General features: G+C 43.9%; 1 protein-coding gene across 1 annotated transcript in view; it reads left to right on the top strand.

Annotated features, from left to right (window-relative positions):
• The first annotated feature begins 70,123 nt into the window (after positions 1-70,123).
• The window catches only part of ANGPT1 (angiopoietin 1), a 349,933-nt gene continuing 347,967 nt past the window's right edge, over positions 70,124-72,089 (top strand). Inside the window, exon 1 of the mRNA XM_040432391.1 lies at positions 70,124-70,797. Coding sequence (XP_040288325.1) covers positions 70,483-70,797 — 315 coding nt within the window. The 5' untranslated portion in view covers positions 70,124-70,482. The remainder of the gene's footprint in view (positions 70,798-72,089) is intronic.

The following is a 72,089-nucleotide window of genomic DNA, read 5'->3' as shown; positions in this document are numbered from 1 at the left end:
TTCTCTTATAATGGCCACATTTTAATATCAATGGTCACTTTTACATGTAGGAGAGATGATATCATATCAGATGACATCACATCCCACATGATGGCCGCTTCCCATGTTTCTGCTGGGACCCCTTGCTGATAAAACACATATGGCTCCATCAATGGTTTTACCTTATTCAAATCTGATGTATCAACGCACATAAATCTTCACCGAGCTCACGTGCTGGTCCTGACCCCCGGGTGTAGAAGAATAGGAATTCTGGATCATTTGTAGATTGTGCTACATCTACAGATGTTACTAATCTTGTCTGTCATTTTCCACCAGAGCTTGCGTCTGGACCGTCCTTTCTGAGTGTTAATCGAAGTTTTTACAACTTTACCATATGTTGAGGTTTTCCCACCATCATCGAATCTGTTACCACTCAAATATTTTATGAAGGGGTGAATCATGGCTGGGCAGTAGCTGCTGACTATCCTCAATAAGCTCTTCCTCGCTGAGATGCAGAGAAGAGCCGAAAGCATACAATACTTCCCAAGCAGAAAGAACAGAAAATGAAAGAGGGAGGTTCAGGACAGGTGGGGGCACAGAGCTTGTTCCTGGGCCATGCCAACTAAGTGTGGTGTCAGAGGAACCCACCAACTCCTGATGCCTGATGTCAGTTGAGATGATGTTGAAGACCGGATCAACCATTTAAGGACAGCTGGGTTGCTGGTCAAAACACAACCGCTGGATAATACTGGCGGCTCTGGCCTGTTGCGGAGGCTGCTGCTAACACCCCCCCCCCATAATTTCTGCTGATACTTCTGCCACCTCCAGAAACATTTTTGCCACTGCCCGTTCCCTTAGAGGGGCATGTCACCTGTCTGTCAGACATACTGTACTCAGTCAGACATACTGTACAATTTCACCCCAGAATCAAGGATGAATATATTTACTTATGGTATGTATAAAAGAACGTGAACACCCCAAAATCAGTATTATCAGGTGGCAATTTCACCCCAATTACAGAATCAAGGATTAATGAATTTACTTATGTATAAAAGAATGGGAACACCCCAAAATCAGTAGTATCAGGCCACAATTTCACCCCAGAATCAAGGATGAATATATTTACTTATGGTATGTATAAAAGAATGTGAACACCCCAAAATCAGTATTATCAGGTGGCAATTTCACCCCAATTACAGAATCAAGGATTAATGAATTTACTTATGTATAAAAGAATGGGAACACCCCAGAAATTAGTAGTATCAGGCCACAATTTCACCCCAATTACAGAATCAAGGATTAACGGATTTACTTATGTATAAAAGAACGTGAATACCCCAAAATGAGTAGTATCAAGCCGAAATTTCACCCCAGAATTAACGATGAATGGATTTACTTACAGTATGTATAAAAGAACGTGAACTCGCCAAAATCAGTAGTATCAGGTCGAAATTTCACCCCAATTACAGAATCAAGGATTAATGGAATTAGTTATGTAAACTAACAATGTGAACACCCCAAAATCAGTAGTATTAGATGGCAATTTCCCAACCCTGAACTGTTCAAAAGTAATATTTTGTTAAGAAAGTCTTTCCTAATCACTGTCCCTAGCGCCTGTCACGTCTTTCCCTGCATTAAGTACACAGTAAAATGGACAAATGTGACATCACAGGGGCTGGCTATCTGCTGATTGGCTGGCTGCACAACATTATGGGTGATCCCTCATTTCCGGGCTTCTTACTTTCACTTTGCAACATGTTCAATAGCTATTTTTAAAACAAATCTGATTTGTTACCACGAAATTCGGATTCGTGACAACGTCAACTTCGACTCGCTGTACTACTCACTTATATAGCACTGACCTATTCCGCATCGCCTTACAGACATCAACATCACAATCTAAGCTCCCTATCAGTATGTCTTTGGAGTATGGGAGGAAACCGGAGAACCCATAGGAAACCCACTTGGTCAGATTTGAACCCAGGACCTCATCGATGCAAGGCAACAGTGCTAATTACTAAGCCACCATGCTGCCCATCTTGTAATCCATTCTATGGAGTGTCCACAGGGGCACAGCTTAGTGGATGCCAGCAGTCACCTGGGGCCCTGGTGTGTGAGGGGGTCCACAGTCTCTTCTGCCTCTACCATTATAAATGGTAGTTGAGGACCCTGTTAAATATTTTGCATCGGGTCTCATTGGGAGCTACAATTATACCTTTTGTCTCTCAGTTAATGGTCTGGTTAGCCCCCGAGGAGCCGGTGTAGAGGATGGGAGTGGTAGTGGCCCTAGTGAAGTAATCTGTCATGGTGTACTCCCTCAGGCTGTTGCTCCCTGGGTATTGCAGTGGAATTATAGACTTGAAGAAGGAGGCCAGAGTTAAACTTAGCAGCCTTTCTTACTAAGTGCAACACAGAACTTTAAATACATAAATTAGCAGAAGGCTTCAAGTACAAATCCTCTCAGGCACCAGTAAGGATATGGAGGCAGGTTGGTGGCAATTCAGCACTTAGGTGACCTTGGCCTAGTGGTAGTTTGGTGATGGGTGGCTTGGCTGTAATCTCACACCTCGCAGTAATGTCTTCACGCTGCTGTCTGGAACCTCAAGGCTTTTCTTGAGGATAAGTGGAGTAGTTCTCTCTGGAGAATTAGTAACAAGAGCAGGAGCTCAGGCAGTGTGCTTCCTCTCCTCTCTGAAGATACTTAGGAACTCGCCTTGTTGGCTGGGAGCAGGATTCCTACCACCCTGTTCCTTACCAACCATTCCTTGCCGGGAACTACAGCCAGAAGCAAACAACAAAATACATAATGCACAACAATATACAATCTGTAGTACCCCCAGGTCTGAAGTACTACACATGGCGATGGTATGACGTTTCTTTACTGCATTATTCTAACTAAAAGACCCTCACAGCTCAGCAGTTTTGCAACCCCCCCCCCCCCCCGTACATGTGCAGGACAACTTTTAAAAACCACAACGTAACATATTAGTTTTCCTTTAGTGGTTTTTCCATTGTGAAGTGAATAGGATAATGCCAGAAAACCTTTAGCATACGTCGCAGTCTAAACAGTGAAGTGTAAAACTGGCTCAGAACCCCGTATGTGTAATTGGGAAGACATGTTTTCTTATTCACTAGCATTACATCTGGCTCCTGCAGCAAAATACTTCATTGGAAAATGTCCAGCTGTAAGATTGTGCATGATATAATCCAGAGGCGGACTGGGAACTTAAAGTGGCCTTGGAGAAAAACTAAAGGTGGCCTCCTGTCGTAGGCCAACATGAGGACGTAAGGCCAACACAAGTAGACAGGGACAACTTATAGTACAGTGCACAATACCACCCCAGCAGAACCAGATACCACAGCGCAGCACACTATACCACCCAGTGTCGGACTGGGGTATTTAGGGCCCACCAGTGTAACTGATTCTGGGGGCCCACCTTAGGGCTCCTGCACACTAACTTATTTTTTTTCATGTCTGTACCGTTCACTTCACTTCAATGGGGCTGCAAAAAAAAAAAAAGAATGATTCCGTGTCTCTATGTCCGCATGGCCGTTCTTCAAAATGCTAGAACATGCCCTATTATTGTCGGCATTACAGACAAGGAAAGGACTGTTCTATTAGAGGCCGGCTGTTCTGTGCCGCATAATGTGGAATGCACACACCCGGTATCCATGTTTAGCGGATCCGCAATTTGCAGACTGCAAAACATCCAACAGTCGTGTTCATGAGCACTTACAGTGATAACAGAGATATTAAAGATGAAGTATGATGGCAGACATTCACAGCAAAATGCACAAACATACATGTGACAGAAGTTACACATATACAGTCATGTGAAAAAATTAGGACACCCTTTGAAAGCATGTGGTTTTTTGTAACATTTTTAATAAATGGTTATTTCATCTCCGTTTCAACAATACAGAGAGATTAAAGTAATCCAACTAAACAAAGAAAACTGAAGAAAAGTCTTTTCAAGATCTTCTGTAAATGTCATTCTACAAAAATGCCTATTCTAACTGAGGAAAAAGATAGGACACCCTCACATGTATTCCCTCTTAAATTGGCTCAGATCTCACACAGGTATATCACACCAGGTGCACATAATTAGTAGATCGTTACTCTGCATGTTGAATGAGGCTTGCCCTATTTAAACCTCAGACATTTAGTTTGGTGTGCTCCTGACTGTTGAAGTGAGAGTGATCACCATGGTGAGAGCAAAAGAGCTGTCAGAGGACTTCAGAAAAAAAGATTGTAGCAGCCTATGAGTCTGGGAAGGGATTTAAAAAGATCTCAAAAGATTTTGAAATCAGCCATTCCACTGTCCGGAAGATAGTCTACAAGTGGAGGGCTTTCAAAACAACTGCCAACATGCCCAGGACTGGTCGCCCCAGCAAGTTCACCCCAAGAGCAGACCGCAAGATGCTAAAAGAGGTATCCAAAAACCCTAAAGTGTCATCTCGAGAACTACAGCAGGCTCTGGCTACTGTTGATGTAGAAGTACATGCCTCTACAATCAGAAAGAGACTGTACAAGTTTAACTTGCATGGGAGGTGTGCAAGGAGGAAACCTTTGCTTTCCAAGAGAAACATCGAGGCCAGACTGACATTTGCCAGCGATAAAGTTGACAAAGACCAGGACTTCTGGAATAATGTTCTTTGGACAGATGAGTCCAAAATTGAATTATTTGGACACAACAGCAGAGGACATGTTTGGCGTAACCCAAACACAGCATTCCAAGAAAAGAACCTCATACCAACTGTGAAGCATGGAGGTGGAAGTGTCATGGTTTGGGGCTGCTTTGCTGCAGCAGGACCTGGTCAGCTCACCATCATAGAATCCACGATGAATTCTACTGTGTATCAGAAGGTGCTTGAAGAACATGTGAGACCATCAGTTAGAAAATTAAAGCTGAAGCGGAACTGGACCATGCAACATGACAATGACCCAAAACATACTAGTAAATCAACCAAAGATTGGCTGAAAAAGAAGAAATGGAGAGTCCTGGAATGGCCAAGTCAAAGTCCAGATTTGAATTCCATTGAGATGCTGTGGGGTGACTTGAAAAGGGCTGTACGTGCAAGAAACCCCTCAAACATCTCACAGCTGAAAAAGTTCTGCATTGAGGAGTGGGGTAAAATTTCCTCAGACCGATGTCGAAGACTGGTAGATGGCTACAAGAACCGTCTCACTGCAGTTATTTCAGCCAAAGGAGGTAACACTCGCTATTAGGGGCAAGGGTGTCCTATCTTTTTCCTCAGTTAGAATAGGCATTTTTGTAGAATGACATTTACAGAAGATCTTGAAAAGACTTTTCTTCAGTTTTCTTTGTTTAGTCGGATTACTTTAATCTCTCTGTATTGTTGAAACGGAGATGAAATAACCATTTATTAAAAATGTTACAAAAAACCACATGCTTTCAAAGGGTGTCCTAATTTTTTCACAAGACTGTATGGATATCCTGCACTTAAGTCAGTCAGAAACAAGACACGTGCAGCGCACACCGATCACTCATTGGACACATGTGGCACACAAGACACTTATACGTTAGTCACATGCCACTAATGCATATGTCACATACTGCACATACACCACTGATACACAGAACATATATAGCATACACCAATCACACATAGGAAACACGCAATGCACACACCAAGACATTTATGTCTAACCCTATTAAGTGTAGCACACTTAAAGGGGTTGTCCGGGATTGAGGACTTTGTTCCATTAGTACAAGACAGACATACATATAACATACATCCATGTCCTACCTTTTCCACATGTTTCTGAAGCCCTGTTTTATTCGCTGGAAGTGAAGTTTTCTTAGACTCGGTGACGTACCTGGTCCCTTGCAGGAGCGCTGAAGCCTCTTCTTCCTGCTGCTCAGGGAGCCCGGTGATGTCACCGGCACTGATGGGCGGTCTTGAGCGCTGCTCTAGCCAGTAAACGGCTAGGGCGGCGCCCATCATAGCCGGTGACGTCACCGAACACACTGCCAGGTGGAAGACTCCGCCCGGCAGTGTGTTATTGTAAACAAAAGAGCAGCGCAAAGGAGAGCATCTGAGTATGAACTGCTCCGATGCTCAAGTCAGGGGGGCTGCCTGGGTGAAAATAGAGGTTTGTCTGGGTTCAGCTATTAACCACGACAACCCCTTTAAATGGGTTAAAGGTGTTGTCTCACTTCAGCAATTGGCATTTATCATGCAGAGAAAGTTAATACAAGGCACTTACTAATGTATTGTGATTGTCCATATTGACTCTTTTCCATTACATTATACACAGCACATATCCATGGTTTTGACCACTCTGCAATCCAGCAGTGGTGGTCGTGCTTGAACACTATAGGTAAAGGTGTTGGCCTATGCGCACTTCCAGTCTTTCCCTATAGTGTGTAAACATGGCCACCACTGCTGGATTACATGGTGGTCGTAACCACGGATACGTGCTGTGTATAATGTGATGGAAAGGAGGCAATATGCAGAATCATAAAACATCAGAAAGTGCCTTGTATTAACTGCATGATAAATGCCGTTTACTGAAGTGAGAAAACCCCTTCAACCCCTTTATGCATAAATGTCTGGCATGCAATTTATCAAATCTTAACTTCCTCATATTGCACATAATCTACAGTATATTTAAAAGGGTTGTTTTACCATAATGACCTATTGCCTATCTACAGGATTGGTGATAAATATCAGATTGCTGGTGTCTGACTGCTAGTGCAGCATCCCACTACCCTCGTGGGTACTGCAAAGTTTTTGTATTATGCTTATAATGCCTTATATAGCCTGTTTGTATACTGCAATGTGTCCTTGTGCATAATCCCTGCTAACAGGTGTATTAGAATGCTTTTACATTGAGCTTACCACTAGGGGGAGATAATACCTCTCATATATATAGTCCAGCTCAGGCCTAGCCAGTGCAGTCTAGTTTCCAGACAACTTCCTGTTGAGACTAGAGCTGCAGTTGAACACAGCCTAGCAGTGTGTGCAGTCTGTTATCTTTATCCCTCAGCCATATCTCAGCCCAGAGCTGAAGTGATTTACCTACTCAGAAAACATTACAGAAAGGAGACCCCCAAAGGGTTATGGTCACATCCTACTAGTGCCTTAGGACCTTTGGACTCCACCGTGAAGGATTTACCAGCCTTTGGCGACTTAACCAGCCTGAACCAGGATCACCAGGACCATTCCTGAGGACCTCTATCAGTAAGGCTACATTTTCCTATTACTTAACATCTTGAGAGGGACAGTTACACCTGTCAGCAGAGGACTTGCAGCAGTATATCTCTGTTTCAAGAGACTGTTTAAATGCTTTGGATGCACTGTTATCAAAAGTCATCTTCAGTAAAGTGCCAATTGGAGTTTCATCCTGCTTGCCTCAGACTCAAGTTCCTCTATTAATACAACAGTAAATGGTTGTACCTCCATACAAAAGGTACTGGCATCACGACTACAAGGGACCTTGCCATAGGCACATTAATACAGACCACCAAGGGCACCTCGAACCACCATCTGGCCAGTGTCCCTTACACCAGAGTGCGCCCCAGAGAATCCTTGTGCCGTTCTCCTCTTCACTTATGCGAGCCTGCCCAGGGACGACCTAACCGCGAGTAACCAGAACTGTATTTACCTGGGCCCACCTAATGCTCACACCGTGACCTCACACATAATTCCCCTGTTGGTCTGTCATACCGCACTGGAACACCCACGGATCACGAAAAAAGGGGTCCTGAGATATTCAATTACATTACCGCCAATCTATGTACACAAGGGTCTTAAGACCGCGTTCCCTTGATCATGGGGGTCCCAGCAGTCAGACCCCCATCAATCAGACACTTATTACCTGTCGTGTCATAGCTGTTGGACCTTTTCACATTCCCTATCCTTAAGGTTTTCTTTGGGTGTTAAAAAAATAAATAAATAAAAAAATCTGGGCCAAAATATGTGTCAAACTACAATAGAAATGCTCGTCTGTTAAAGGGGCTGTGTCCACTTTTCTAGTTATCCTCTATCCACAGGATCGGGGATAACTAAGTGATCTGTGGGGTCTGAACGCTGGAGCCCCCACTGATCCCCCTTCTTGACTGAGTGGCAGGTCGAGCATATACACTTCCTCTCCATCCATTGTCTATGGGGTCGCTGGAGATGGCAGAGTATAGCGCTATTTCCAGTGGTCCCAAACAGAATAAATGGATCAGCAGGGCGTATGTGTGGTCTGCCACACCATCAAAAAGGGGGAACGGGACCTGTTCCTGGGATCAGTGGGGGTCGCAGAATCGGACCCCACTATTCATATAGTTATGCCCTATGGTGTGAAGAGGATAACTTGAAAACTTGGACAACCCCTTTAAATCCTCCACCACTCCACCCCAGTATCTCTTTACATGACAGCAGTGATACCTGTAAATACGGAATATCGTCACTGCCGCCATGTAAACCATACGTGTCAATACTGGAGAATGTGACGCACTGTGCAGAATATTTCAGGCATAAGTCCAACCCCCTTTACAGGTCACAACCTTTAACAAAGCCCAAGCAAAGGTGCCTGAGGAGCAACATGAGCACAGGGCACAAACGGAGGGTCATAACTGAAACAGAGGCATTAGGGTCACCTGAGGCAGGGCAATAGTGGGGATCCTGGAGCAGAGGTAACTGGAGAAGAGGCAATATTAGGCCTCTTTCACATTAGCGTTTTTACTGGATCCGGCAGGGTTCAGCAAAAACGCTTCCGTTACTGATAATACAACCATCTGCTTCCGTTATGAACGGATCCGGTTGTATTATCTTTAACATTGCCAAGACGGATCCGTCATGAACTCCACTAAAGGCCAATAGGGTATAGGTCCGTTTTCTATTGTGGCAGAGAAAAAGATCCATCCCCATTGACTTGCATTGGGGGGCCCGATCCATCTTGCTCCGCATCCCAGGATGAAAAGCAAACTACAACATGCTGCGGTTTGCTCTCCGGTATGGGAACGCAACTAAACGGAAGGGAATGTATTTTGGAGCATTCCGCTCTGTTCAGTTCAGTTTTGTCCCCATTGACAATGAAAAGGCAAAAACGGAAGTGTTTTTTTTTCGGTATTGAGCCCCTATGACGGATCTCAATATCGGAAAACTAAAACGCTAGTGTGAAAGTAGCCTTAGCGGTGCCTTTAGAGTGGGGGCATCTGGAGCTGGGGCATTTATGGGGGTGCACCTAAAGCAGAGGCATTAGGGTCGCCTGAGGCAGGGTAATTGTGGTGATCCTGGAGCAGAGGTATTAGGGGGGCAACTGGAGAAGAGGCAATATTAGGGGTGCATTTAGAGTAGGGGCATTGGGGGGCATCTGGAGCTGTGGCACTAATGGGGTGCACCTAAAGCAGAGGCATTGGAGGACCTAGGGCAGAGCCCCCCCCCCCCCCGCACACATACACAGATCTGAGTCTGTAATAAACAAATCCCGTTTTTCCCCCTTACAGTCTCCTACAGCTCACTACTGTCACACACCTGAGAAATCAGCCCAGCACCGCAGAGTAGTCCTTCTCTCCAGCAACCACAGTTTTATGACAGCAGGGAGGGCAGGAGGATGGCCAGACATGTTCTCTCCTCCTTCACTGCCAGCAGCCCAGGAAGTTTAGAAGATACTGCGGGGCCTTCTGTACAATTTACACCAGTAGGAGGCTGCATCACTGTGTGATACTGCCACCTAGTGGCTACAATAATTATCTCTCCTGAGAAACACAAGAAATAATTACTCCTCCGTCTTATCTCCGGGCGCAGGAAACTGGGGGCCTACCGAGGAATCCTCTGCCTCCCCGATGGGAGAGTTCGAGCCTGATACCACCCCAGCAGATCAAAATACCACAGTGCAGCACTCTATACCACCCCAGCAGAACCAAATACCCCAATGCAGCACACCATACCACCCCAGCAGAAACGAAATATGTGAGTGCAGCACATTATACCACCCTAGCAGATCCAAATACCACAGTGCAGCACACTATACCACCCCAACAGATCCAAATACCACAGTGCAGCACACTATACCACCCCAACAGATCCAAATACCACAGTGCAGCACACCATACCACCCCAGCGGAACCAAATACCACAGTGCAGCACACCATACCACCCCAGCAGAACAAAATACCACAGTGCAGCACACTATACCACCCCAGCAGAACTAAATACCACAGTGCAGCACACTATACCACCCCAACAGATCCAAATACCACAGTGCAGCACACCATACTACCCCAGCAGAACAAAATACCACAGTGCAGCACACTATACTACCGCAGCAGAACTAAATACCACAATGCAGCACACTATACCACCCCAGCAGAACCAAATACCACAATGCAGCAAAAATATCACCCCAGCAGAACCAAATACCCCAGTGCAGCACAGAATACCACCCCAGCAAAACAAAATACCACAATGCACCACACAATACCACTCCAGCAGATCCAAATACCACAGTGCATGACACTATACCACCCAACAGATCCAAATACCACAGTGCAGCACACCATACCACCTCAGCAGAACAAAATACCACAATGCAGCAAAAATACCACCCCAGCAGAACAAAATACCCCAGTGCAGCACAGAATACCACCCCAGCAAAACCAAATACCACAGTGCAGCACACAATACCACTCCAGCAGATCCAAATACCACAGTGCACCACACTATACCACCCCAACAGATCCAAATACCACAGAGCAGCACAATGTACTGGTGCTTAAAGGGGTTATACCATGAATAATGTAAAAAATATAAATCAAACATAATCTAGTACATGACAATCTCTTTCTAACAAAGCTAGAACCAGCCCTGTACCTCACATGGGTCCAGAGATCTCCCCATTATTTGGACTGCTAGATTTATATCAAGCTGGGAGCTCAGGGGCGTGTCTCAGCTCTCCCTATCACAGCTCAGGAGGCAGTTGAAGGATGAAACTGAGCATGTGATGCCATTTCAGTGAGCAGGACAAAAAAATAAGAAAAAGAACAAAGAGCAGGTGGCGCTATACAGATATATTTTATTGAATAACTCACTGGCTATACTAAATTTTTAATTACATGCAATTACAAAAGTATTCAAATCCAGGAGCTGGTTTGAAAATTGTAGATTATTTACTGCATACGGCGGTTCCGCAATAAATGGGTCACCAGCCGTGTGCATTCCGCATCACGGATGCGGACCCATTCACTTGAATGGGTTCGCAAATCCGGAGATGCTGTGCTTAACGGTATGGAAGCATGGAACGGAATCCCACGGAAGCACTGTGGAGTGCTTCTGTGGTGTTCCATTCCGTGTTTCCGTTCCGCAAAAAGATGGAACTTGTTCTATCTTTTTGCGGAACGGACGGATTGGGGACCCCATTCAAGTGAATGGGTCTGCGATCCGCATGTGGCTGCCCCACGGTTGGTGCCCGTGTATTGTGGACCGAAGTTTGCGGCCCACAGCACGGGCACGGAGCCCATACGTTTGTGTGAACAAGTATGTTAGTACAGCAGAGCTGAATAGAAACCGATGTAGCACAGTTGAGCTTGTTTGCCTGCCAGAGTTAATGCTAAAGCCTGCTGGAACCAAGATAAAGTCTGTAAACCATTTGGAGAAACGTTTACGCAAAGTAAAGCTGCCATTGAACTTCATCACAAGGTCTGGACTCAAATATTTCTTCAAATTCCTCAATTGTTCACCCTGTTTGTCTGCTTCAGAGCCAATGCCTGGTGTTCCAGAGTGTCCAGGTAGGAGCACCGTGACACATGAACAAAACATTAAGGGACATTATAGGCCACCCTATATCACTTGGTCATTCATACACCTGTGTACCAACACCATTTCTTAAAGGGACACCGTCCCGTTGTTGCTTCAGTGCAACTGGCGTCACAAAACACTTATCTCATCTTAAAGGGACCCCTTGTGGACTGCTGTTGTTGCACATGGAAGGGCTTCTAAATTTTTCCATGGGCTTCTGATCCGTGCCTCCGCACCTCAAAAGATAGGACATGTCATACATGTCTTTTGTCGTATCTTGCAGATCACGGACCAATTCAAGTCAATGGGTTTGCAGTCCGCAACACTGGCATGGTGACCTCTACAGCACCCCACCCCTTAACACTGAGCTCCATAGGGGACCGTCCCCTTATCTGTGACCTCCACTGTTCCCTGCCCCCTTAACAGAGACCTCCACAGCACCCGTCCCTTTAACAGTGACCTCACAGTACCTTCCTGCCTTAACAGTGACCTTCACAGCAGCTGCCCCTTTAATAGTAGCCCGTGCCCCCTTAACAGTGTCATCCACAGCACCCTGCCCCTTTAACCCCTCAGCCATATTTCACCCTAAGGACTTGGCAATTTTTTGCAAATCTGACCAGTGTCACTTTAAGTGCTGATAACTTTAAAACGCTTTGACTTATCCAGGCCATTCTGAGACAGTTTTTCCGTCACATATTTTACTTCATGACACTGGTAAAATGAAGTAAAAAAATTAATTTTTATTTATAAAAAAATACTAAATTGACCAATTTTTTTTTAAAAATTGCAAATTTCCAAGTTTCAATTTCTCTACTTCTATAATACATAGTAATACCTCCAAAAATAGTTAAACTTTACATTCCCCATATGTCTACTTCATGTTTGGATCATTTTGGGAATGAAATTTTATTTTTTGGGTATGTTACAAGGCTTAGAAGTTTGGAAGCAAATCTTGAAATTTTTCAAAAATTTTCAAAAACCCAATTTTTAGGGACCAGTTCACGTCTGAAGTCACTTTGCGAGGCTTACATAATAGAAACCACCCAAAAATGACCACATTCTATAAACTACACCCCTCAAGGTATTCAAAACTGATTTTACAAACTTTGTTAACCCTTTATGTGTTCCACAAGAATTAATGGAAAATAGAGATACAATTTCAAAATTTCACATTTTTGGCAGATTTTCCATTTTAATATTTTTTTTCCAGTTACAAAGCAAGGGTTAACAGCCAAACAAAACTCAATATTTATGGCCCTGATTCTGTAGTTTACAGAAACACCCCATATGTGGTCGTAAACCACTGTACGGGCACACGGCAGAAGGAAAGGAATGCCATACGGATTTTGGAAGGCAGGTTTTGCTGGACTGGTTTTTTTAACACCATGTCCCATTTGAAGCCCCCCTGATGCACCCCTAGAGTAGAAACTCCAAAAGTGACCCCATTTTAGAAACTACGGGATAGGGTGGCAGTATTGTTGGTACTAGTTTAGGGTACATATGATTTTTGGTTGCTCTATATTACACTTTTTGTGAGGCAAGGTAACAAGAAATAGCTGTTTTGGCACCATTTTAATTTTTTGTTATTTACAACATTCGTCTGACAAGTTAGATCATGTAATATTTTTATAGACCAGGTTGTCACGGACGCTGCGATACCTAATATGTATACTTTTTTTTTTATTTATGTAAGTTTTACACAATGATTTCATTTTTGAAGCAAAATAAAATAATGTTTTAGTGTTTCCATAGTCTGAGAGCCATAATTTTTTCAGTGTTCGGGCGATTACCTTGGGTAGGGTATTCTTTTTGCGGGATGAGATGATGGTTTTATTGGCACAAATTTTGGGTGCGTGTGATTTTTTGATCGCTTGCTATTACACTTTTTGTGATGTAAGGTGACAAAAATTGGCTTATTTAGCACAGTTTTTATTTTTTATTTTTTACGGTGTTCATCTCAGGGGTTAGGTCATGTGATATTTTTATAGAGCCGGTCGATACGGATGCGGCGATACCTAATATGTATACTTTTTTTTTATTTATGTAAGTTTTACGCTAACAGTTTTTTTAAAACCAAAAAAATGATGTTTTAGTGTCTCCATATTCTGAGCCATAGTTTTTTTTATTTTTTGGGCGATTGTCTCAGGTAGGGGCTCATTTTTTGCGGGAAGAGGTGACGGTTAGATTGGTACTATTTTGGTTGGCAAATGCCTTTTTGATTGCTTGCTGTTGTACTTTTTGTGATGTAAGGTGACAAAAAAATGATTTATTTAGCACAGTTTTAATTTTTTACGATTTTCATCTGAGGGGTTAGGTCATGTGATATGTTTATAGAGCCGATCGATACGGACACGGCGATACCTAATATGTATACTTTTTTTTTTTCCCCTATTTTTTACCAATTTTGTTTTTAGCTTTATTTGGGGGAAAATTAAGTTTTTGTTTATTTTTACTTGAAACTTTAAATTTTTTGGGGGGAAAACTTTATTTTTTAAACTTTTTTTTTCACTTTATTTTTTGTCCCACTTTGGGACTTGAACTTTTGGGGGTCTAATCCCCTTTACAATGCATTCCAATGCTTCTGTATTGGAATGCATTGGCTGTATGAGTAATACTGTGTGTATTACTCATACAGCTTCCGGCTCGTCACCGGAAGGCAGCACTGATGCCTAAGGAAGGCATCGCGATGCCTTCCATGCCATCGGGTCCACACTACATGGGTGAAAATTACATACGACCCATTAGCACATATTGAGACTCTGTATATGAAAATATTTTAATTTGGTCAGTAAGACCATAATTTGTCTCTTGGTTGATATGTGCTACTAAATGTATTAGTTATTTATATGTAAAATTTAACATTTATTTCATCCGCTTAAAAAATGGATACCTTTGAACTCACACATTAAAACTATCAGTGGTGCCTGCCCTATTGTAATGTATCTGATATTATATCTTTTTAGGATGTGCTTGTTGCCCACTGGGGGGCCCTTAGACTATTCTCTTCAATAGTTCCTGCTGTCACTGTTCAACAGTGATCACCGTTATTTCAAGAGCACTGTTATTACCACAGTGTACTGCTCTCAGTCATGGGCTTCTTCCCACGGTACTAATTAGTATCAGCGCCCTGTTGTTTCCACAGTGCGCTACTCTGAGCGGCGGGCTTCTTCCCAGTGTACTGCTTAGTAACTATTATATATAATGCTCCTGCTTGGCATGACACTCACTGCCTAAAATAACATTAATCACACTCTGCCCCCCGACATGTTTCGCCAAGCTCTCTTGGCGTCTTCAGGGGAGCTTGGCGAAACATGTCGGGGGGCAGAGTGTGATTAATGTTATTTTAGGCAGTGAGTGTCATGCCAAGCAGGAGCATTATATATAATAGTTACTAAGCAGTACACTGGGAAGAAGCCCGCCGCTCAGAGTAGCGCACTGTGGAAACAACAGGGCGCTGATACTAATTAGTACCGTGGGAAGAAGCCCATGACTGAGAGCAGTACACTGTGGTAATAACAGTGCTCTTGAAATAACGGTGATCACTGTTGAACAGTGACAGCAGGAACTATTGAAGAGAATAGTCTAAGGGCCCCCCAGTGGACAACAAGCACATCCTAAAAAGATATAATATCAGATACATTACAATAGGGCAGGCACCACTGATAGTTTTAATGTGTGAGTTCAAAGGTATCCATTTTTTAAGCGGATGAAATAAATGTTAAATTTTACATATAAATAACTAATACATTTAGTAGCACATATCAACCAAGAGACAAATTATGGTCTTACTGACCAAATTAAAATATTTTCACACTACATGGGGACCCGATGGCACCTCCGATCGCCGCCGCAAACCTCAGGTAAAGACGCAAACCGCAGGTCTGAATTGACCTGCGGTTTGCTGCGATCGCTGATGCGGGGGGGTCACATGACCCCCCCCCGGCGTTGTGACAGGATGCCCGCTGAATGATTCAGCGGACATCCTGTTCCGATTAACCCCCGTCGCACCGCAATGTAGTTTTAAAATTAGGACGTACCGGTACGTCATGGGTCCTTAAGGACTCGGCAAACATGGCGTACCGGTACTTCCTAAGTCCTTAAGGGGTTAAAGCTGACCTACAGCAGTGAAGAAAAATGGCTGGGTTGTTATGGAAACCTGGAGTAAAACTGTGTGTATGTGGAGACTAAGGGCCTGCGAGCTTCTATTGGCTGATAAGGGACCTATGACTGTGTGTATGGCAGGTATGATATGAGTGAAAGACTTGCAGGCTTCTATTGGCTAATGCAGGTCATTTTTGGGAATATCTCAGGAACGGTACATGCTCCAGACCCAGAGAGCTGAGACCCAGTCTAAAACCTTCCCAGACACCTGATTTTCCTGTGTGCCAAATTTGGTGAATATCGGTCTAGTCGTTTGGTCACGCATAAAGATCAGACAGACAGACAGAAAATCATTTTTATATATATATAAGAGATTATTATATTACTTATATTATTGTTATTATTATTATTATTATTATTATTAATAAACAGGTGGTATAAGGTTAGAAAACAATGGCTGATTTCTTCTAAAAACAGCGCCACTCTTGTCTATAGCTCGTGTCAGGTACTACATCTCATTCCCATTTACTTGAATTTACTTGAGCTGTAGAGCAATACCAGACACAACCAATGAACAAGAAACATTTTCCAGGGCCGTCTGCAGCACGTACATCCTCCTCATCTGCTTAATTTTAATTAAAACATATCCTAAGTGATAACAATTGTGAGCCAGTGTCCTAGGATGGTTTTAAAAATGTTTACATTCATTTCTGTGTAAGATATACATTGTTTCAGTGTGAAAGCTCTACTTTAAACTACGGGTTGCAGAAAAGCTTATTTCTTCCAGGGAAAGTGGACCCAAAGCCAACAAGATGTTTGCAAATACCCGAGTTGTCTTTGTAGATCTGCCAAGACTCATGGATCTAATTTATATCAAGGCTTAAACTATAGGTTTGGTGCAAGAATAGGAAAAATATGATTTGTTACCTCGTTTTTACACGTACGTCTCCAGCGTTACAAAGGCTTAACACCTCATGTAGGATATAGTAATGAAGGTTACATCCTACAAAAACAGGGCAGGGTATGAACTTAATACATAATGAAAATGTAGGTTTCTATCCTCCAAATCCTGCTTGATATAGTCATCTTAAATTCAACAATTATTTTTTCTCATCAGAAGGACATGTGCTAACCTGGGTGTTGGAAAAAATATCTGTTGGCTGGACATGGAACAAAAGATATAAAAATAAGAGCAAAAACATTTGCACATAGATGCTTCAATTTCTTATTAGGAGCCTAAGTATCAGCATATACAGAGGATACTAAATCAATATACTATCTAGATTGCTGGATTCAAGGAAATTCAATACATCTGTGTCCACAGGATATGCCATAAATGATAAATTCACTTTAATAGAACTTCAAAAAATAGCTGAGCATCTGTTTTCAGAAGTGTTATTTATGTGAATTTTGAAAGCATGCACGACCACCTCTCTATTCCCAGGAAAACACAACAGGGTTTCATTCTGGGACACTGCTAGGGCTCTGATGGGACAACCCCTTTAACTGGGTTCTGGTGGCATTATTTGGGCACTATGTGGTACTATTGCGGCCACGTGCCTCTAATACCTTACCTTTTCCACATCCACATTGCGGCTCCTCTAAATTAAAATTAAGAATTTGTGTATGCTTGATAAGAACAAGCCACTATTCTGACAAGTAACATTTTTGTGTGTTGTATGAGCAGGCATTCTGACTCTATGTAGACAGAATTTTTTAACATTTGGTCCCCAACAGCATTAATTTTATCTAATTGGGGTTGTTTTTGTATTAGGTACATGGATTTCTGCAATCCCTATCCCAATTTCTGCAACAAATCTGCGGTGTGTGAATATACTCTGAATGGGTGGCCTAGTTTCAAGATATCTACTTGCTGTCATTCATTCGGAACCTTCATTGTAAAAAAAACTACCATGGTCATGTGATGGACACGGTGCATGACTCGCTACAAGATTCTGCTCTGATAACCATAACTGCACTTGTATGTTCATCACATGGGCTGCAAAATTTTCAGCACAGAGGCATAAGTTTAAGCAGTACAAAGGCAGCAGTCACATTGGCACCCATGAAGAAGCGCACCACCTAGGAGGACACCAATATTATGAATCACAAATCATAGTTACACACTTCCAAGGCCTAGGAGCATCTATCAGATTAATTAATCTTCATCTTTAAAGGGGTTTTATGGGAGTTCAGTATTGATGGCCTATTCTCAGGACAGGTCATTAGTATTGGTGGGTTCCAACTTTTCAAAAGTAGTGCCATTCCCATCCATGGGCTGTGTCTGGTATTGTATCTACGCCTCATTGATTTGAATGGGACTGTAATACTAGACACAGCCAATGCACCATATGCCATTTAGAATAGTGACGTCTTTGGGCCCCCTCAGACACGAGGGCTTCAGTGTGACTGTTACCTCTGCCCCAATATAGTTACACCCTTGAGCCCATGGACAAGGGTCCTTTCATTCCACCTACCTAATGCACTAACCATTTCAAGGTTAATAACACACTTTGGCATCTGAACATTGCAGGTATGAGATAAAACCTCAAAACCTTATGTTATGAAACATAATTCCGTAAGTCTGATGATTGCCTAGATCTGCCTTCATTAAAGGGGTTCTCACAAGTATAAACATTTTTGCCTAACAACTAAGAGTACTTTAAAGGATAACTGTCATATTTTTGTTTATTTGCTAGATTATTAGAGCTAGGCATGTATACCTGAGTTAGTCTGTCAATGATTGCCAAAAGATCTGTAATTACCTTATAATAACAGCTTTCATTAATGTCCTCTGTCCCTTTCCACTGCTCCCTTAAAAGACCGTTGCTATGGCTCATCTGTCTCCGGCCTTCACACTGCATGTCTGCATTAGGTTTCAGAGTGAGGAGGCGTGTCTCTCAGTAATCCAATCTGATTGGCTGGCAGAAAGCTGCTGGCTACAGCAAGTTTGGATGTGACCTGAGGGAATGCAGTTTTGGCCTCAGAGAACTAGCAGAGGAGCCATATTGAGAAGATCCTCATAATGTAGGATTCAAAACAGCCGTAACTAAGGGGGAAACTCAAGGAAAACAGTGGTAAGTGAAGAAACTAAAGATTGCTTTATACATAATGCTGCTGCAGCAGTAACATATGCTAAAATAGATTTTTCTTATAAAAATATGACAGTTATGCATTAAAATAATAAAAAGTTGCCAGGCCAGTCCTGTTATTGCTACAGTCCTTGACGGTCCCCATTTACTTTCAGTAGTCATCATGTAATGTCTAAGCACATGACCACCACAGCCAATGACTGCCCTCAGTGATAATATTACTGAGACCTGTGATTGGCCACAGAGGTTACATGCTTAACCGAGGAACCCAGTCATGAGATGCTCCTCTTCTTAAAGTGGTTCTCCAGGAATGATTTAAAATGGCCACTAGCAGCCTGTCCTAGAATGTGAGCAGATCTGGTTGTCTCCACTTGCAGAGCTGCCTAGGGGGTGAGGGGGCAGAGCCTTACTACACAGCTCTACAGTAGCTGGTAATGATGTGATGCTGCCTATGATATGCCATCATGGCTGAGCAGCCTGACAGGAACGTTCACCAATGTGTAGTATATGCAAGTGCCAGAGCGCAGTGTGTAGTGAGGCCAAGTCCTCTCATCCCCCTGTCAGCTCTGCAATTGGAGGCAACCAGTCCTGCTCACATTGTAGGACAAGTTGCTAGCGGCCATTTTAAATAATTCCAGGAGAACCCCTTTAAGGCACTGGTGCCGCTGCAGCTTGGAGAGTGTATGTACTTTTATGTTAAAGTGCTCCTTTTTTGTCAAAACATTTCCTGTACTGGACTATCCCTTTATGTGTTAGGCCCCTTTCACACGGGCGAGAATTCCGCACAGGTGCAATACGTTAGATGAACCCGCACTGAATCAGGACTCATTCACTTTAATGGGGCTGTTCAGATGAGCTGTAAGTTTTCACACATCACTTGTGCGTTGCGTGAAAATTGCAGCATGTTCTATATTCTGCGTTTTTCACGCAACACAGGCTTCATAGAAATGAATAGAGCTGCGGGAAAATAATAGCATTCTTAATACAGAATGCTTACTAAAATGTGGCTTGACGGGTTAAAAAATGTACTCACCTCATCCACTTGTTCGCGCAGCTGGCATCGTCTTCTTTCAGGACCTGCAAAAGGACCATTAATGACGTAATCACGCTCACCACGTGGTGAGCGTGGTGACATCAGCGCAGTTCCTGCTGAATGATCTTCTATCTTCATTCAGCAGGACCTGCGCTGACATCACCACGTGGTGAGCGCTATTACGTCATCAAAGATCCTTTTGCAGGTCCTGAAAGAAGACGATGCCAGCCGCGCGAACAAGTGGATGAGGTGAGTAATTTTATTTTTTATTTTTTAACCTGTCAAGCCACATTTTAGTAAGCATTCTGTATTAAGAATGCTATTATTTTCCTTTATAACCATGTTATAAGGGAAAATAATAAAATGAATAGAACCCAAACCCGAACTTCAGTGAATAATCCGGGTTCGGGTCTGGGTACCACATTCAGTTTTTTCTCACGCGCGTGCAAAACTCATTGCACTCGCGCGAAAAAAACTGAACATCAGAACGCAATCGCTTTTTAAAACTGACGGCCATTGCGTGCCTACTTACGCGAGTTTCCCGCAATGCACACGCGACGCATCCGGAGCAAATCAGGGACGCCCATGTGAAAGAGGCCTTAAGGATTACTGAAAGATTACTTCATGTTTATTGTCTGCAGCTCACCAATATGTTTTTATCTTCCAGATAAAGGATGAAAAATGTTGATGTGTCTCTGTATTACATCTATTCTCTGATTTTACAATAAATCCTCCCTCATCGTTGTCTGACTCAAGAAGTTCAGTACTGATCGTGGCCTCTCCAGAGATAATACTAGAATATACTAAATATTACAGCCTGACAGACAGGTACAGCTGTTAGGGGTGATATCTCCCAGCGTCTTCTAATATTTCCAGGAGTTTATTATTCTTTATGTCTATTAACATAATAATAATTCACTGAGGGAATTTACCAAGTGTCCATCATGTAAATTATGAATTCATCACATAGATGTTTTTGGACACTTTATATATTAATGGATACTTCTTTTTAGAAAGGATTGTCCAAAACAATAAGTGTTGGACCCTGTATTATCTATCTATGAAAATACTGGGTGCAGTCTCCCCAAGACCGTTAGCTATTATAGTGATGAGCAGCAGGGGCTATATTCGAATTTGCGATATTTCACAAATATTTAGTAGAATATTTGTCATATATTCGAGAATTCTAGATTATTTTATTGAATGCAAAAAATCGGCAATGTAAAAATTGCGTAATGCGAATTTGTAACGCGAAATGCAGGCGTGGGTCACTTTGGCTAAATTTTTTAAGCTGCTAGAAGTTTCATGAGTTTCTTCTGAGACTGTAGAAAATGGTTGGCACAGCAGAACATTACAATAGCTTTATATGCAGATAGAGTCAAGTGCTCCAATACATTCGCGATTGCGCTAATCGGCAGTGATTAGAATATTTTTTCTGCACATTTTAGCAGGTCTGACTACAGATTACTGATTGGTGCACTAAGTATGTTGTGAACTTGACATTGCTTCCTTCTCATTGGCTCACAAGCAAGAAGCAGAGAGGAATCATGTGTTCAGATGGAAAAAAATGCCAAATATTCGATATAACGAATACATAGCACTATATTCTAAATATTCGCAAATTCTCAAAGTGGCGATATTCGCGATAAAAATTCGCTATTCGAATATTCGCGTTCAACACTATTGGCTAATAGTCCAGAGGTGCAACTAGAAAAATGAGGCAGCGCTCCAATGTTTGTAAAAGGGTAATGGACCAGCTTTATTACCCCAAAACGCAACATTTCAGCCCAGTTCAAGAAACGCCCTATTGAGCGGGGCTGAAATGTTGCATTTTGGGTAATAAAGCGGGGTCTATCATCCTTCTACCAACATTGGAGTCCTGCCTCATTTTTCATTTATCTATCTATCTATCTATCTATCTATCTATCTATCTATCCATCCATCCATCCATTTATCTATCCAATATCTATCTATCTATCTATCTATCTATCTATATATCTATCTAATCTATCTGTCAACTTTATTTGTAAGCCAATGTATAAGTGCTTATGCTGTAATATTAACTGTTGTCTCTACATGTCGCTGTTGTTGCACAAGCAAGAGGGAACTTATATAAAGTGCTGGTAGCAGAAAGTAGTATCAGTGTGTGGTTGAATCCACATGTAGTGCTGGGGAGGCAATTAAACTTAGCCTTGTGTATATAGAACACAGTGAGTAAGGTTAGAAAGGCAACTGTATAACCAAATAGAGCGGGCGGCACAGGCTGGTACAGTGGTCATAATGGGAGATTTTAACTTCCCAGACATTGACTGGGGTCATGGTTCTGCCTCAAACGCAAAGGGGAGAAGATTCCTCAACTTGCTGCAGGACCACTTTATGGGCCAGTTTTTAGAAGCTCCCACTAGGGGCGATGCTCTGCTGGATCTGGTAAATACTAATGATGCAGAGCTTGTTGGAAATGTTACTGTTCGAGAAACACTAGATTATAGTGACCACAATATAATTATATTCCCCCTAAACTACAGGGTGGGCCATTTATATGGATACACCTTAATAAAATGGGAATGGTTGGTGATATTAACTTCCTGTTTGTGGCACATTAGTATATGTGAGGGGGGAAACTTTTCAAGATGGGTGGTGACCATGGCGGCCATTTTGAAGTCGGACATTTTGAATCCAACTTTTGTTTTTTCAATAGGAAGAGGGTCATGTGACACATCAAACTTATTGGGAATTTCACAAGAAAAACAATGGTGCGCTTGGTTTTAACGTAACTTTATTCTTTTATGAGTTATTTACAAGTTTATCTTTGTTTACAGCCATTGACGTTGCCGAGGTTAACACGTGAGGAGCAGATAGAAATTGTGTTGATGTCTGGTGAACGCAGTAACCGGGTCATTGCAGCAGATTTCAATGCAAGACACCCTACGAGACCACCCATCTCCCATACTACAGTTAGCAAACTGCTTGCTAAGTTTCGTGAAACTGGTTCAGTGTTGGATTTGCCAAAATGTGGACGCATGAAATCTGTCTCTAATGAAGAAACATCAGTGGCTGTCCTAGCTTCATTCAGCAAGAGCCCACAGCGTAGCACTTGCCGCATGTCACTGGAGAGTGGCATTAGTCGAACATCCCTTCAGCGGATATTAGCTACTCACAAATGGCACCCTTACAAACTCCAGCTACTGCAGCATCTCAACGAGGATGACCCAGATCGGCGCACTGAATTTTCAGAATGGGCAAAACAAAAATTGGAACAGGACCCCCAGTTTACGCAGAAGATTTTGTTCAGTGAAGAGGCAAACTTTTATGTGAATGGTGAAGTTAACAAACAAAACCACCGCTATTGGTTTGACACTAACCCACATTGGATAGATCCCTCCAAGACTGTTGGAACAAAAAAATTGATGGTATGGTGTGGTATATGGGGTACAAAGATAGTGGGGCCATTCTTCATCAATGGAAACCTCAAGGCCACTGGATATGTGAAATTGCTACATGATGATGTGTTTCCCTCTTTATGCACTGAAGCTGGCATGTTCCCTGAGTTTTTCCAGCAAGATGGTGCACCACCACATTATGGGTGTCAGGTCCGAGCATTCCTAGATGAACAGTTTCCTGGAAAGTGGATTGGTAATTGTGGGCCAGTTGAATGGCCCCCAAGGTCTCCCGATCTGACCCCCTTAGACTTTTATCTTTGGGGTCATCTGAAGGCAATTGTCTATGCTGTGAAGATACGAGATGTGCAGCACCTGAAACTACGGATACTGGAAGCCTGTGCTAGCATTTCTCCTGCAGTGTTGCTATCAGTGTGTGAAGAGTGGGAGAAGAGGGTTGCATTGACAATCCAACACAATGGGCAGCACATTGAACACATTTTATAAGTGGTCAGAAACTTGAAAATAACTCATGAAAGAATAAAGTAACGTTAAAACCAAGCACACCATTGTTTTTCTTGTGAAATTCCCAATAAGTTTGATGTGTCACATGACCCTTTTCCTATTGAAAAAACAGAAGATGGATTCAAAATGGCTGACTTAAAAATGGCCGCCATGGTCACCACCCATCTTGAAAAGTTTCCCCCCTCACATATACTAATGTGCCACAAACAGGAAGTTAATATCACCAACCATTCCCATTTTATTAAGGCGTATCCATATAAATGGCCCACCCTGTATATGTGGCACACAGTGTCAGTGCCAATATACATCTGACCACAGACACGTGGTCTAGCAAACAAGAGCAGGGAAGGTACATAACTTTTACTGCCCACTGGGTGAACCTTCTGACGGCCGTCAAGCATGTAACCCGTGGCACCCATGTGGATTTGGTGTTACTGCCAAGGATTGCATGCAGGCCTGCCTCTTCTTCTCTTCCTCTACTCCATTCTCCGTCTCATCCTCGGCTGGTGCTACGCTGTGGGCTCTTGCTGAATGAAGCTAGGACAGCCACTGATGTTTCTTCATTAGAGACAGATTTCATGCGTCCACATTTTGGCAAATCCAACACTGAACCAGTTTCACGAAACTTAGCAAGCAGTTTGCTAACTGTAGCATGGGAGATGGGTGGTCTCGTAGGGTGTCTTGCATTGAAATCTGCTGCAATGACCCGGTTATTGCGTTTACCAGACATCAACACAATTTCTATCCGCTCCTCACGTGTTAACCTCGGCGACATGTCAATGGCTGTAAACAAAGAGAAACTTGTAAATAACTCATGAAAGAATAAAGTTACGTTAAAACCAAGCACACCATTGTTTTTCTTGTTAAATTCCCAATAAGTTTGATGTGTCACATGACCCTCTTCCTATTGAAAAAACAAAAGTTGGATTCAAAATGGCCGACTTCAAAATGGCCACCATGGTCACCACCCATCTTGAAAAGTTTCCCCCCTCACATATACTAATGTGCCACAAACAGGAAGTTAATATCACCAACCATTCCCATTTTATTAACCACTTCCCATCTGGGCCCTTTGCCCCCTTCCTGACCAGGCCAAATTTTGCAAAACGGACATATCTCACTTTATGTGGTAATAACTTTGGAACGCCTTTATTTATCCAAGTCATTCAGAGATTGTTTTCTCGTGACACATTGTACTTCATGATAGTCATAAATTTGAGTCAAAATATTTCACCTTTATTTATGAAAAAATCCCAAATTTACCCAAAAATTAAAAAAAAATCGCAATTTTCTAAATTTCAATTTCTCTGCTTTTAAAACAGAAAGTGATACCTCATAAAATATTTATTATTTAACATTCCCCATATGTCTACTTTATGTTGGAATCATTTTGGAAATGTCATTTTATTTTTTTAGGACGTTAGAAGGCTTAGAAGTTTAGAAGCAATTCTTCAAATTTTTAAGAAAATTGCCAAAACCCACTTTATAAGGACCAGTTCAGGTCTGAAGTCACTTTGTGGGGCCTACATAGTGGATACCCCCATAAATGACCCCATTGTAGAAACTACACCCCTCAAGGTATTCAAAACCGATTTTACAAACTTTGTTAACCCTTTAGGCGTTCCACAAGAATTAAAGGAAAATGGAGATCAAATTTTTAAATTTCACTTTTTTGGCAGATTTTCCATTTTAATCAATTTTTTTCTCTAACACATCGATGGTTAACAGCCAAACAAAACTCAATATTTATTACCCAGATTCTGCGGTTTACAGAAACACCCCACATGTGGTCGTAAACTGCTGTATGGGCACACGGCAGGGCGCAGAAGGAAAGGAACTCCACATGGTTTTTAGATGCCATGTCCCATTTGAAGCCCCCTGATGCACCCTTACAGTAGAAACTCCCAAGAAGTGACCCCATTTTGGAAACTAGGGGATAAGGTGCCAGTTTTATTAGTACTATTTTTGGGTACATATGATTTTTTGATCATTCAATATAACACTTTATGGGGCAAGGTGACCAAAAAATTGGTTGTTTTAGCACAGTTTCTATTTATTTATTTTTACAGCGTTCACCTTAGGGGTTCAGTCAAGTGACATTTTTATAGAGCAGATTGTTACGGACGTGGCGATACCTAATATGTATACTTTTTCTCATTTATTAAAGTTTTACACAATAATAGCATTTTTGAAACCAAAAAATTATGTTTTAATGTGTCCATGTTCTGAGAGCTATAGTTTTTTTATTTTTTGAGAGATTTTCTTATGTAGGGGCTCATTTTTTGCGGGATGAGGTGACGGTTTTATTGGTACCATTTTGTGGGACATACGCGTTTTTGATCACTTGGTGTTGCACCTTTTGTGATGCAACGTGACAAAAATTGCTTGTTTTGACAATGTTTTTTTTTCTTTTTTTACGGTGTTCACCCGAGGGGTTAGGTCATGTGATATTTTTATAGAGCTGGTTTTTACGGACGCGGCAATACCTAATATGTATACTTTTTTTTATTTGTTTCACTTTAACACAATAATAGCATTTTTGAAACCAAAAAAATTATGTTTTAGTGTCTCCATGTTCTAAGAGCTATAGTTTTTTTATTTTTTGAGAGATTTTCTTATGTAGGCGCTCATTTTTTGCGGGATGAGGTGACGGTTTTATTGGTACCATTTTGTGGGACATACGCGTTTTTGATCACTTGGTGTTGCACCTTTTGTGATGCAAGGTGACAAAAATTGCTTGTTTTGACACCGTTTTTTTTTTTTTTTTTTTTACGGTGTTCACCCGAGGGGTTAGGTCATGTGATATTTTTATAGAGCTGGTTTTTACGGACGCGGCAATACTAAATATGTCTATTTTACTTTATTTTTTCTATTTTTATTTTTTTTTTTTATTCCTAACTTGGGAACTTTTTTTTTTTTTACATGTGAAACTTTATTTTATTTTATTTTTTCAACCCTTTATTTTTTTTATTTTTTTTTACACTTTTCGTCCCCCATAAGGTCATACAAGACCTCTGGGGGACATTTGCTTCACTTTTTCTTTTTTTTTTCACAGTTGATTTCTCCTGTAACTGGGGCTGAGATAGTAGCCCCAGTTACAGGACAAATGCACCCCTATAGAGGCTGTACAGCAGCAATCCTGCGCTGTACAGCCTCACAGCAGGGCTGATCGAGGTCTCTGAGAGACCTCACACAGCCCCTGCACTCTCCGGTCACGGCGGTCACATGACCGCCGGGCCGGAACAGGAAGCGCACAGCGCTTCCTTCTCTGCAGACACAGCGCTCGGTGAGCGCTGTGTCTGCAGCGATCGTGAAGGCAGGGACACCTGGGAACTGTCCCTGCCTTGTCTTAGGGTTGCCCTGCTGTCACTGACAGCGGGCAACCCGATCAGCAGCTGCACGATTAGCGTGCAGCTGCTATTTCTGACAGGACGTTTTAAAACGTGCTGTCAGAAATAGACGTCCACCCATAGGACGTTTATATCCTATGGGCGGACGTGAGGCGGTTAAGGTGTATCCATATAAATGGCCCACCCTGTATAAGAAGCAAACTCTGTCAGGCAGAGCAAAGACACTGAATTTTAAAAAGGCTAATTTCCCTGGGTTGAGGGCAACATTTCAGGGCATAGACTGGGCGCAGCTACTATCACATAATAATACTAAGGATAAATGGGAGAGCTTTATAATCCACATTGAGTAATTGCACTTTAAAAATGTATTCCTTTAGGTAACAAGTATAAACAGCTAAAATTAAACCCCCCATGGCTTACAGCTACTGTAAAAAGGCAATAAAGGACGAAAAAAGGGCATTTAAAAAATACAAATCTGGAGGGGTCAGCTGTAGCGTGTGAAGTTTACAAAGGGCTTAATAAAATCTGTAAAAAAGAGATAAAATTAGCAAAAATACAAACCGAAAAACAGGTGGCAAAAGAGAGCAAAACAAATCCCCCAAAATTCTTTAAATATATAAATACTAAAAAACTAAGGTCCGAGCAGGTAGGATCCCTAAATAATGGTAAAGGCGGGGGGTAGTCACTGAAGACAAGGAAAAGGCAGTTACTAAATGGGTTTTTAGCTCTGTTTATACAAAGGAAAAGAGCTGATTAGTGTTGGGCGAGAATGCTTGGTCGAACACCAGTTTGGCTCGAGCATCGCTATGCTCGGCACATCGCGGAGTTCGGCCGAACACCACGTGTGCTCGAGCGCGATGCTCGAGTCAGTGTATTTAAATCTAATTTAGCCTCTATTTCTATGCAGAAGATTGCTACACAGTGAGGGAATCCCTGAGAGTGAGTCCACGGCTTAGGAGTCCCTGCTCTGACTCCATATATAGCTATGTCCATATATGGAGTCAGTGCTTGGGGACACCCCAGTGTATTTAAATCTAATTTAGCTTGTATTTCATAAAAGTTTCTGCCGGGATTTGAACGCACACCTTTTGCATTAGAGGCAAGGCACTTAACCACTCAGCTAGAATAGCTGCATAGTCAGTTATTAATTAAATAAATAAATATGAGACTTTTACTGTACTGTACTTCTACTGAAACCTATACAGACTGGTTATGCAGCTATATAGTGTAGTGGTTAAAGTTCTGGGCTATTATACAGAAGCTGTGAGTTTAAATCCCGTCACAAACCTTTTTAGAAATAGAGGTTAAATTAGATTTAAATATTTTCTATTTTTTTTAGTAATTGTAAAAAATGTATGACACAAAATAAATGTGTAATTACTAGAAAAAAACTAATAAATATATATATATATATATATATAGATAGATAGATAGATAGATACAATCATACTTCTGATATATATGAATGCATAATATGTGGGAAACTACTACTGATGTTTTAGCCATAATATATTTACATATATTATAATACTGTATATAATATATTCTAAATATATAATAATACGTGTAAATATATTATGGATAAAAACGTATATATGTGTTTAAATTAAGTTTAGCCTCTATTTCTGAAGAAGTTTGTGATAGGATTTGCTCTCACAGCTTCTGCATCACAGCCCAGAACTTTAACCACTACACTATATAGCTGCATGGCCAGTTAATTAAAAAAATAAAAATAAAAATATGAAACTTCTACCGTATAGGTCTTAGTAGAAGGACAGTAGAAGTCTTATATATATATATATATTATATATTTATTATTTATTATTTTTTATTTTTTAAACTAACTAACTGGCTATGCAGCTATTATAGCTGAGTGGTTAAGTGCCTTGCCTCTAATATAGAAGGTTGTGAGTTTGAATCCTGGCAAAACCTCTGAAATACAGGCTAAATTAGATGTAAATACACTGGGGTGTCCCCAAGCACTGACTCCATATACGGACATAGCTATATATGGAGTCAGAGCAGGGACTCTTAAGCCGATTTAGAGTCCTGACACCCTCCCCTCTTCAGAGCAGGGGGTGCCTGGGGTTCTCCTATTGACTTCCATTGTGCTTGGTAGAACACCTGCGCAACATGCTCAACACTAGAGCTGATATCTGTGGTGCTGGGGATGTTAGTACATCCAGTAATATACTCAATTGGCTAACTGTAGATATTGTCCAAGATAAGGTAAATGTGAACAAGGCTCCGGGTCCATATGGATTACACCCAAGAGTGCTTAAATAGCTCAGTTCAGTCATTTCTGTGCCCCTGTTTATAATTTTTAAAGATTTTCTATGTACTGGTACAGTGCCAAGTAATTGGCACAAGGCAAATGTGGTGCCCATATTCAAAAAAGGATCTAGGTCCTCCACAGGTAATTATAGACCAGTTATGTTTAACTTCTGTTGTGGTAAAATGTTTGAAGGACTCTTAAGGGACTATGTACAGGAGTATGTGACTGTAAATAATATTATAAGTGATAACCAGCATGGGTTTACCAAGGACAGAAGTTGTCAGACTGACCTGATTTGTTTTTATGAGGAGGCGAGTCGTAGCCTGGACAGAGGGGCGGCTGTGGATGTAGTGTTTCTGGATTTTGCAAAGGCTTTTGATACTGTCCCTCATAGACGTTTAAAAGGTAAAGTAAGGTCTATAGGCTTGGAAAGTATAGTTTGTAATCGGATTGAAAACTGGCTGAAGGAACGTGTCCAAAGAGTTGTGGTCAGTGATTCCTATTTAGAATGGTTCGGGGTTATAAGTGGAAACCCAAGGTTAAGTGCTGGGTCCTCTATTATTTAATTTATTTATTAATATTATCGAGGACGGGATTAATAGCACCATTTCTATTTCTGCAGATGACACTACGCTGTGTAGTACTGTGCAGTCTATGGAGGATGCCCATAAACTACAAGCTGACTTGAACACTCTGAGTGATTGGGCATCAACTTGGCAAATGAGGTTCAATGTGGATAAATGTAAAGTTATGCATCTTGGTAGTAATAATCTCTGTGCTTCATATGTCCTAGGGGATGTAACAGTGGGGGAGTCACTTATAGAGAAGGATTTGGGTGTCCTTGTAGATGGTAGATCAAATAACAGCATACAATGTCAATCAGCTGCTCTAAGGCCACCAGGATATTGTCATGCATTAAACAAGGCATGGACTCGCGGGGAAGGGATGTAATATTACAACTTTACAAAGCATTGGTGCGGCCTCATCTGGAATACGCAGTTCAGTTCTGGGCCATACAAAAAATACGGTGAAAAACTGTTCCATGTAAAATGCCCTCAAAAGACAAGGGGGCACTGCCTCTGACTGGAGAAGAAAAAGTTCAGTCTCCAGAAGCGTCAAAGCTTCTTTACTGTAAGAACTGTGAATCTGTGGAATAGACTTCCTCAGAACGTGGTCACAGCAGGAGCAGTGGACAGTTTTAAAAAGGGTTTAGATAAATTCCTAAAAGTAAATGCTTATGAGATTGTGTGGAAATCTTAGTTTCATTTCCTTCTGGGATTCGTGTCCCCACCTATCCCTTGGTTGAACTTGATGGACTTATGTATTTTTTTTAACCGTATTAACTATGTAACTATGTAAGGTTCAAATATGGCAAGTAACTGCCTGATCAGAGTGTTTTGGCACTTGATGGAACTGAATGCAGATAACCTGCTTGTTGGTTGCTAGAAGACCTGGGATTGGTATATGTAGTTGTTAGGCCTGGGTATGTCCATGACAGTGAGCTGGAGGCCAGAATGGATTGTGCATTGTGAGAGTAACAGTGGGCTGGAGTGAGTGACAAGGAACCATAACAGAAAGCAATCCAGCTCCACCACAATCAGCGGCACACCGCCACTGAGACGAGGTGAGGCAATTGTCTCACGTGGCACCACCTAATGAAGAGTGTACATTAATAAATAGGATTGCTTAGTTGATCGAAACATGTCATTTGTACTCACTATTGTTACCTGTGATTTTTTAATGTTCTAAATAGAGATTTCTAAAAAATTAGATTCGGCAGGTTCGCCGATTTTTTTCTAAAAAATTTGGTTCGATCCAAGTTTATTTGTGGCAAATCGTGCTAAAAAACTGCTATTTCCGGGCTGCAGAGAGCCTTTAACGTGGTGTAGAACACTGTGCCTTGCAGTAACACGCATAGAGAGTCTGCTGTGGTAGTGAAATAATACTGTCAGTCAGTATGACATGCAGATGACAGGCGTCACTCTTAGAATCACTGCACACTTCACTTATTTAGGCAGTTACAGGGCCAAAACAGACCGAATAACTCAAGTATGAACTGAGCCTAACAGGTCAATGTTAGTGTCAAGAAGAAGTGCCTAGATGTCTACAGAACTTGTTCTATTAAACTCTTATACAAGTAGAGCCCCCCGACAGAGTGGAGAGGGTGTCAGCAGTAAGTTTGTGCTGACGTCACTGATTATTTTGCCCTTGATCTGTCAGAACAAAAAAAAACAAAAATCGGATCCTGTCTGTGGAGCATCCACCTTAACTTGGTCAGCATTTATTCAGTATCCATCAGTATTGCTAAAACAAAAACAAAACAGTAGTGGATCCAAAACAGAGATAACAGGGGAATGGAATATTTGCATGTCTTCTGTGTTTTGTACCCACTCCTGCTTTTGGCTACCAAATCATAAGCTTCTGATGCAAAATAGGGACCATATCATGCAGACCTTACAGCTGTTACATAGACAGGATCCGTTGTGCGTCTCATTTTTCCTTCCTCCTAACAGATCAGAAGAAGGGTCAAATAAATGATTATCAGCCAAGCCAAAAAGGCAAAATAGTGGCCAATCATGAAGTGGGGAGGGTCGTAACAGCATGAGAAGTCCACAGAGTGGCCCTATGACATAGTGGTGAGGTGGATCGCAAATTGTACAACAACCTCAATGCACTTAAATTCACAAGTGTCGAGGTATATCGTCACACACCAATATATATCATTAAACTACACCGTGGACCGTATTTATCTTACAATATAAAACATAACTTTTACTAAATATGCAATAAAAATCACTATAGAGACAGAAACAGTGAGTGTGCTAAAAATACTGGATCCTAATCGACCCACCTAGAAAGTTGTCTAATAAAGATGATAGGTTCAATCTTACCACCTTCAGACGTATGAACCATAGAACAGCAAACGGTGTGTGATTGAAATGTATCCTCCAATACAGTGGCAAGAGGATATTGGTGACTGGTGCTCTGGTTGTTAGGGATTCAGCATGGTAATAAAGCCTATTGTGCCCTAGCTCTTATGCCCTACTTGGTTAGGGTGACGGGACTGCCATATCACCTGCCTAACAGACACAGAGCACCCGCCTCGATAGGGGCGACCCCATACAGAACCTGTCCCTTGCTTGGGGCCTATTCCCTATGCTTACCCTCACTAATTCCCTACATGCCACGTTTCGTCCCTGCAACGGGACTCATCAGGGGACTTAGCTCAGTGAAGAAAATAGTAAGCTTGCACAAATAATCCTAGGTAGGGAGTGGGCACTATTAAGACAGTGGTCCAGGAGTGTCCAGACGTGAGGAAGTGTCCTCAGCGTGCCTCCATCTCACCGCCAATGTCAATCCATGGGGAGAGTCAGGGGCGTAACTAGAAGTGACTGGGCCCCACATCAAATATTTGTAAGGGGCCCTTCCAGCGCGCTTCGCACCTCCCTCCTCCTGTGTAAACCCCACTCCTTTGGCACAGTGTAGCGGTATACTGTATATTGTGTGGCACAGTGGATGCTATATGTGTATAACATAAACATATTTCATATGAAAACTTACAGTTACTTGACACTTAGGGATCTCGGACACCACTTCAACATTTGGCCGGGGGCTCGGCGGAGCTGATGTTGTGTTTTATCCTAATGAGAAAGATTTCATAATAAGGATTTGGAGAAGGGGCAGAGGGATAGCAGAGCAGGGAGAGGCTGGTGCTGCTACTAGGGGGTCATACCATGGGGGAGTAATAAAGCCCACTATAATGCTCCCCCCCCCAGTAGTAATAATTCTCCTTATAATGTGCAAAAATACCCCTTTGTAATGCCTCCAGTTGAGCTAATGTCCCCATAGTGCCCCCATAATGTCCCAGTATAAAATACCCCTATATAGTGCCCCCAGTAAATTCCCCATAGTGCTCCTCTCCCCCCTTCCTGCTAGTGCCCCCCATAATGTACCAGTATAAAATGCCCCATATATAGTGCCCCAGTAGATGCCCCTCAGTGTCCGGCCTCTGATAGGCTGCCGGCCTAGTGTCCCCCATAATGCCCCCCAATAATGTGCCAGTAAGTGTCCCCATAGATTCCCCCCCATCATGTGCCAGTATCAAGTGCCTCTCTCCTCCCCCCCACATGTCCCAGTATCATAATGCCACCCCCCCCCCCAATGTGCCAGTATCAAGTGCCTCTCTCCTTCCCACCCCCCATGTGCCAGTATCATAGTGTCAAACCCCCCCCATGTGCCAGTATCAAGTGCCTCTCTCTTCCCCCCATGTCCCAGTATCATAGTGCCATCTCCCCCCCCAAAAAAAGTCCCAGTATCAAGTTCCTCCCCCCCCCATGTGCCAGTATCATAGTGCCAAACCCACCCATGTGCCAGTATCAAGTGCCAACCCCCCTCCCCCACATGCCAGTATCAAGTGCCTCTCTCCTACCCCCCATGTCCCAGTATCATAGTGCCATCTCCCCCCCACAAAAAAAGTGCCAGTATCAAGTGCCTCTCTCCCTCCCCCCCATGTGCCAGTATCAGTTGCCAACCCCTCCCCCCCCATGTGCCAGTATCAGGTGCCAACCCCTCCCCCCATGTGCCAGTATCAGGTGCCTCTCCCCCCCCCAGGTGCCAGTATCAGGTGCCAACCCCCACCAGGTGCCAGTATCAGGTGCCTCTCTCCCCCCCCATGTGCCAGTATCAGGTGCCTCTCTCCCCCCATGTGCCAGTATCAGGTGCCAACCCCCCCCCCCAGGTGCCAGTATCAGGTGCCAACCCCTCTCCCCCCCATGTGCCAGTATCAGGTGCCTCTCTCCCCCCATGTACTAGTATCAGGTGCCAACCCCCCCCCAGGTGCCAGCATCAGGTGCCAACCCCCCTCCCCCCATGTGCCAGTATCAAGTGCCCCCGCTCCCCCCATGGCAGTAACAGTCGGGTATATAAATAAACACTTCTACTTACCTCCATGTCAGCGATGCGATGCAGCCTCTTCCTGTGTCCCGTCCTGTATTGTGTCCTGCCCTGTATGTCCATATATGGAGTCAGTGCTTGTATTTCAGAAAAGTTTCTGCTGGGATTCGAACCCACAACCTTCTGTATCAGAGGAAAAGCATCTAACCACACAACCATAAGAGATGCCTTGCTGTTGACTGAAAAAATATGAGACTTCTACTGTTATAGCTGGCTAAGTGTACATCTATACACATGACAGCTGCTCATATATAGAGATATAGCAGAGCTGAGTGTGCTGGGACAGCTGTCATATAGAGATATAGCAGTGCTGGGTGTGTTGGGGCAGCTGTCATGTGTATAGATGTACACTTAGCCAGCTATAACAGTAGAAGTCATATATTTTTTCAATCAGTTGTAATGAAGCCTTTATGGTTGTGAGGGTAAATGCTTTGCCTCTGATACACTCAGACATTGGAGGTTGTGGGTTCGAATCCCAGACACATCAGGAGACTTTAGGAGACAGTAAGATTAGATCACATTAGCGAGGGGGGTCAGCCCTGAACAGTAAGACAAGAATCGATATTTAACTAACTTGAAAATAAACTGTCACACACGCTGCCGGGGCGCCGGGCCCCCTTGGCAGCCCGGGCCCCGAAGCAGCTGCTTCCCTGGTAGTTACGCCACTGGGGAGAGTGTCTGTTAGGCAGGTGATATGAGTCCCGCCACCCTAACCAAGTAGGGCATGAGAGCTAGGACATAATAGGCTTAAGTGGTGAGGTGGAAACAGCATGAGGAGACCACATAGTGATCATGGTGACATAGTGTGGAGCTGGCAGCAGCATCAGGAGACCACACACTGGCAAGGTGACATAGTGTGGAGGTGGCTGCAGCATCAGGAGACCACAGAGTGACCCAGTGACAGAGCGGGGAGGTGGGTGACAATACCAGTACCAGCTGAAGATGGTGGGTGAAAGAAGAAGCACTTGGCATCAGATGTGTGGCATCAGGTGGGTGGCAGCATCAGAATAGTAGCTGAGGCAGGTAGCCAGAAGAAACCAGTCTCTTTTGTCAAAGAGTTGGTTTGGCACCATGGATGAACTAGTCTGATGCATCAGGCATTGGTGGGAGGAAATTCTGGCTGATCCACGCCTGATTCATCTTGACAAAGGTCAGTCTCTTCACATTTTGGGTGGACAGGCGAGTTTTTCTTGAGGTAACTATGGCCCCCGCCGCACTAAACACCCGCTCTGCTGCCACACTACTGGCTGGGCAAGCTCTGCCAGTTGTGGCCACAAATCCAGTTTGGCTGCCCAGTAGTCCAGCGGATCTTCAATGTGGGGTGGCAGGGTGCTGTCCAAGTATCCCACCACCTGCTGTTTCAGGTCCTGCTCCAGGTCTAGCTGCTGGTGGTGAGTAGTTACTTTACTTGGTGGGTGAAGAAAGCTGCTCATCAGCGACTCTAGACTCAAGTTGCTGCTGATGGAGCTGGAACTTCTCCCCTCCCCCACCATGCCACAGCAGCCATGGCAGAGGAATGTGAGCACAGAGGGCTTCCCCGGTCAGACCTGCGAGAGGATAGACGACGGCGCAGATAGGCAGCAGCCAACTCACTATATACTGTAGGAAGTCTCTACAGTAGTTCAATTTGTACTCTCTCTCAGCGGGTGTAAAAAAGACCCCCATTTTGGACCGGTAGCGAGGGTCCAACAAGGTGGAGAGCCAGAAGTCATCCCTTTGCCGAATGGTGACAATTTGGCTGTCACTGCGCAAGCAAGTGAGCATGCATCGGGCCATTTGTGCAAGTGACTCCACTGCATATTGCTACGGTGTTTATGGGTCCTCTGCCTTGTCTTCTTCATCGCTCTGTAGCTCCTCTGGCTGCTCCTGCTCATCCTCTCCTGTGACCTGTGTAGAAAACCACCCATTTTGCTACACATTGCTTGTGCTCCAATGTCCTCCTCCTCCTCCAGTTCAGCCCCCACAAGGCTCATGTGGCCGTGAGATATAGGCGCCACATCTTCAGTCCCCTGACCAGCCAGATTTACCAGCATCTGTTCCAGGACATGAAGCAGTGGAATGACGTTTTTCATCGGGTAGTCCTGGTGACTGACAAATAACTTGGCCTCCTCAAAGGGCCTGAGCAAACGGCAGGTGTCATGCATGAGCTGCCACTGGCTGACATCGAAGTTACACAGCGGAGTACTCCTGTCCGCTTGGATCATCAAGAAATCGTTTATAGCCTTTCTCTGTTCGTATTGTTGGTCCAACATATGGAGGGTGGAATTCAAACGGGTGTAAAGTCGCATATCAGCCTATGTTGGGGGATGCTGTTCTGCCGCTGCAGCTCAAGGAGGGTGTGCTTTGCGGTGAACGAGTGGATGAAGTGCATGCAAAGTTTCCTGGTCATTTTTCGGATGTCTTGCAGATGGGTGGAAGACTTCATGAACCGCTTGACAACCAGATTGAACACGTGTGCCATGCAGGGCGCATGGCTCAGCCCTCCTTGACGCAGCGCCAAAACACCATGTTCTTTCTGTTGTCACCAAGGTTCCGATTTTGAGTTGTCGCGGAGAAAGCCAGGATTCGATTTCTTGATGAAAGACAAGGAGCAGTTTCTCCCCTGTGTGACTCCGTTCGCCCAGTTAAATGAGGTGCAGAACAGCGTGACACCGCCGTGCCCTGCACATGTGGTATGCTGGAGGGGCACTGTGAATTGTCCCTGTAGTATAGGCTGAGGACACGGTGGAGGATGAGAAGGCAGAGACGGACATTGTTGCAGGACCAATGGCGTTAGAACGTGGATGTGGAAGTGGCCTGGCCAAGTTGCTGGTGTGGCTGTGCAGGAATCACATTCACCCAGTGGGTCGTAAAGGACATGTATTGTCCCTGACCGCAGTTGCAGCTCCACACGTCAGCTCTGCCGTGCACTTTGGCAGACACCAACAGGCTCAAAGACTGGCCCACCTTCTGTTCTGCATGTGTGTGCAGGGCTGGTACTGCCTTTTTGGCAAAGAAATGACGGCTTGGGACTCTCCACCTCGGCTCGGCACAAGCCATCAGTTCTCTTAAAGGCGCAGAGTCCACCACTTGGAAAGGGAGGGACTGCAGCACCAGCAACTTGTCCAGGAGAACATTCAGCTTCTGCGCTGTCGGATAAGTGCACACATACTGTTGTGTCTTGGCAATCGGTTTGGTGATGGATTGCTGATGGAATGACTGAAGAGGAGCAGGAGCATCAGGACCAGCAGATGATGGGAAGGACAGACAGCTCCCTTCGGCTGAGGTGGTGGAGCCTTGGCTGCCTGAAATCGGGTGCGTGCTGCTGGGTGATACAGCGGTTGCTGCGGCAGGCTGGACCACCACATCAGAGCCCCGGTTCTCCCAGGCCACTTTATTGTGATGCTGCATATGTTGACGCAGGGACATGGTGCCAACATTGACACCCTGGCCACGCTTCACCTTCTGCCCACAGATTCCACAAATGGCCATGTTCACCTCCTCCAGCGGCTTAACAAAAAAATGCCACACCACCGAGTAGGCGATTTTACCCCCAACACTCCGCACTGACTGACTGCTACCGCTGCTGCTTTGGTGAACCCCTATACCACTACTTTCCGGGCAGGTAGGCTCCTGCGAAGCGGGTGGTCTACCCCGGGCACGTTTGGCTCCCATCCTTCCACTGATGCCACCCTGCTGACTTCCAGCCACGCTAGCGACCTACTGGCTCCGCCGCTACCTCGCGGGCAAACTGCCACCCTCTTCTCCTTATGATGATGAATCCCCTAATTCACCCTGCTTCCAAGTGCGATCAGTTACATCATCATCATTGAGTACTGTCTGCACGTCACTGATGTCCTCCTCAACTGTCTCTGGGTCAGAAGCCTCACCACTCGCAACACCAGCTCCCAATGCCACTCTCCTCATCACTACTTGCCCACCTACTGGAGGAAGCGGCAGATGTCTTCTCCACATCTTGGCTGGGCAGTAGCTGCTGACTGTCCTTTAGTAGCTTGTCCTCGCTGTATAGTGGAGCTGAGTCCACAGCATATAATACTTCTCTGGCTGAGGGAACAGAAAAGGACAGAGGCAGGTTGAGGACAGGTGAGGGCACAAAGCTTGCTCCCGGGCCATGCCAACTAAGGGTTGTGTCAGAGAACCCACCGACTCTTGGCTGGGGGTGTCAGATGTCACTTGTGATGAAGTGGATGACCGAGTCAACCATTCAAGAACCGCTGCATTGCTGGTCAAGACACGACCGCTAGATGACACCGGGAGTTCAGGCTTCTCGCTGCGACTCCTGCTGCCAAGCCCCCTTACTCTGCTGCAACATGTGCCTTCGCCAGAAACATTTAGTCAGGGCCTGTGCAGGGCCTGGCACTTCTATGTGTAACATACTGTTAGATCAAATAAATAAATAGACAGGAAATTGAAGCACCCCAAAAAAGTCTGTAATTTTCTCACTTCACCACACAACGGCTAATAAGCCCTTTTTTTCCACTAATACACTCAAAAAAGGGCTTTAGAACATATAACTGCACCGCACAAGGGCAAATAAGACATAGAAATATTTCCTTGTAATAAACCCTGTTAATGGCTGTATCAAACAGCATTTGCCCCCCAATAACAAGAACGGTTTGCTGGAATTGACATACTGTTAGATCAAATAAATAAATAGAAACGAAATTAAAACACCCCAAAAAAGTCAGTAATTTTCTCACTTCACCACACAATGCCAAATAAGCCTTTTATTTTTCCACTAATACACGCCAAAAAGGGCTTTAGAAAATATAACTGCACCGCTGAACGGCAAAAATATATATTTTTTGCCACTAATACACGACAAAAAGGGCTGTCATTTTTTCACTTCACCACACAACAGTTAATGAGCCCTTTTTTCCCACTAATACAAGCCACAAAAGGCTTTAGAACATATAACTGCACCGCACAAGGGGAAATAAAACGTAGAAATATTTCCTTGAAATAAACCCTGTTAATGGCTGTATCACACAGCACTTGCACCCTAATAACAAGAACGGTTTGCTGGAATCACAGAGCTGTATAATGGCAATTTGGATCCGCAGTCAGTTTAGCAAGGTGTAATAGGATTGTTCCTATTATCCAGGCTGTAAAAAACCCTACTCTGAACCCTGTTCTGCTTCAATACTGTGGAATGATTCCTCCCTATCCTTTCCATGAACTTCTATACAGCAAAATAAAAGTTTTAAAGTCTTTCCTACCACTTTCCCTAGCGTCTGCTGACGTCTCTCCTTGCACTAAGTACCCTGGAAAATGTCTGAATCCAAGATGGCTGAGGCTATTTATAGGGCTGTGACATCACAGGGCTGGCTGGCTGCTGATTGGCTTCATGCATGGCATTGTGGGTGATCCCTAGTTCCCAGAGTTCCTTGCTCCTTGTCCTAACACGTGCAGCAGCCATTCGTTAAGACGAAGCGTGAGGAAATTCGGATTCGTTGCAAATTGAATTTTTCCTGAAATTCGGATCAAATTCCACTTCGTCAACTTCGATTCGCTTATCTCTAGTTTTAAATAAAGAAGGATATTTTAATTTTCATTCCTGTGGAGCTGGATTTCTTTCTGTTTTGATTCTATTACCTACACTTGCTGCAATGGAATGAACCTGAATCATCCCTGGGATGCATAGCGGTGATTATACTACTCCATGAGTGACAAGGAGCCTGTGGAGATACTGCCTAGTGGGTCGCCTAGTGTGCTTTTGGGGACCCATAGGTGCTATTGCAAGCAAGGCCTGGAGAACATCACTGGAGGGCTGATGGTGACTCAACATAGGGTGTCTTTGCCAGTGGTAGTGGGATGGGATAATGTAACCATGGAAAGGAACAGCTTTTGGGCTGAGGGTGCTGTTGCTGATAGAAAGAGTCAGTTCTGGGGAGCCAAGAGAAAGCCAAGAAACAACATAAAATAAGCTGGTTGGCTGGAAAAAAAGGAAAGTTCCAGGACAGTCAAGAGTTTCACACCACCAGGAGTAAACAAGAACCACAATGCATTATGCTGCCTTCTACAGTGTATTGTAACCATCAAGCTTCTGTGCCATACGTGTGAAATGAAAGCATTAAGGCCCCTTTCACACGGGCGAGTATTCCGCGCGGATGCGATGCGTGAGTTGAACGCATTGCACCCGCACTGAATCCCGACCCATTCATTTCTATGGGGCTGTTCACATGAGCGGTGATTTTCACGCATCACTTGTGCGTTGCGTGAAAATCGCAGAATGCTCTATTTTCTGCGTTTTTCACGTAATGCAGGCCCCATAGAAATGAATGGGGTTGCGTGAAAATCGCAAGCATCCGCAAGCAAGTGCGGATGCGGTGCGATTTTCACGCACGGTTGCTAGGAGACTATCGGGATGGAGACCCGATCATTATTATTTTCCCTTATAACATGGTTATAAGGGAAAATAATAGCATTCTGAATACAGAATTCATAGTACAATAGCACTGGAGGGGTTAAAAAATAATAATAATAATTTAACTCACCTTAATCCACTTGATCGCGCAGCCGGCATCGCTTATGTCTTCTTTCTTTGCTGTGGGCAGGAAAAGGACCTGTGGTGACGTCACTCCGGTCATCACATGATCCATCACATGATCTTTTACCATGGTGATGGATCATGTGATGGATCATGTGATGACCGGAGTGACATCACCACAGGTCCTGTTCCTGCACACAGCAAAGAAAGAAGACAGAAGCGATGCCGGCTGCGCGATCAAGTGGATTAAGGTGAGTTAAATTATTATTATTATTATTTTAACCCCTCCAGCGCTAGTTTACTATGCATTCTGTATTCAGAATGCTATTATTTTCCCTTATAACCATGTTATAAGGGAAAATAATACAATCTACAGAACACCGATCCCAAGCCCGAACTTCTGTGAAGAAGTTCGGGTTTGGGTACCAAACATGCCGATTTTTCTCACGCGCGTGCAAAACGCATTACAATATTTTGCACTCGCGCGGAAAAATCGCGCATGTTCCCGCAACGCACCCGCACATTTTCCCGCAACACCCGTGTGAAAGAGGCCTAAGTGTCTTGTTCTATTAGTTTTTGAAGAAAGAAAAAAAAGTCTTCCATTCAACCAACAATGTCCTTCACCTGAGTAAGGTCCCTTCTATAGTTATGCCTGTTGGAGCATTACCTTAAGAAGTTTGCCCCAACTGGATCTTTGCTTGGAATACTAGAATGGAAAGCTGTTTCAAAGAGTGGCTCCTGCTCTGGTTGATTAGTTGAGAATAGGCATTATGCATTTTCCCTGCAGTGGCTGATTTACAAAGATTAGAAAAGCTATGGAAGAAAGAAATAAAACTGAAAAAAAAAATAATTCGGCCAAAATAATAAAAAACTGGGGTTGTGTAAAAATAAATCCTATATTCTAATCAGGAATGCTGAGTTCATAGATGGGGTGACCCCTGTTCAGGATCCTCTTTATTTAGCCATTGTATAGGGCAACTAAAAAGGGCATCCCTCACTCTGGAGGACCTGTCCTGCATTCTACTGTACATTAGCTAAGGGGCTTCTGCAAGGGAACACTTTGTGATCAGCCTATTCTCCAGGAACCCCTCTAAAAAGTAGGGATTGCCCAAAAGTAGAGAAATCAATTAAGGATGGGCCATTATCCCTCACAAAACCTTCATGAAACATTGGGATACATAGTTAACAATGGAGGTAGTGTTACCCTCACATATTTCGCGTCTGCCTACAGAAACCTCAGGAGACAGCAGTTTTTGGTTGCCCATATCCTGCTGTATGTCATCCATGTAGACGAGAACTTGGTTAATTGCAGTTTGTACTGTGTGGGTGGACTAATTCTTACTATTTCTTAGATGTGGACAGATCATACTACTTTTATTCACCAATACTCAAAATGCCATAATGCCAAATTAAACTTTTTGACTACCAGTTGGCCAGCCTTACCGAATGAAAACATTGAAGTTAAAGTATTTCTATAAAAGCTTTATAATTGGGATATACTGGCTCAAAGAAAGGAAATCTAACTGTATTAGCTTGATGTAATACAGATACTCTAGGGGAATGTGTTGTTAATTAATGCCAGCAGGTTGCCGACTTGACCAAACCTGCTGACGAAGCAGATTGCCAATGTATGTGTGACAACCACTTCTTTATCCAATTCTTTACAGCTAATATCCTGTCTGCAGGATCTTGGGTAGTTTCATAAGTCGTCACAACTGATGCTGAACATTATAAAACCTAGTAAAAAACGATGTAATCTTCTGGTTCTAAGCTTGGCGGCTATACAGAACCTGAGGATCGTTAGAAAACAAAACTGGAATGTTCTACGCTGTTGATATAAAGTGATGGTGCTGTGTCCCAGAGGACAACTGCAAAGGGTTAATTACTGCTAAAAGGGCTCATATACTGTTGCTAAATTAAATGTTGCGATTTGTTATTAATACACATTTCTTTATGCACTGTGTATACCTGATAGCAATGTATTGGGCAATATATGGTTAATACTGGCAGACTGGTTAGGTTACCAGAGTAAAGTACTAGGTCTGCCCCTTGGTAAGTAAGTATAGTCTTAGCAGAGCTACAGACAAGATCTTCATGCGCAAGATCCCGCAAACTAGGTCCAAGTCCAGAGAACTTTTCTCTCTGAGACTACAGCTGCCAAAGAAGCAACTTTGTCATCACAGTAATCCTGAAAGAAAGATACCGACATCTCAGAAGGTCGAGAACCATCAAGATGGTGCAGGATAAAGACACCAAGGTATTCACTCATTTATGGCAAAAAGACTTTGCTGCTGTGGAAAGGGTTAATTGCCTCCAGCACTTGCCACACTTAGAGACAGATGGGCCACCTGGTTCTAAATTCTGCACCCCTCAGCCCGAGAACTACAGAAAGGGTTGACAAGTACGGAACAGCATGCCTGTGGTTATTTAGAAAGACTGAAAAGTGTCCTCAGGAGTGTCAGAGAGTACTACCATTACCATTAACCTGTTCGCTACCAGCGATGTGTAAGCATGGCACCCGCTCGCACGTGCAGCAGGCACCATGGCCGGCCGATCTCGGTAAATAAAGGTTTTAGATGCCGTGATCAAGTGTGGCCAATGTGGGCATCGGTAGCTGCGCTGAACACTGTAAGCCTTGCTGACGAGGCTTATAGTGACCATGCTGCAATTCTTATTTTGCTCACCAGATGGCAGTCCAGGATAAGAAATGAGCAAATTCTAGTGTAAATCTCATTTTAAAAATCCCTGATAGAACATAGTAACATAGTAACATAGTACATAAGGCCGAAAAAATACATTTGTCCATCCAGTTCGGCCTGTTATCCTGCAAGTTGAACCAGAGGAAGGCAAAAAAAAAAAAAATGTGAGGTAGAAGCCAATTTTCCCCACTTTAGGGGAATAAAAAATTCCTTCCCCACTCCAATCAGGCAATCAGAATAACTCCCTGGATCAACGACCCCTCTCTAGTAGCTATGGCATGTAATATTATTACACTCCAGAAATACATCCAGGAACAAAATCAAAAATTAAAAAACATTATTTATAGGCTCATATATGAGCTTTAAAATCATCACAAAAAAATTTATATATATATATATATATATATATACATATATATACAGTACAGACCAAAAGTTTGGACACACCTTCTCATTCAAAGAGTTTTCTTTATTTTCATGACTATGAAGGCATCAAAACTATGAATTAACACATGTGGAATTATATACATAACAAACAAGTGTGAAACAACTGAAAATATGTCATATTCTAGGTTCTTCAAAGTAGCCACCTTTTGCTTTGATTACTGCTTTGCACACTCTTGGCATTCTCTTGATGAGCTTTAAGAGGTAGTCCCCTGAATTGGTTTTCACTTCACAGGTGTACCCTTATCAGCCAATAGAAGCTCGCAGGCCCTTAGTCTGCATATACACACAGTTTTACATCAAGTTTCCATAACAACCCAGCCATTTTTCTTCACTGCTGTAGGTCAGCTTTAAAGGGGCAGGACACTGTGGATGACACTGTTAGGGCTGTTTCACACGAACGAGTCCATTGCGGGAATCACGCTCCGTGTGTGAGTGTGATCCTCCGCTCTGGACTTGCAGGAGCGCACGGTATTATCATGATTTATAATGCTATGTGTCTCTGCATGGCCTTTTTTCCACAGAATCATTGTGACATAAAGCTGTCAGTATGATTCTGTAGAAATAAGGCCATGCAGAGACACATAGCATTATAAATCATGATAATACCGTGCGCTCCTGCAAGTCCAGAGCGGAGGATCACACTCACACACGGAGCGTGATTCCCGCAATGGACTCGCTCGTGTGAAACAGCCCTTAAGGGAGAAGAATGCTGTGGAGGTCACATTTAAGGGGACAGTCCACTATGGAGGTCAGTATTAAGGAGAAAGATTGCTGTAGAGGCCACTGTTAAGGGGGCAGGGTGTTGTGGAGGTCACAGTTAAGGGGACAGTCCACTATGGAGGTCAGTATTAAGGAGAAAGATTGCTGTAGAGGCCACTATTAAGGGGGCAGAGTGTTGTGGAAATCACTGTTAAGGATATGAGGTACTGTGGAAGTCACTAATAAAGGAGCTGCCGCTGTGGAGGTCACTGTTAAAGGGGCAGGCCACTGTGGAGGTCACTGTTAAGGGGGTGGGCACTGTGGAGGTCACTGTCAAGAGAGGAGGGGACTGTGGAGGCCACTATTAAAGGGGCAGCGGGGTACTGTGAGAAAACTGTTAAAGGGGCAGGCGCTGTGGAGGTCTCTGTTAAGGGGCATAGATTGGTGGAGGTCACAGTTAATGGGACGATCCGCTATGGAGGTCAGTGTTAAGGGGCAGAGTGCTGTAGAGGTCACTGTTAAGGGGGCAGGGTGTTGTGGAGGCCCCGCGCATGCGCAGTTCACCACTGCCCCAGGCATGCGCTCTGGCCGCTGGTTTTGTGCCGGCGCATGCGCACTAGATGTATCGATGATGCTGCCCACAATGGGCATCACAGTGCTCATGCCCGGGCCGGCGGTGAACTGCACACGCGCGGGATCTTGTCCGGTACTGGAGATGACGGACTTACAGAGCAGGACAATAAAAAGGCTGAGGAGGAGTAATGTGAAAAAAAGGCAGAGCGGCCTGGGCACCTACACCATGAACAACGCCCCTGGGCACTTGCGAGCCCTCATTTACATATGGATTAAACATCATATTTTCTGCTGCTGAAAGTGACAACAAAAGAACAAAGCTACCATTGGAATCATGGCTAGTTGTGCTAGAGCCACATATAAGCAGTGTATAATGTCCAATTTTGATGACAGACTCCCTTTAAGGAGACGGGTACTGTGGAGGTGACTAATAAAGGGGTGGCCACTGTGGAGGTCACTAATAAAGGGGTGGCCACTGTGGAGGTCACTGTTAAAGGGGAGGGCACTATGGAGGTCACTGTTAAAGGGGCAGGCACTGTGGAGGTCACTTAAGGGAGGAGGGGACTGTGGAGGCCACTATTATTGGGGCAGCGGGGTACTGTGAGGTCACTGTTAAGGGAGCAGGGTACAGTGGAGGTCACTGTTAAGGGAGCGGGGTACTGTGGCAGTCACTGTTAAAGGGGCAGTCTCCGTAAAGCGGGGTGCTGTAGAGGTCACTGTTAAGGGGGTGGGCCACTGTGGAGGCCACTGTCAAGGGGGTTGGGTGCTGTGGAACTCACTGTTAAAGGGGCAGGCTGCTGTGAAGGTCAAAGTTAAGGTGGTGGGCTGCTGTGGAGGTCCCATTTTAAGGAAGCGGGGCACTGTGGGGGGGGCAGTTTTAAGGGGTGGGATGTGGAGGTCACTGTTAAGGGGGCGGGGTGCTGTAGAGGTCACTGTTAAGGCTGCGGGGTACTGTGAGATCACTGTTGAGGGAGCGGGGTTCTGTGGCAGTCACTGTTAAAGGGGCAGTCTCGGTTGCGCGGGGTGCTGTAGAGGTTACTGTTAAGGGGGCGGGCTCCTGTGGAGCCACTGTCAAGGGGTTTGGGTGCTGTGGAACTCACTGTTAAAGGGGCGGGCTGCTGTGGAGGTCCCATTATAAGTAAGTGGGGCACTGTGGGGGGGGGGGGTCAGTTTTATGGGGTGGGCTGTGGAGGTCACTGTTAAGGGGGAAGGGCGCTGTAGAGGTCACTGTTATGGGGGATACTGTCAATATCTTTTAACGACCCACACAAACATTAAATGAAATAGATGAAATATACCCATGCGAAGCCGGGTCCTTCTGCTAGTTTCATCATAAAAATCAGGTCACAACTCTGTCTTGCTGATACAGAGCTTCAAATCGCCTGCTTCCTTTAACCCAGCAATAGAGTAACATCCTAAAGTTCTTCTATCCTGCTGCCACCAATAGGGGGAGCTCACTGTAAGGGGATTCAGCTCTAAATGAAATCCATACGCAGTGATCTCTCTCCAATACTGAAATAATGTCTTCCATGGGCCATAGGTTTCACAACATTCCCTTACCCTTCGGTTCATAACATTGTACTTTAGGATTGTACTTTATTCTAGTTTATACTGCTTTCATGGTGCTGAGATTACTAACATTACTTCCTCTATGTGAGGTGGCAGCATTATATAAACTTAGCACTGTGACCAGATGTCTGATACTGCTCTGGTTTTTGTAAAATTCATCAACCATGTCTACTAGGAAACTCTTGTCTTGTCGTGTCTGGTGAAACCCTGTATTGTTCCCGACTCATCTGCAAATAAGAATGTGCTGTTTACATCTCAAACATATCTATATGCACAGAGAGTCTTCCTTTTCTACCAGGCTCCAGCCTACTTATGAAAAGGATAATGGCTTGTGTATACAGCTGCATTCATAAATCAAGACTCCTGCTGGTCTTTTTGTATTTACTTAAAGGTACAGTGAAATAAATGGCATTTGTGCATGGGAAAATGGGAAATAACTTTAGTTGCTCTTGCAAACATTGCTCTAAAATTTATATTGCTCCCAAATTATGCTATACCCTATGCCACTATGCTTCTGTGTTCGGCTACATTATGAAAAAGATAAAAGTTTCTCTTGGTTGTAGTCAATAGGGATGTTTGTCATGGCGACACTTAATGCCAGCTGCCATCCAGCTATCCCGGGCAAGCCTCACTCACCTAACTTCTACCCGGGGCCAGCTGCCAGACCACTGTATCCCATGCTGCAAGCTGCCGCCTGGGGGGGTGGCTAGGTCTCTAACTCTGTGTGTATTACTGTCTATTCATTGGACTTCACCCTGCAACACTACAACAATTAATTCCCTTTTGCTCTATGTTTAGCTGTTTGACTGTTGAGTTCATCAGTTCTCCTAAATATACTGGACTGTTTGTTCCACCTCTGGCCTGAGCAATCCTTTAGATTCCTTTCAGTTTCACTTGCTTGCTAGGCCTTGCAAATGAGCAATAATCCATTTGTCTGTGTACTGACTTCGGCCTGATTCCTGGTTCCTTACTCTCTGCCTTCCGATCTGTCCCTTGCCTTTTCACTGTACTGACCTTCAGCCGACTGCCCTGACCTCTGGACTTTTTCATGGATTCACACGTTCTCTGCCTGCCCTGATATTTGCTTGTTTCCTGAATACTTGTATTGCCTGATACCCAGGAGATTTGCACTGGTGTCTCTGATACCAGTGGGTTAGCAGCCAACCACATTGGGACTATTCAAAGAGGTAGCAGTCTGGTGGCTCCCCTTCAGCGAAGGCCAGATCCCTGTATAGCGGTTAAAGTGTGAAAACCAGGAAACGTCCTGGATAACGCCCTCAGGACTACCCAAAGGCAAACTGGTTGGTTGCCACAGTGGGTCCAAACTCATGGCCTATAACAATGTTTTATTATTCTAAGACTTGTCATACATGGTACATTTTTTTAAAATATTTTATGTGAAACCAGTTTACACTGAGGGGTAACTGAACTTAATGGAATTTATTTGGAAGATGTAGCCAATGTAGAAAATCATTAGTTCGTTATGAACTGTTGGCATCTCCTATTGCAGTTGTTCTGCCTAGTGCTACAAAATGGCTGGAAAATTAGCACCTCCCCCTGCCTAAGCCCTAAGCCCATAAAGATATGACATCATAGCTGAATTTTATTCCTTACACTCAGTCTTTGACTTACAGTAACTGTTCGAGTACTACGACCAGTCCGGCACACTCGCATCTACTACCAGACTTGGCGCTAGCTACCCTCTTCAGCAAGAGCTGGCAAACTTGCCCTGCAACACCCCTATCACTGCAGGGGCCCTGAATTACAGTGGAATAGCAACCGTGATAAGGTCGATCTGACTTAGGATCCTAACTAGTTAACTCTGATTGGTCCTTGTGGGTAATATAGGATTCTATCTTGTGTTCACCAGGTACCTGTTAGCAAGTGAAGTGAAGAGAGTCAGAACCACAGGGGAAAGAATGCCAACGTCAGATCAGTAACCAGAATCCACATCAGAGACAAGCTAGGTCAAAAACAACAGAGATAAACAGCACAATAACAAAAGGCAGGAGGGCAGTCAAGATAATGGTCAGAGGTCATACACAGTAGCAAATTCAAGACGAAGGCAAAAAGTAGTCAGGTAAACGAGCCTGGTCACAAAATAGACCAAGCAAACTAGCATACACAGGCACCAAGAAGAAAGTTCAATAACTGGCATTCTGCAATATCACAGCAGGAGTAGACTACAGGTCTCACTCTTTGGCTCTCAAGTCATGTCCCCCTTGCCTCTCTGCTCCATGTTAAGTGCCAGACCAAACTAAGTTGTCACAGCTCTCAGGCTATGCCCTCTCCTACCTCTTAGCCTGGCTTCTGGAGCACAGATTGTTACTTTCACCTGAAGAATATATCCCACATCCACTCTCTTCCAGGCTCTAATCATTGCTCCACGTGACAATGTCACACTCATTGTTCATTCTTATTGGGGCATAATTCTTAATGGGCATAATTGTGCCTACATTGATGACTGACCTTTATAGCAGAATTTAAAATCCTAGGTCATATTGGTTCTCCTTGTAGCTGGTGTAAGGAGTCTATAGGGCAGTGATGGCGAACCTTTTACAGACCGAGTGCCCAAACTGCAACCCAAAACCCAGTTATTTATCGCAAAGTGCCAACACGGCAATTTAACTTGAATACCAATATAGTGCATCTTCCATGTACTTTATCATGTAGCTATAACAGCCTGCCTACATTCAGTGTGCTGCCTGTGCGGTTCATAGTGCGCCCTAATAGCAGAAATAGCAGGAAAAGTCTAAGGCATATTGGTCCACCTTAGACTTTTTCCAGGGCGCGGGTGCCCACAGAGAGGGCTCTGAGTGCCGCCTCTGGCACCCGTGCCATAGGTTCGCCACCGCTGCTATAGGGCAATGTACAGTATATTTCGACAATATTTTGGCAATATTTTACTCCCTCCGAAGGAGGAAAATGGTCTAGCTAGTGCAACCTATAGGTAGCTAAGTCATTGTCCAACCCTGTAAAGAGCATTGACACCTGACTAGGGATATTAGCCAAACCAGAGATCTGTAGACAGCATTGTCTCAGAATTTTTGCTCCTTGTTAGTGCAAAAGACTTTGTTCCTTATATCTGAAAGGGTTCGCGTCACGAAACATATTGTACATTTTTTAAACCAGCACCTGGATCTGAATACTTTTGTATTTGCATGTAATTAAATACTTAGCATAGCCAGTGAGTTATTCAATAAAATGTATCTGTATAGCGCCACCTGCTGTCTGTGCTTTTCCTTATTTTTTGTCCATCTCTCTGAGCCGGTCGCACACACCTGTCATATGTTCTGTTAGAAGCTTTGTTAGAAAGGCATAGTCATGTACTATATGACATTTTATTTTTTACATTAATCATGTAAAAGTTTAATAACTTGTGTATCCCCTTTAAGAGCAATCATCTTCAGCAATTGTTTCTTGTAGCTGAAAATAAGATTTGCACAGCATCAGAATGGTGTTCCTTGGGCCCACTAGAGGAAATTACTCTCTGGGTCATTGATGAAGTCTAATTGATTCAAAAGGTAATGCATAGACCCTGGTGGACAGTGATTAGCTCAAAAGGCATCTCCAAATGCAATTTTTCTCATGATGGCTTCATAGACTAGGCCCAGCGGAGGATCTTCTGGTACTCTGGTGTGCCACACTGACTCTGGATTTACACAACATTGCGGACACATTTTGAACCACTTGGGGAGAAGTTATAGCTCCAACATCTTCATCTTCATTACCGTCACTGAAAGGGAGACTCCAGGACAGTATTATCATCTCCCAGGGAAGCTAGATGCAAATTCTGAAGGTTAGTAATAGAGAATACTCAAGGTCAGGAAGTCGGTAGTCGTGGCCCAGTGTATATTGACTCAGAGGTGCCTTTTAAATATAAGTATTGAGCCGAGTGTACCTTATTATAGTTATTTTAAAACATAACTTTTAATTTGTCAATGTTTAGAATATTGTGACACTAGTACTAAAACAATGTTGGTGTTACACTGCTTTATTGGGAGAATAACTGATATAGCAGGCAGCTCTTAGTCTGTTCGCTCAAGCGGCTTATTTTTTGTAGGGGGTCGTCTTCAGGACAGGGTATCAGCGGATGACTCAGCCTAGGTTCTATCCCTAACATAAACTAGTCGTGGTGAGTTCTTCTCCCAAGTTCTTCTCCCAAGAAAGCAGTGTAACACCAACATTGTTTTAGTACTAGTGTCACAATATTCTAAACATTGACAAATTAAAAGTTATGTTTTAAAGTCTGAAGGTTCTCATCAGTGGAGACGCAGCCTGGTGGAGTAAGTCTACTATTACAAATAGAGAGTGTGTTACCAAGCACATTGCTTCTAAGTAAGCCTGCACCTTCAAAGAGAGACTGTTGTAAAATGTAACCATTAAGCATTGTTGCCCAATATGAGACTGTAACCATTAAGTCAGTTTCCTTTTGTGAGACTCTTGTACCTACCAAGCTTGTTGCCCCACATTAGCTCAATGAATAATCCTGTTCAAGTTAGACCTGTGTTCATTTGATTCCTTCTGCCATCCTTGAGTGGAGAAACCATGTATGCCACTCGCTGGCCAAAGACATTGTGACTGCCTTACAAATGTAAATAACCCATAAACTGTACATTATTCTATGTGATTATGCAATTTCATGTAGAACAATGGGTAAAGAATTTCTCGGCTCCTCGCATAAGTCTTGCTTGATGTGGTCTAACCATTATTGGACATAGATGGAAAGGATGAATATAATTTGCAATGATCTGCTGCCAAAACTGCATTTATTTTGCACGCTTTCTATAAACATCAAAGCTATACAGCTGAAATGCATTATAAGAGCAAATATTTCAAACACATAGGAACAACTGATCTGTTTTTGTGCTTTAAAAATGATAATTTCTTGGCTTTACAGTTTGAGTCTGTAAGAAAACATAATCTGATTATCCCAAAGTTCTGTGGTGGAACAATTTATGGTCACATTGGATTTGACGTAGAATTGTGGTCTGTTAATAAGGAAGGTTGACCTAAACACTCCAAGTATTTGCATTGTTTTTTCTATAATGATCGACTTGGAATACGTAGCAGTGACCATGTGGTGCGGCATTGTGTTCGTGATACAGGAAGCACTTGCATGTCATCTTTTCCATTCCAAATTGTAAAGAAGTTTATTCCTCTTCTTAATGAGTATTTGGCGCCAATGGAAAATGAACAGTTTGTTCCCGAAACCTGCCAGCTTATCAGAGGTGAGAGTGGCATTTACATACAGCAATCATCTCCTCTGTATGGGGACGAGTGATCACTACTGCGATCACTCCTCCCCATTCAGATTCATTGTTTCTTTGCAGCAGTTTTCTGTTTACACGGGATGATCTGTTGCATGAAAACCGTGATTTAGGTGTCTACATCAGTGATGAGCGCTTGCTTGTTCATCCGGTGACCATTGTGGGAATTGTGCTGGTTACTGGGAAAGGGGGGGGGGGATACAAAGACTGAGGTATTCAGAAGCAAATCACTGATATTATATTTGTAATATACAGTAATACACATCAATGGAAATTTTCCATTGCCATGTCTGTGAATAACATTACCTTCCAATGTCAGAACTTGATGAATCTAAAGAGATAAGTGGGGGTGGAAGGGATCGGGACCCACAGGAATGTCACATACGCTTTTTAAAAAGTAGTACTCACACAAAGGCACATAAAGCTTTATGGTTACAGTCACTTTTAAGGGGTTTTTCATTCTAAACATTTATGGCATATCGCTAGGATAGACCACAGATGTCAGATAGTTGAGGGTTCCACCTCTGATACCCCTCCTATCTCCTGAAAAGAGTCCCTGAAGTGAAGGAGATCCCACCATGTCAGCGTTCCCACCACTCACCATTCTCCACTATGTTACTGCCGGAAATAGCAGACCCAGCGCTTGGCTATTTTCAGAGCTCGTATAACAGTGAATAGAGGGTGGCCACACTGAGGCTTATCTGGTTACCTTTTCACAGGTCTTCCTTTAGGCTTCTAGGCAGTGAATCCTCAATGTCCTTGACTCTGAGGTGATACGTTTCTCTGCTAACATTAACTCAGCTTTGGCTCGCATACACAACAGTCTCTCTGTCACTCACTAGCACTTCTCTCTCTAATACCTCCAGTGGTCACACTACTAATATGCACCAGCATTTTCATGGCAGGTGCTTTAGACAGTCTTTTATAGATGCACCTCTACGGCCACCTACCAGTGTTGCGATGCAGCATCTGTTTGTTCCATGCTGTAGCCTCCCAACCTCCTGCCTGCTGTTCTTTGTCCCCTTAGGGTGTGCACACTCTCCCCAGTCAATTGAGGCATTACTTGGGGTATTTAAGGCATTTCCCCCTGTTGGAAGGTGCCTGAGCAAAGACCGCTTACCACGCTCTTGTCTGTCCCCTTGGTGCCATGCACTGGTGTCTCTTGGCCCTCTTGGGTCAACTGTGACTGAAAGGATTCTAATTCAAAAGATAGCAGATAGTGATTACCCCTCAGCAGAGTCCAGATCCCTGTACAGCGATAAAAGATTGAAAACCAAGGTGCATTAGCAGTAGCCCTAAGTCAAATCTGTTCAGTGGATCCACACCTGCTGCACTACATAGATGCAGCCAGTCACAGATTGTTTTAGAGAAAGCTCACTCTCTTGTATGAATGACAACTCTTAAAAAAAACTGGTTCTTCAGAGGCTGCACTTAGTATTATTTAGACTTGACCTGCTGGTGCAAAACAAAGTAATACCCACCTCAGATGTGGACAATCAATTGTGGACAGGAAGGCCATTTCTCATTAATCTTCAAAAAGAGGTTCTACAGAAGCTTAGTTATATATTATAAAGAATAATATACGCACTACAGCCATCAATAATAGGACCATTGAAAGTTCAAAGTGTTTGGCTGCTTTGTACACTCTCATTCATATCTATCGAGCGAGACATTGGATTCCATATTTTTCATTCAGAGAACAGATATTTGGTGTTCATTGTTCTCAACATCATGGTGGTAGTGGTAGGGATCCCAAACATACGATGTCCCCTTATCTGAATTTTTTATGATAACGTGTCGCATTGATGAGTCCTAAAAGTCAATCACTGCACAGGTCTTGCTTCAATATTCTACATCTTATTTTCTATTGTGAGGAATTATACAGTATTGAGATAACTAAATCCTGTCCATAGCAATAGGTCTTGATGTAGAAGAAGAAGAAACCTAAACCTGTTAGGTCAAAACAGAGCAACAATATTCACTGTTCGCTTCTCCACTGTGATCTTCAGTAGGATTCTTGACATGAAGCAAGCTTGAGGAAAGCTGTACAATAATTGGTTCCTCTAACTGATAGACAGACAACCACCACCACTGGTTGATCTGCAGCCTGCAGAGAGCATAACTTCTCCAGCTTCCAGTTGATCCTGCTGCTCATAGTCTACATCTACAGCGTTGGACTGGACCAGAAGTGTACCAGGGGATCTTTCAGTGGGCCTAGGCTTTAATACCATAGAAGACCCAAAGATCCATGAGGAAAAAAAAACATTTGGAGCTGCCTTTGTGGTCAATCACTTGCCACTAGGGTCAACTTCTTTGAATCAAAACCTATTAGACTTTATTGGTAATATGGGGTTTGGACCCTGAGAATATTTTCCTCTGCTGGATCCAAGGATCTTCTATCTGACACGTCATATCTGGAGTTCCTATTTTGTCCAATGTGCTGGATATACTTTGGATTCAGCACCCAGTTTGATTGTATCAGTCCCCTTTGACTATGAAAATCTGCTGTATTGATTGTGTATTGATAGATCATCTGCAATGCACTGGTTTGAAAAATACTCATTGTCACGGATCAGCGGGTGTGAACCCACTGTGCCTTTGACCGGCTATACTCTGGACGGGCGTGTCTAAGCAACTACCTGGTTTTCACTAGAGCCTAGAGAGATAGTGAGGATAGACTTAAGCCGATAGGGTAGTTGTCAGGGGCTAAACATAAGAAAGAAGAAAAGTCCAGCTTCCCAAAGAATGTGTTAAACTTTAATAAAAAAGTGCCATAAAAATCCGACATACAGTCCATTTCTACGCGTTTCGGATCATTAAATATAGATCCTTACTCATCACAGGCCAGGGGCTACTCCAGAGCAATCCCCGAGTCAGTAGCAGCTTGTCCAGGTGGACCAGGAGATACCTGGGTAGGTACCAGAAGTACTCGCGCAGGCAGGCAGGGTCGTAACCAGGAGCAACAGTGCAGTATCAAAGGATGAGGCAGAGGCGTAGTCAGACAGGCAAAAGGTCAGGGCAGACGGCACAGGCACAGGTCAGGCAATCTGGGTTGGCAACAGGAGAGACAAGGAAAGCAGGCAGGGATCAGACGATAAGCAGAGTCCAGGAATGAACTATAGGACAGGAGTACACGTGAGTATCAGGAACTAACAAACGCAAGGACCTTAACACTGAGGCATCTGGGAGTAGGGCTCAGCCACTTTAGTACCTGCAGGAGAGCCAGGGTTGGTCAGCAAGGTCACCTGACCTAACCCAAACAGCCCAGGGAGTGATGCGCTCTGCCCTTAGAGCAGTGAAACATGAAACCAGCTGAACACTGGCTGTGACCAGGGCTGAGTGGAAGCTGAGGAGCAGAATCCTCAGAAGCAATAGCAGAATCCCGACAGAACCCAGGACTGCAGCGGTAAGCGGGGGAACAGCTGCGCCCCACAGCCGCTGTTACACTCATCAGAGAAGGAAGTGCCTTCACCTTTTGCCGCTCTTCAAATGATGGGTTTTTCTTGAACCACCATGATCTTAGTATCATACAGTTCCTGACAAAAGTTCCTTATGAAAGGTGCATTATAACCATTTACACCGTTCTAGTAGGTAACAGGCCTGAACTATATATCTCCAAAGCAATCGTATCGCGATAATCGATTATTGCGATATGGCGATTTGGCCGACCCAAAAATGGTGCGATTACTTACAATGATACACGGCCGCCGCACAGCGCGGTCGGCGGGTGTATCAACAGAGGGAGGAGAGGCTGGGGGCTCTGTATTCTAATGCACCGACCCTGCTCACTGTTGTATAATCTTATCTAACCTGTAGGCCTTGTTATAATAATCATGTGTAATCCGGCTGTATTACTTACAACTAAATTCTGTAGCAGAGAGGAGGGAGGAGGCAGGCCAGGAGGGCGGGCGGCGCGTTACTCACTACGTCATGCACCTGCGCCGCCCACTTTATGAATGGAACAGGTGGAGCGTGACGTAGTGAGTGACGCGCCACCCGCCCTCCCGGCCTGCCTCCTCCCTCCTCTCTGCTACAGAATTTAGTTGTAAGTAATACAGCCGGATTACACATGATTATTATAACAATGCCTACAGGTTAGATAAGATTATACAACAGTGAGCGGGGCAGGTGCATTAGAATACAGAGACTTCACCGATCCCCGCTGTCATTCCTCATCCAGATGCCGGCCCCCAGCCCCTGTATTGGGGTTCATTCTCATTCACACTGCAGGGACACTGTTATGGGGGAGATCTGTGGATGGCACACAGCATAAAATGCTATATATGTGTCATCCACAGATCCCCCCATAGCAGTGTCATCCACAGATGCCCCCATCACAGTGCCATCCAGTGATCCCCATAACAGTTCCATCCAGAGATCCCTCATAACAGTGCCATCCACAGATCCCCTCCATAACAGTGTCATCCACTGATCCCCCATAACAGTGTCATCCACAGATCCCCCACAACAGTGCCATCCACAGATCCCCTCCATAACAGTGCCATCCACAGATCCCCTATAATAGTGTCATCCACAGATCCCCCATACTAGTGTCATCCACAGATCCCACATAACAGTTTCATCCACAGATCCCCTCCATAACAGTGTCATCCACAGATCCTCCATAACAGTGTCATCCACAGTGCCCCTCCATAACAGCGTCATCCACAGATCCCCATAACAGTGTCATCCTCAGATGCCTTCATAAGTGTCATCCACAGATCCCCCACAACAGTGCCATCCACAGATCCCCTCCATAACAGTGTCATCCACAGATCCCCCATACTAGTGTCATCCACAGATCCCCCATAACAGTGTCATCCACAGATCCCCTCCATAACAGTGTCATCCACAGACCCTCCATAACAGTGTCATCCACAGTGCCCCTCCATAACAGTGTCATCCACAGATCCCCCATAACAGTGTCATCCACAGATCCCCTCCATAACAGTGTCATCCACAGATCCCCCATAAAAGTGTCATCCACAGATCCCCTCCATAACATTGTCATCCACAGATCCCCCATAATAGTGTCATCCACAGATCCCCCATAACAGTGCCATTCACAGAGCTCCCACAACAGTGTCATCCACAGATCCCCTCCATAACAGTGTCATCCACAGATACCCTCCATAACAGTGTCATCCACAGATTCCCCATAACAGTGTCATCCACAGATCCCCTCCATAACAGTGTCACCCACAGATCCCCCATAACAGTGTCATCCACAGATCCCCTCCATAACAGTGCCATCCACAGATCCCCTCCATAACAGTGTCACCCGCAGATCCCCCCATAACAGTGCCATCCACAGCAAATAGACCTCTAGCAAAATTCCCTTAAAATATCGCATCGCATATCGTTATCAAGATTTTTAGGGCCCTAATCGCAATCGCACAAAATTCCCATATCGTGCAGCCCTAGTCGGGAATAAAACATTAGTGATCTAGAAAATATGTGTAACCGCTAATTAATACATGAGTCAGTGCAGTCATCTTCTTGTAATACAACTTTACCAATAACAATCAATGTAATAAGTGACTCGTCTGCAGCACAGAAGGTCATACAAGGATGATTATAGCAACTACATATGAGAAATGAATCTGCATTTCCTGAGGTCTGTGAGGTCAGATACAAAAAAAAGCTCTTTGCTACATTCCAGACGCTCATTTGGAAATTATTAACGTCTTGGACGATCTATTAGGAGACTCAGAATATTTGAAATTTACATACAGTATATAAAGATGCAAAGGAAGATGCTGACATTAGTGGAATAGTCAGAATTTTAAGAATGCTTCACAGGTTAGGTTATCAGCAAGAGAAGTGTTTAGAGCTTGGTGGCCAACCTACCAAACGACTCTTTCTGAGGGCCGCACTTTATTTTCAATGTGCAGCACATATGGCCACAAATGCACAGTTGATCTCCATTATATTCTTTAGGAGATACGGAAAAAGCCCATATGAGCATACTAAGTGGTTTACGTACTCACTGTATTGGAGAGACACTGCATGGAAGGCTTGCCTTTTTCATGACAAATCCCCTCGATGTAACATAGATGTGGAAAATATAAATGTTCAGACGATGCTTACACAAAAAAATAAATGGTAGTTTTGTACAAGTCCATGAACAGCGGCTAAATAATCACTAACAAGTGTCTGTAGGAACGCTTGTTAGCGATTATCGGCTGATTTGTTCCAGTCTTATGGCTGGCCACTTATGTGTATTTAAGGCAACTTTCCCAGGAGGAGGCCTGAGCTTTAGGTTTCCAAGCTTGCTAAATACCAGTGAAGGTGTGCTATCTTGTTTGTCTGCCTGTGTACTGTACTTCTGCCTGTTTACCGAATCTGACCGTCTGCTGCCTGCCTGACCATAGCCTGTTTAACATATTGACCCATTGCTGCCTGCCCTGACCTCAGATTAGTTTCACAGATTCCCACAAACTCTCCCCGCCCAACCTCTGCTTGTTCCCTTGGTACCTTGCACCTGTTTCTCTGATCCCTGTGGGTCAGCAGCCAACCACACTGGGACTATTCCATAAGTTAGCGGCCTGGTGGTTCCCCTGCAGTGAAGTCCAGATGCTTGTATAGGGGTTAAAGGGATTCTCTGTGCTTTTAATATTGATGATCTATCCTCAGGATAGGTGATCAACTTAAGATCGGCAGGGGTCAGACACCCAGCACCCCCGCCGATCAGCTGTAGGAAGGAAAGCAGTGTGTGCGTGCCATATCCCTTCTCTTTTCCTGCTTGCCATAAACATAGCAGAGGAAAGCAGGAAGAGAGAAGGGAGACAGCATGCATGCACCTCGTGCGCCTTCCCTTCATACAGCTGATCGGCGGGGGTGCTGGGTGTTGGCCCCCCTCCGACCTGATATTGATGACCTATCCTGAAGGTCATCAATATTAAAAGCCTGAAGAATCCCTTTAAAGGGTGAACACCAGTGGACGGCCAGGAAAATGCCTTTTGGGCTAGCCTACGGTAACACCAGTTTGGTTTACACAGTGGTTCCAAACCCATTACCCATAACACTCTCATTATTTCTGGGGCAAATCATGGAAATCTTGTACTGTCTTGTGTAACTAAGGTACTTTCACACTAGCTTTATTTTTTTCCAGCACTGAGTTTCGTCATAGGGGCTCAATACCGGAAAAGAACTGATCAGTTTTATCCTAATGCATTCTGAATGGAGAGTAATCCGCTCAGGATGCATCAGGATGTCTTCAGTTAAGTTACTGAACGGTGTTTTGGACGAAGGAAAGACAGCAGCATGCTGCGGTATTATCTCCGTCCAAAATTCCGGATCAGCATTCATTTACATTGCAATGTATTAGTGCCGGATCTGGCATTAAAAATACCGCAATGCCGGATCCGTCCTTCCGGTCATGCGCAATGTGAAAAAAAGATATAACGGATCCGTTTCTCCAAATTACATCCGGAGAGACGGATCCGTTCTTGCAATGCATTTGTAAGACGGATCCGGATCCGTCTACAAATGCTGTCCGTTTGCATGCAGATTGCCGGATCCAGCAGGCAGTTCCGGCGACAGAACTGCTTGCCGGATCACTCTGCCGCAAGTGTGAAAGTAGCCTAAGGCTAGGTCTACACGACGACATTTGTTGCGCGACTTACGGGCACAACTACACTGCAACATTTGTCGCACAACATTTTGTTGCACCAATGTCGCGCTGCAATTTTTATAATGGCAGTTTATGGTGTCGCACTGCAACATGCGACATGCTGCGACTGCAACGCGACAGTCACAGAAAAATCCATCTTGAATGGATTTTCTGCGACTGTTGCGTCGCAGTCGCAGCATGTCGCATGTTGCAGTGCGACACCATAGACTGCCATTATATAAATTGTCGCGCGACATTAGTGCAACAAAATGTTGCGCGACAAATGTCGTCGTGTAGACCTAGCCTAAGGGTGTCCAATGCTAGGGTCGAGAAATCTCACTAAGAACAACATCTGCATGGAGTTTGTATGTTCTTCCCATGTTTCCTATGAAACTGGCCCTGTTTATCTAATAGGCAAGTTAGACTGCAAGTCCAGTAAGAGACAGGGACAGATGTAAATGATGATGAATGGTAAATGAAGAAAATTTTACGTATTATGGGTCTGCCTGAAAAGTAACACTAAACTAAATCCTAGAAATGCCTCCCTTTATCTTCTTACATTTATCTTATGTTATCATACAATATATTTAAAACTAGAGATAGAAATATTGGGGTACATTTATTAATAAAGGCATTTTAGACGCCGGTCTTAATAAGGACATGCGCTGGCGGTGGATCCGCTGAAGTTATGTAGAGGTGTCGGCCTCTATATAACTTTGGCGGATCCACCACCGCTTCTAATTGTAACACAGCTTCCTAGCTGTCTTACATTTAGACCATTTTCTTTGCCTAAGACAGGTGTAGAAAATGGTAAATGAGATGGGCCTGCCAGCCCTTCCCCATCACGCCAACTTTTTTAGACTTGGCCTGAGCTTGGAAAAGTCGCAGATTGTGGCACAAAGGACCTTTGAACCGCATTCTGCACCAGAGGTACGTCTAATATAGACCCCCATTGTGTTGTATAAAACTATAAGGCCCCTTTCACACGGGCGAGTATTCCGTGCAGATGCGGGAGTTGAACGCATTGCACCCGCACTGAATACCGACCCATTAATTTCTATGGGGCTGTGCACACGAGCGGTGATTTTCACGCATCACTTGAAAATCGCAGCATGCTCCTCTTTGTGCTTTTTTACATAACGCAGGCCCCATAGAAATGAATGGGGTTGCGTGAAAATCGCAAGCAAGTGCGGATGCGGTGCGATTTTCACGCACGGTTGCTAGGAGACGATCGGGATGGAGACCCGATCATTATTATTTTCCCTTATAACATGGTTATAAGGGAAAATAATAGCATTCTGAATACAGAATGCATAGTACAATAGCGCTGGAGGGGTTAAAAAATTTAACTCACCTTAGTCCACTTGATCGCGTAGCCCAGCATCTCCTTCTGTCTTCATCTGATCTCTGTGCAGCAATAGGACCTGTGGTGACGTCACTCCGATCATCACATGATTCATCACAAGATCTTTTACCATGGTGATGGATCATGTGATGACCGGAATGACGTCACCACAGGTCCTGTTGCTGCACAGAGATCAGATGAAGACAGAAGGAGATGCCGGGCTACACGAACAAGTGGACTAAGGTGAGTTAAAAAAAAATAATTAACCCCTCCAGCGCTGTTTTACTATGCATTCTGTATTCAGAATGCTATTATTTTCCCTTATAACCATGTTATAAGGGAAAATAATACAATCTACAGAACACCGATCCCAAGCCTGAACTTCTGTGAAGAAGTTCGGGTTTGGGTACCAAACACGCGCAATTTTTCTCATTACAATGTTTTGCACTCGCGCGGAAAAATCGCGGGTGTTCCCGTAACGCACCCGCACATTTTCCCACAACGCACGTGTGAAAGAGGCCTAAATCTTCTTTCCCAGGAGACATCAAACAAACTCTTCTCTTTCTCCTCAAGATACTGTGTATGGCTGTAGGTCAACTGACTGCAGCAAGAGCCTCTCCCCTCTGTGCTGTCTGCAGTGTGACACAAATCTTGGTGAGCTCTACTTCCCATGAAGGTCGTGCCCCTCAGGACTGATCATCAGGAAATGAACCCCTGTGTTAGGATTTCTGCTATAACGTTTGTTTCAGGAACATACAGAAAATTCTGGAGACTGACAAGCACTCTGGGAAATCATTGTTTTCTAGGTTTAACGTTCCTTTAAGACCAGTAGGGGAATAGTCAGAAGGCTTAACCTCCAATATACAGAACCGTGTCCATTGTTATTATGATCACTGTCCATGGGAACGTGATAACAGACACAAAGGTCAACAGGTTGAGAGTGCGACTGTTCCTCATGTGTTTATATAGTCGAAAGGTCACGTCACATTAAATCAAATCTAAGATACTTTCATGTAGTGCCCTTATATAACCCTGTAAACAATGAAAACCTTCTCAGGTTAGTAATCTGATGATTCTGAGACCACCTATGGGCTACTGACAAAATCTCTTTTAGAAAGCCCTGATCACCATCAATTTAATTTCTGTTGCTCCCTATGTGACCTAATTCTGACCCAATGTCCAACTTTGGTTGCAGAGCTGAACATTGTATGGTATGGCCTGCTTTATCATACTACAATGGTTATATCTATTCCCTTTAAAGGCTGAATTAAAGGGGAGGATGAAGATCAGAAAATAGGTGAGCTTTTTATCATAAATAGTGCCACTCCTGTCCATGGGCCGTGAAGAAAATTTCATTTCATCAGTAAATTGACAAATGGGAGTTACTAAACCCCAGGTCAGAAGAGTGTGCCCCTATACAGTCTGTTAGTTCCCGCTCAACTCCCACTGCTGCTGTCCCCCACTCTCCTGAGGATCTTGTGCCTACTTTTACTTGCCTCTTTAAAGAAGTGCTTCCACAAAAATATTTATTCTCTGGCTCACTAGAAAGGTACATGGGCTAGTAAACTGTAGTGAAGGCAGTCGTCTTACCAGTGACTGTATTTGTGAGTTATAACCTCCCTTCTGCTCCTCAGTTGTGTCATGTGACCAACACTATGGCTTTCCAAATAACACATTATCTTATGTATGGACAAGAAGCTAGTTTCTCTATGTATTCCTATGGGCGTCTCATTGTCAGCCTCATAGGAATGAATAGAGAAGTGAGTGACTTCCTGTCCTGTGTCAGTTTGAGATCAGAGTGTTGGTCACGTCTCTTTAAAGGGGTTGTCCAACTAAAAATATCCTACAGTTTTCAAACCAGCACCTGCATCTGAATACTTTTGTAATTTCATTTAATTAAAAATTTTCCATAGCTCCTGAGTTATTCAATAAATTTAATCTGTATAGCGCCACCTGCTGTTAGTTTTCTTCTTATTTCTTTGTCCTGCTCACTGAGAAGGCCGCACATGCTCAGTTTCATCCTTCAGCTGACTCCTGAGCTGTGATAGGGAGAGCTGAGACACTTCCCTGAGCTGTGATAGGGAGAGCTGAGACACGCCCCTGAGCTGTGATAGGGAGAGCTGAGACACTTCCCTGAGCTGTGATAGGGAGAGCTGAGACACTTCCCTGAGCTGTGATAGGGAGAGCTGAGACACTTCCCTGAGCTGTGATAGGGAGAGCTGAGACACACCTCCTGGGCTGCAGTAGAAAAGACACTCCCCTGAGCTGTTAGCCTGCTATAAATCTAGTAGAGCAATGAATGTGGAGATCTCTGGATCCATGTGAGGTACAGGGCTGGTTCTAGCTTTGTTAGAAAGAGATTGTCATGTACTATATGAGGTCTGATTTTCATTTCTCACATTAGCCATAGGATAACCCCTATAAGGAAAGCCAGGACCCTAAGTATGTCATGATGCAAAGAGGGCAAACTATCGTAGAGATTCATCTGTACCCTCAGATGCTCTAGATTTTAGAAAGTTGGGGATACACACCTTGTATATGGTGATGGAGCCACAGTACATCCTGAACTCGATAGATATTTTAAGAACATAACTCGAATGAGAAACCTAATGTTTCCTTATGGGGTTTTAATGATGTATTATGGATGGAGGAAGAACTAAATGAGCTGTTAGTCTGATGATGACTATTTACCTATAGATGTTGGAGGTTATACCACCGATTAAACCAATAATTGAATACAATTTACTTTGTCTAGGAAAACAATGTAGAAGTTACCCAGTTACAGTGGTATTTCCTCCGCTTTGCTGATCACATTAACAACATGGTCGATATTTTGGACAAAGTAGTTGTGCAAATCTCTCAAATAGCAGGTCGCCATTATTTACGCTCGGGTCAGTTGATTCTAGTTCCAAGCTGATGATGGTAACGCTTTAACTCTGGTGACAGGACTTTCTTTCCATTGAAGGGTAATTATTTAACTAATGTGTTTGGAGTTTTCTTGACCGCTGATAAATGAGCTTAGGAGCTGAAGGTCCCGAAGTAAAAGAAAGCCTGCATTTCCCGGAAAAGACAAACAAGCAACGTCCTGTGTCAGGTCTAACTTGGAAAGACTCTGGAGAAGAGATCAAGTGCTTTCCTGAGAAACACCACAAGGGGGTCTCGTCTAATAGCTTTCCTCACAATTACTCCATGGGCCGTAGCCTTCTCATCCATCATCTGTCCCTGGACTGATTGCTGGAGGTTCAGACTAAAAATCAGGGGATTGTCATCCCTCGTAGAACATAAACCAAATATCCCGCACTAAACAAACAGGGCTCTGAGAATTAGAGGGGCACGCTCGGAAATCCCATTTCTGCATATTCACTCATTAACCCATAAACAATAACAGCTTTTATATCTTCTGCGTAAGCATTGGTGGACACAATGAGATGTTTGCTGAAAGGTGCCATTTCAGTCACAGGAGATTAATGGCTTCCCAGGGGTGAAAAATAACTCCGTGCTGAGTTATTTCAGGCAGTCAGTAAATCACTTTTGTTGGATAATATTGGAATTGGTTAAGAGCTTTGTAAATATGGACAACGAAATCCGCTTGTAGAGTAAAAAACGTACAGCTATGAGCAAACGCCTTTAAGGATCTGCTCACACTAGGCCAGACCCAACTAGAGATATATGCAGTCCCTTGGGTGACACAGTCATAGTGGCCCAGATGTCTAATTCTCTCTTGGCTTGACAAGTATAGGGCATGTCTATCTGGACTGGCATGGACCCACACATGTCCTATTGGGCCCTGCTAGCTAACGTTTGATTGGTGCATCAGGAGCGTAACAAGGACCTATGGGGACCCATATTAAAACTTTGAATGGAGTCCCACACCACCATGACCACCTTCAGTAGAATGGATATCAGAAGCTTCTGATTAAATTGGTTTTCCTAATGGACAGGGATAATGATCACAGTGATGTCACAATGGTGGGATAACGTACTCTGAAGTCACAGTACAGCAATAAGGCTCATAGTGGTAGCACATAGTATGATAGTACGCTTGGTGATGTACATAAATGAAATAAGTGATGTCACAGCACAGAAATAATGCAAAAAGTGACGTACTCACATGTTTGAGTGTAGATGACCCACTGCTACCCCAGTAGTTACATTCATCCTGGTGCTTATGTCATTCCTTCCCTCCCCCCAAGTGATGACATCATCCAACATTGTGTATATAGTCAATATGGACATCATGTTGTATTGTCAGCAAGACAGCGGAGAAGTTAATTAGTTGTCTTCATAATTCCATCCCTTTCCATAGGATATGCCATAAGTATCTTGTGGATGCAGGTCCCATCTCTTTCCTCTGACCCCAGTCCGAACTGGTGAAGTGGTCATCACATCCAGGTGGAAAATAAAAGAAGAGGTGGCTGGGCAGACACCATCATTCAAGGTGGGAATACACTTTTAAAGGGGTTCTCTTGGGATGATATGTGCCCTATTAGGGCGTATGGACATCATAGAGGAGCCTTCCCTGCTCTGGAGCCCCCTCTATGTGCCAGAATAGACAGTTGCTTTATACAAGCTCCTCCCACTCCTCTGGCAGGCTTGGAATGTCCATGACCTACATGGTGGGCCATCATGCAGTGACAGACCTACCATGGAGGCAGACCAGATAACTGCTATGGGACCTGAGAGTAGTGGAGGGCCCAGTGTTGAACTGCATCTCCTGTTCTCAACATAGATTTGTGGCGTTTTCCTGCAGCCGCCACTAGGGGGAGCTTAGTGCATAGAGATTTTTGCAGCTTCCTCTGAGTGGAATGATAATCGTACAAATTCCTATGCACTGAGCTCCCTCTAGTGGTGGCTGCAGGCAACCAATTTTTATATTTATTGGAAGCAGAGGTTTTAGAGCTTTAAGTAGGAGATGTATCAGTGTATTTATGTGTGCTGTAAATACATTGAAAAATATGATGTTCTGAAAAAGGCCCATATGTATGAAGCAAGTGTTATTTATTTTATTTTTTTACAATTTGTTAAAAATAATCCTCCACTTTTTTTATAATGTAATTTTATCAGAAATATCATCATGAGATCTGCTCCCTACAGCATCCCAGATGCTTAGATGTGGCTGCTGAGTCCAAGCTCTCTCACCGCTCGGTGAAGATCTCTATGTGAATGCATTTACATGTTTCTCTGGTTTTATTACATTCAGGTGTTTCCCCCATTGACTCCAGTCTTCAGAAGAACTCGCCTTCAGCATGCTGCGATATAAAAAAAATGTCAAACGTGAAAAAAAGCACAAAAAACTGAACTCTCAAGAAACGCACAGCAGAGCATCAGGAAAATGGAGATGACCAACACAGAAATGAATGCTGCATGTATTGTAGTTACCTCCATATATCATCATTACAGTCACACATACAAAGGTTCCTTCAATTCCACCAGCTCCTTCTTGGGGCCGGATTCTTTTTGGCTGTGACTGTATTTGCTGACTCACTTATTAATCCTGCAAAATGTTGTGTTCGTAGCATTAGCCAGAGTTACGTTTCTTGCCCTGGTTTACAGCACACATAAGAATTCAGAAGTCTGATAATCCGAGGACTTGTTTTTGTAGCTCACAACTGCAAAATAACGTACAGATCTTTTCTTTTGGCTCGAGTCGGGATGTTGGGATGAGTAGTCTAGCAAAGATAACAACATGCAGACTTCAGTATAATATCCAGTGATTACTGGGAAGGATCCACCCAGGTTTGGTAACATGCCTCACAGGCCACGTGTGGATGGCTGGGAGTGCTGCTGATTGTAATGTACTGTGGATGCCAGGATAAGTGTGGCCAGGTGACCATCTTTAAGAAATAGGGCATTTAGGTTACTCTGGCACTGTTTGTGCTATAGGTGTCTGTGAGAGAATTGTGAGAAATTGGAGCCCTTAAAGGGGTTATCTGGGCTATTTCTATTGATGACCTATCCTCAGGATAGGTCATCAATATCTAATCAGCGAGGGTCTCACACCCAGCAACCCCACGATACACTGTTTGAGGAAACGGAGGGCGCAGTGCGCATGTTCCATCTCTCTTCTCTCTTCCTGTCCTCTGCTGCAGTCCCATAGACATACAACGGAGAGCAGGAAGAGAGAAGGGAGATGGCACTTGCGCCCTCTCCTCATACAGCTGATCGGTGGGGGGGAGGGATAGTGTTGGACCCCCACCGATCTGATATTGATGACCTATCCTGAGGATAGATCATCAATATTAAAAACCCGGACAACCTTTCAAAAGACATGATTGGACACATCTGTACAACCACACCAGATAAGACACAGAAGACTGAGAACAAGTTAGGCGGTATGCACACATTGCTGTCACTTTTTTCACCATAATATGGCCACAACATGAGTGTTACCTCCTTAGGAAGTGCCTCACATAAGGGTATGGCGACACAGCATGGCTGGTTGCATACACCCAAGCCATGTGGCAGCCAATGACCATAAAATTCAGCAGTAAAATCATGTGGCCATTGGCGCCATCTGGTTGTACTATTACTCTCTCTCCACCTGCTTACCGTATACAGCCTCATATATTGCCCAGCATTCTACTGATGCTGTCACCATTGACATCAGTCTTCTACCCAGTAGGACTCGCAATCTAATTTGCTAATGAGCGTCATGCACATACATTATGGGGTCCATTTCATACCAAACCAATTAATCGTAACATATTTTATTTATTTTTGTACTGGGGAAAGGGCAGGGTGCCCAGAGAAAACCCAAGCAAACACAGGAGAACCTACAAACGTCATGGAGATGATGAAACCCAGGGCTTCAACGTTGCAAGGTTTGGTTATATTCACATATCAGCATTAAAGGGGTATTCCCATCTCAGACACTGGTTGCATATTGCTAGGATATGTTGTAGTGTCCCACTAGGTAGGGGTGGGCACTACACAAGGATCAATTGGGTCACGTGTTACTCCTACTCCTAAGGGACAGTAATATTATATGTAACCATGCATTTTAATGTATTTTCGATGTGCTTTTGTGTGTATTGTTCCCCTGTGACATGCATAGCAGGCCTATGAGGGTGTAGTTAGGCATCCTAGACACTAGAGGGAGATAGGGAGCCCCTAGTATATATGTTCAGGCCCAGACAGGGAGGAGTTAGTCTGTAGTCAGGAGTCTGTGGACACAGAAGTGAGAAGGCATCTTAGCCAGAGATATGCTGAGGGCCTCCTCCTGACATGCAGCTGGATAGTCCAGGCTTCTAGTTGCCACCATGAGGCTAGTGAAGGATTATAGCCTGCCTGAAGTATTATTGAGCCTATGATAGCACAAGAAGAAGTCACCCCAGTAGAAGAGATGTGCCTCCTGGGAGAAACCTGCAGTACCCTCAAGCCAAGCAGAGCCAGTGTATCCAGCTAAATGCAAGTAAGCTAAAAAGGCAGAGGAATTAATAATATGGTGCAAGGATAAATACGGGAGGAAGATTGTTACCAAGGATAAAAGCCAGCATTGAGGTATCCGGACCTTGGGATAAAAGCCAGACAGGAGTTCTAGGAACAGTGTACACTATTTCTGAGGAGAAGGTACAACCTGGTCTGAGTGTGTATTATTGTTACCCTCCGAGTATCTTGCCAAGATTATACCTGCCAGTATTGAAATAAGCCTGCTTGTGAAGAACACTTGATGTAAGGGACTGTATTACCATCTTATTGTATAAAGTTGGACTGTTCTACCAGTAAAGCAAAGTTTGGTTCACTATACCATCTGCGTACCTCACTTATTGCTACTATAAATCGGTGTGCCACCGTTACAGGCACTGGCGTCACGATTCTTAAAGGGACCTTGCCTCAGGCACTCTAAACACCTGCAACATCCAGGGCACCTCATCCACCATCAGGCCTGTGCCCCATAGGAACTTTGTGTCAGCCTCTCCTTCACTGCCGCATGCCTGCCCAGGGTTCTCCTATGAACAGTGAGTAACCCTCGATTGCCCATAACCGTGACCTCACTTCGCAATACCCTGCAGGTCTGGCGTGCTGCAATGTCACTGGAAATTTTGCAGTGGGCGGAAGGCTGCCGACGTCGGTGTACTCAAGTTCAGCTTTCATTCACCTGAATGAGAGTTGCGATGCAGTACCCGACCTATACACAGTAGACACAACTAGTGATGAATTAAGTATTGGAAAATTTGATTTGGATGGCACCCGCTCAAATGGAGGTGTGATTTATTTTATTTATTTTTTTTACCGCCATTCAGGAAAAAAAATGGATTCACTACCACGAAGCACGAGGAAATTTGGCTTCGCAGCAAATCGAATTATTCCTGAAATTTGGATCAAATGGAGTGTGATTCGCTCAACACTATACGCAACCTTGTGCTTCTGACTCCCCTGGCTTCCAGAAACAGTTGATTGTGAGGGTGCCAGGTGTCAGACCCCCACCAATAGGATATTGATGACCAGGCTATCAATCTAAGCAAGGAAATTCTCTACCCCGATAACTGTCTGACAATCCAGAATATCTGAAAACCCAACCCTTGTGAAGTCTCATTGATGCCGGCTTCCAATTTTATGATTTTTGTCACGTTTTCTGTGACGCCCAGGAGCAATGTCACCACGCCACCCTCATTGTCAACTAAATCAATCGTTTTAAAAATGCCCGTCTGTAAACTCCTAATCTGTAAGACCCGCAGCAGATTCACGCTGCCCCCCCCCCCCCTCATTGTTTCACTGCATCTCCTTCACCTCCATTGTGTCGGGTAGTTACCTGCAAAAAAAAAAAGACAAAAATAAATCCCGTCGAACAATCAGGAGCCTTTAGGTTGTCATCGGCCGACGAGGACAGGCTCTGCCTTTTCCTAGAGCTTGTCTGGGGCTGCTAGTTGTTGCGAGGAATAAGCCTGATTGAGGTGGTGCCTGCAGCCAACTTTTGTAAACTGATATCTTCCTCCTCAAACCACCAGCTACGCTTTGCATAGGGGCGCACTCGAATTCCTGTCAAGCCATCTCTTAGGCTGCTTCCAGCTTGAATGCCTTCATAAAACTCTGAGGGTCTGAGTGGAAATCACAGAGCTGCTGCAGCCAGAGCACAGGCGAGGGGGACCAGGGCTTTCCATGTGTGCAGCCGACTGGTTAATCTTTAGACTGCAAATGAGGATAGACAATAGATCCCTGCACTAAATATATCTATTGGAGCTGAAGATATCGCAGGGGTGAAATCAAATTGTGCAGCTGGACGTTTCTCCTTCTGGCTCTTTCCAGACTTCTCGAAGAACTTCGAAGGAAAAACTTCACTTTTTTTCTTTTTTCAGTTTTTTTTGGGGAAAAAGAATTCTTTTTTGCAACACGGGGATGGCATCTGGATTTTTATTCGCCCTTTGCCTTGCACTGATTGCCTGGACGGAGTGCAACGTGCCAAGGAAAGGGACGGACGGCAACGGCAGAAGATACAGTCGCATCCAACATGGGCAGTGCACTTACACTTTTCTCCTTCCTGAACACGACGGGAATTGTCGCGAGGGCGCCACCGCCGCCGCCGCCACCGCCGACCAGTACAATGCCAACGCTCTGCAGAGGGACGCTCCGCAAATGGATCAGGATTTCCCATCCCAAAAAATTCAACGTCTGGAACATGTGATGGAAAATTACACTCAATGGCTGCAAAAAGTAAGTGAAGTGCCTTTAAGAGGTTTCATCAATTTTTTTTGGGGGGCTAATAATAGTGAGTTCCCGGAACGGGAGAAAGGATAACAGGGCTCGGAGTTTGTTCTTAAGTTTCGCTGGTGTCTTGTCCTTGTATATAAACGGGGGGCGCTATATTTGACTCCTGCGATGATAAAGAATGTCTTATCCTCTATATATAGAGGTGCTACCCTGAGCAAATGTCACCCAACATACCTGGGATGTAGAATCAGGGCAGGATCTAACGGCTGGATGAAGGGGGCTCATTGTAAAGTCAGCCGCTCAGGACAAGGCAGTGAGAAGGAAAGGAGGGGGCTGCTCTGGAGGAAAGCTGCTCACACAGGGGGTCCCCGGTGATCAGCGGATGTCACCAGGTGAGCTGCAGAAGAAGGACGCAGCCCCTCCGAAAGCAAAATGACATCTCTGGCTTTTACTTCTTGCTCTCTGTATCGCTTAAAACAGGACAATAAAGAATGTTACGTTGGGGTATACAATGTATCAAACAGTTACTGAGATGAGGATATAGCAGCGCCATTGGCCGTGGCGTTGTACAGTCTCTAATATTCAAGGTTGCACATAGGTGTAGTCAAACATGTGCCTTTTGGATCATCTTGTATACATAGGATTTATCTCATATCTGTGTAATGTAGCAGTTATCAGTGACCGCAATGTAGCAGAGAAGGGTTTGTCGTTTGGCACAACACAAGGGGAGATTACAAGGTGTTGCCTGAGGCAGTGCATGGCACTAGAGGTGACGCTATTTTAAACTATCTTGTTATAGTTGCATTAAACCGCGATATGTCATTATCTGTGTATTATCTATGTGTCTGATTCTGCGGGAATCTAAAGGTGAAGTGTTATAGGGTTTGTATTGTGACACGACACATGGTGATATCACAGTGCACGACGGCTACAGCCTAAAATCATCTACATTTACATCTATCTATCTATCTATCTATCTATCTATCTATCTATCTATCTCATATCTATCTATCTATCTATCTATCTATCTCCTATCTATCTATCTATCTCATATCTATCCTTCTATCTATCTATCTATCTATCTATCTATCTATCTATCTATCTCCTATCTATCTCATATCTATCTATCTATCTATCTATCTATCTATCTATCTCCTATCTATCTATCTATCTCATATCTATCTATCTATCTATCTATCTCCTATCTATCTATCTCATATCTATCCTTCTATCTATCTATCTATCTATCTATCTATCTCCTATCTATCTATCTCATATCTATCTATCTATCTATC

This window comes from Bufo bufo, chromosome 5, assembly GCF_905171765.1.
Source record: "Bufo bufo chromosome 5, aBufBuf1.1, whole genome shotgun sequence".
NCBI classification, from domain to species: Eukaryota; Metazoa; Chordata; class Amphibia; order Anura; family Bufonidae; genus Bufo; species Bufo bufo.
Note: the sequence above shows the minus strand (reverse complement) of the source record. Positions and strands in the feature narration are given on the sequence as shown.